The 59,063-nt window shown below is 35.7% G+C and overlaps 1 protein-coding gene across 1 annotated transcript; it reads left to right on the top strand.

The window, feature by feature from the left end:
* The first annotated feature begins 17,650 nt into the window (after positions 1-17,650).
* LOC105215839 (protein sisterless A) lies at positions 17,651-18,546 on the top strand. The gene has a single exon (XM_011189999.2). It carries the CDS (start codon positions 17,902-17,904, stop codon positions 18,478-18,480), a length of 579 nt encoding a protein of 192 aa, XP_011188301.2. The 5' UTR covers positions 17,651-17,901; the 3' UTR covers positions 18,481-18,546.
* The last annotated feature ends 40,517 nt before the right edge of the window (positions 18,547-59,063 follow it).

Raw genomic sequence — 59,063 nt, 5'->3', positions numbered from 1 at the left:
ATTAGTCTCATAATTTGCGATATTAATTATTGAATATCAGCTGATGCAACTTGATGCAATACGATCTGATCTGATGATTGTAGTTTGAATTTAATGTGATGTGATGGAATTTAAAAAGATGTGATGCATTAACAGTAGACTAGTGTAGATTAGTCTAGTATATGGTCTAATATATATTCAGTATAATATTATATTAATCTTGGCCAACAATCTAATATTATATAATATCATGTGATGGGATTAATAATAACACAGCTTCCTATGTGACAACCCACACCGAACAAGACGAGACAAAAGCACATGTTCGCTTGGTTTGGGCTAGAGCAAAATACATTTCTGTGTCGGTGGGGCCGAGCCTAATATTATATTCCCACAGACACTAATCCCCGAGGTTTAGGTTGTTGAGTAGTTTAAATCAGTAAACCGCTGGATTTAACAAGATTTCGCCATACAAAAATTACACTTTATAATCACTTCACCGAAGTGATTTGACGCTGAACTACTCTAAATCTCCTGTGTGACTCTGATTTTGCGCCATCTGTTGGTCACATTTTTTTTTAATCAGGGCTGCTTTTCACTACAAACTGTCAAAAAAATGTCACAGCTTCGGTCAACAGCTGCGAAGAGTGTTTATTTACAGCTCGTAGGTGCTGTCTGCTGCTGGCTTTCAGTAGAAGAAGAGTACCAACCGTATTATATTTTTAAAATAATAAATTTAACAATATAATATTGAATAAATTACTTGGGAAGATATTTGAAACTAAAGCCACAATAAAAAATAATTAACTCATAATTTGTGTTTTCATAGTTTCACAGCAGAAACTTTGCTAGCTAACAGTACAGAAACACTCTTACGTATATGAGTCCAAAACAACTGATTTATAAATCTCCAACGGCAGTGAAAACAGAATAGTTTTGTGAAGCATTTAAATATAATCCAATTTTCTGTCGAAACATGATATAAGTGTGTTAATATAATCCAATTAGTTTGATGTGATGTCGTTTGACATTATACTATGTGCTGTTTTCACACTGTAGAGTGATGTTAGAGATTTCTTCTAATATAAAGTTTAGTAAATACTAGTTGGTCTGACGGTGTAACAACGGTATTGTCGACCACAACTATTTATTGAATCACGTGATGCCTTGTTATCAGATCACTTGTTTTACAGATAGTAGCGACGATGTCGTAGATTAATTGATAGATTACATTAATTGATTATTTGATAGCTGATGTGATAACATAATTTCATTAAGTTCCAATGTGGCATATGTAGTAACTCTCGAAATCGTCAGCAAAATCAATATACTTCATATCATTATTTATTACCAATTGTCATGTGATTAAAAATCTAAAGTGATATATTTAAACGTAAAATAACTTATGATATCACATCAAACAATACAAATTGGCAATACAGTGGTACCTCGACATACGAGTTTAATTCGTTCCGCAACCTTGCTCGTATCTTGAATTACTCGTATCTCGAAGCAAATTTCCCCAGACAAAACAATTGAACTACCATTAATCCGTTCCAACCTCCAAAATGTCACCCCAGTTATTTTTGTTACGTGGTTTTGAATTAAAAAAAAACGTACATATGAAATATTTATTACACAAAAACAAAAAAGAGAAAGTAAAGAAATAAATTAGATATCCTCACTGGTATTTGCCTTTATCGCTACATTTTTCTCGCTTTCACCTGTAGACCGTTTAGAAAAAAACATGTCCATGGTGGTTTGTTTCTTCCTCCCTCTCAGAATGTTCCGGAAATGAGTTAGGCAAGTGTCATTAAAAAGGTCAGATGCACGATCTGTTGCAACTTTTTCCGTGTGTTTTTTTTTCCAAAAACTGTGAAACTCTCTCCCACATTCCTAAGATCTCCTTTACTGCGTGTTACTACCGAACCAAACCGAACCGGACTCGTATCTCGAATTTCGCTCGTAACTTAAAGCAAAAAACCACTTGCTCGTCAGCTCATATCTCGAAAAACTCGTATGTTGGGGCACTCGTATATCGAGGTACCACTGTATAGACATATTTGGAAATATATAAATGTAGGTGAAGAACAGCTTACCAGTAGCACACACAATTTCTGCTCTAACAATTTTTATCGCTCCAATTTGTATGTCCACAAACATTCCTAGAAATTTGTTTTTATACCCAAATATAGAGAGCCTGAATAGAAGCAAAAGGTACCACTAGGTTTCAGCGGAAATTGGAGATCACTCAGTGACAAAATATGCTACTACAACAATGGTGCAACAAAATTAGCGCTAATAACAGCACAATGCGAAGCAATTGAAGAAGGCAACACCAAAGTATTTTGAGGGTTCTACAGCTTGTTATACGAAAGTACCAAAAAATATGCGAATGTAGGTATATGTGTTACCAAACGCATTTGTACATTTTGATGAATTGACATGCGATACGATTCCCTAGTTGACGACATACATACATTCACACAAACCCATACAAATACAAGCATATGTAAGAAGGTACATACTATATGAGACATACTAGCGTTTGCACATTTGCCCGTAGTCAGCATTGTGGCATTACTTACTTGCAACAGCATTGTATTGCACGCTGCGTGCGTGTAATGGCGTAACGGTGTTTGTAAAGTTATTGCACTCTCAATTGCAGCAATCGAAATGCTGTCGTCGCAATTTTTGCGCTTTGCATTTTGCCATTTGCCGCTTGCCATTTGCCTTGGCTTGCGTCGCTGCTTGTCGGGTTATTTTGCTATTTTGCGTATTTGCAATGTGTCACCCCCCTATCAACTCACCATCACACTCTTCAGCTGCTTCTATTTTGTTATTCTTTTTTTAAGCTATCTCAGTTGCGTACGCCGCCCGAGGCGTGTATTGCTGTTGGTGAAGGGTTGCCCTTTGGCAAACCCACCGTTCCCAGCGGTGCATTTGTGAGTGCTTAAATTTCCGTTTTGGTAACACTTCCGCTTGTGGCTCTACACCCGCACCCTGTAATATTGTCCTTCTTCGCGTTCGTCGCTCAATGGTTTTTGTCTCTCTTTCGCTGTCGCTGTCGCTGTCATTTTATTTGTCGCATACTTTAAATCCGCATAGCGTCGCTGCTACTCCAGCGATTTTGCGTCCTGCAATCCCCAGATGACAATGCATCCGTTGATTTTTATTTCGAGTTTTTCTTTTTTTTTTTTGAAAGAAATGTAAGCAGGAAGTCATTTTTGACAAAGTTTAGACAAAACGCCATTTCGACTACAAAGAGCTGTGCTCTGGGTATTGGTATATTGTTCGGAGTGCAAAGAGAAAAGACAAGCAGGGTTTTGCAATTTAGTTGAATTTAATTTGGAGTAGTTTATACTGAGCTGCTTAGGGCAATTGCAGATTTTAATTAAATATAGTGTTTCAAGACAATAACTGTGGATTTTTACTGTTATTCAAAGTGTTCCGCAATCTTGGGGAGACTACAAGAAGCCCACTGTTATTAATCCAAAAAAGTAACTTTTGTGATTCAGGGATAATTATAAAACAAAGGTTAACCTTTATGAAGCTACAGAGGCTATAGAATATACTAAGACATCCCAACATCCAAATTAAGTTGTAGACATCTTGTCTTCGAAGACAGCATTCTACGATATATGCTCTACTGTATTTAATTTTGTCATCTTTTTGAACGATATCATCATATACTCAATCCGTAATTATGCATATTTGTTCCAAAAGAACCTGAAGTTCAAGAAGTTTCAATCAAAAAAACCATATACTCCAAAAAAGATGGCTCATCATAATCCGCAATTCTCTGTAATGAGACACTTCTCCTCCATTACAGTGCTCCCAATGAGTCAGATATCTTACCAAACAATTACAAATCTGTACGAAATAATTTATCTTGGACCATACAGGAAATTGGATTATTGGTACAAAATGTCAAGGGGTCGAAAACAATAAATATGATATATCTATACTTCTTAGATAACTATTCGTTTCTTCTTTATCAAAGCTTTCCTCTATATGAGTTAAAAACCTCGACGATGACGGCCGTATGATAGATCTTGGTGATCCAGTCATCTAGCGAAATAAATTTTTGATATACAATGTCTTTAAAAACAGAAAAATAGTCCAGTCTGTCTTTACAAACAGTTATAGACACTCGACAGCGACTATAAAAGTGGGGACAGAAGCTCGAAACAGTATAACGAAGACTGGAAAGCAATGGAATCATACAACATAACGGATTCTACATAATAGAAATGATCCACAATTAATTTTGACTTGGTGAAAGGTAATTCCATTAGTATCATACCAATCTTCATTCGACATAGGTTCTCTGGATCTTTGCAAAAGATATTTAGTTATAAAAATTAAAGGTCATTAAAGATCGTCGCCTTATAAATCTCAGGAACTACTCGTCCGATTACAATGAAATTCGGTTCATAATACTTTCTTGACCCGCTAATAACACGGAAAATGATGCGGAAAATAGCACGGACGGATGGAAAATGAACGAAATCGGCTCACAACCACAACTGCTTTCCGTAGAACTCAATATTAAATTCCATCTGATTCCTTCACTTTATAATATATACATTAGGAACCATTGATGATAGCGGAACAAAACTTTACACAAAAACTGCATATCATTTGTGGCTTCACTTGTGGAAAAATTGTCGAAATCGGAATTTAACTTTTCAAGTCCCCGGATATCGAACATGATGAACTCAGCGCCTAAGGGTAATTTTTTTTCGAAAATATCAGTACATCTCTCAGCTAATTTATTGTAATTCAGAAGAAATTTGTTTCTTCTAATAGTGTGTCTCTGTTCCAAAAATTATTAAAATCGGGTCATAACTTCTCCTACATAGCTCCCATATATGTACCTAATTATATATTATAGGCTTTTCAAAAATACGGCGGGCTTAATACCGTATATATTGGTTAATATGTGAGATATCTTAGCAAAATCAAGTGAGCGTATAGTCTTGGATATAGCGTACCTTGGTCGTGAAAATAAGTGAAATCGGTTCAGGAATTACCTCAGCCCGCATACACTATATATGATGATTTTCGTTATTCTATTGGACTTTATGCCGAATATATGAGTCAAATTGTGTGCTATCTTAATGGAACTATAGCAATAAATTGTGAAAGTATAAAATGTTCAGTTGCGCCCGAAATTAGCCATTACTTGTTTTACTATATATTTAAAATATTTTTTTAGATTTTTGTTGAAAATTTCATAGCGATATCTCAACGGGAAGTAATTATGACCGCGCCTTCATACAAGCCGAACCACTTTGCATTGTGATGAAGTCAGTCTCATTTCCCACTTGCATCAAAAAACTCCTTCTTAGCAGAAAAGACTTTTAGGTATAAAATTGTATTTTATTTCGTAGCAAAAATTCCATTGTATGCTTTCATGCCTTAAAAAATATTACTCTCATCTCGTGGCATAACCCTTCCCCTGAAAATATTACACTCACTTTTTTCAAATGAATTTCATTAAATTATGTCTGCAAATGAAAATTATTGCTACAAGTATACAGCTAAAACTGCCGCAAAAGAACGTTTAGTATTTATTTACATTATGCCTGTCTCAGTTGTAATTAAGTAATGCAAAACTGTGAAAATAGCCGCAAGCTATTGAACACCAATAACAGCAACAGACACAATACAAAGAAGAGTAGAAGAAGATACTTTCATATAAACAAATGAAAAGATAAGAATATGTATGTAAGACACAGCATAAGGTGTCGGTAGCGAGTTGAAGAGATGATATCAAAAAAGCGTAAGTGTTAAATAATTAAATAACATTTAAGCAATTACTCATTAATTATATCGACATTTCGCTGAAGAAAAATCGCCAAAGGTGTTTAGCAAGAAAACCAATTAGACTGAGGAGAAAGGCATAGGCCAAGTAAAATGATATGAGTTGGAAGCAAATGGGTAGTTGAGTGAGTGTTCCTGAAATGAGATGAGTTAATCTACGAAAAATAAGCAAAATATAAATTTGTATGCAATGGCTGGCATATTGTATTACCAATGAACGAAAATAATTATTATTATCCAGGAAACCCACAAACGATTGAATTCATTATAAGTGAGTCGAGTAATGAATGCAACTGGAATAAGAAATTTGATTAATTTTTCAAATCATTTACCATTCGTTCTCATAACAACATGTTTTTCTAAAAATTTAATATTGGAATCCTCAATCAATTCTATGTAAAATCTATGGTGCGGTATGGTGAAAAAGGAATACAATAATTGTTCTTAAAAATGTGTGCGAGAAATATTCGAGAGAAGCCTGCAATTAGAGTTCAGCGAATTAAAACTCATTGATTATGTAAGTCGAGTTTTATGATTCGAATTTAAAATTTAGTTATATCATAGGAGTGCAAGGATTGGAAAATGCAAGCCAGCAAAGATTTTACTCATACTTCGAATTATACACACAATCATCACACTCCATCCTATTTAAGCCGTACTCCTGTGTACATAGCAATCTAGGCGCTTTTGTGAACACATTCCGTCATAATCATCGAAATCCTCCATATTACAAATCAACGAGTTAGTAATGAGTTCATCTAATAGCCACTTGCCGAGCATTACCACTGAAACCGAACGCTTTTACTTTTATTGCGCACTTCCAAACGCCTCCACACTTGTGGTCAAACTGTATCAAGGGGAGGGGGGGTGTGCCTACAATTGGCTGCTGCCTCAGTTAATGCGGCTAGTTTGCAAAACAAATAAATAAATCAGAGCATGTGTTAATTATCCTCGAACCACAGTCGATTAATTCCCAAGGCAACTGAATTGTTTTCTTTCGCCAGGCGCGCGAGTTCACACAGCGTTTGAGATTACACTTTCCGCTGCTCTTCGCCGCTGCTAAATCAAAGTACGCTTTCACTACCATCGCAATTCTCTTTCAACCCGATTATAGCTTTTTTATTAGCATTTACCGTTTGCCATGCAACAATTGCTATTGACCGCAAGCTATCGATGAAGCTCTTATTTTCGATTTCTTTTTTTTTTTGCATTCTACTTTCTTCTATTTATTTTGCATTTGTGGGTAATTGTGGGCGTAAGAGGAGAAATAAAAGAGGTGTTTTAGTAGGCCACATTGCAGTAAAATGTGGTAATATTGGCTTTCATTGTGGTAGAGACGTTTGGAACCCCCCTTTGATGAGATATTTTCAAGATAATCAGTTGATTAAATCAATCACTGAAATGAGTCATATTTCAGCGAACATGAATATGAATACCAAAACAATTTGTATTGCTGATAATTTTTAAATTTCCTTAAAGCCAGCAATTCATTGGGTATTCTCCCAAAAATATGTTATATCTAATCTAATTTCTCCAAGCTCCATCTTCTTTTTGTATGAACCTGTAATTATTTAACCTTCTGGTTCTCTTGCTGGTTAACTTCTCTTCATTGAAAGTGAGCCTCAAACTAGAGGGTGATTCATTTCGAAGTTCCCTACTTTTTTTATTAAAGAAAAAACACAGAAAATTCAAATGTAATGGGGAATGTATATTATCATTTGAAATAACATTCTTTGGCTTTTATTTTTTAAAGATAATATCTTTCGAATGTTGGCCGCGGCTACGTCTCAGATGGTCCATCCATTGAGTCCAATTTTAGATGACTGACTTTTTAGATGTTCCAAAGCCTGAATCGAAGCGGGATTATCCGCATAGACTTTAGACTTTACTTAGCACTTTATATCCCACAATCTTGGTGGCCAATCGATCGGCAAAAACGTGAAATTATCTGCTCACCGAAGTGTTCTCTCAATAAATCTATTGATTGATGTAATGTGTGGGAAGTGGCGCCATGTAGTGGAATCCAAATGTCGCCGAGATCACGAGCTTCGAATTCAGACATCAAATAGTCGGTGGTCATGCCGCAATAACGGTCGCCTTTGATGGTTACGTTCTCACCGGCATCATTTTTGAAGAAATACTATATGAACTACTATATGAAAAAAATGTTGTAAGTTAATGTCTGAGAGAATTCTATTGGTCAGAGTTGTATTGTGGAATTGTATGAGGATTATTTTTGTGGAAGATCTTAACACTCTAACTGGTTTCTTTATGGGTCAATTTGACCCTTTTTTCGAGAAAATCAAAAAATATCCTTTAAAAAAGGACATTTAAGGATTAAAATATTATACGCAAATGTTTGGCGGAAAATTTCAACGGGGGTCACCAAAGACACCATTGTTGTAAATAAAGCTCTTTACGATTGATAAAAAAATTATAATTTTGTTTTAATAGTGTTTTATTATAGTATGTACATATTTATTTTTTTTTTTTTTTTTTTGCTTCAGCAGTAGTAGGACAATGGATTAAAGATTAAACTTAATATGCTTTCCTGTATTTAGCTTGACGTGAATGTTTCAATTTTTTACCACGCCCAACTTAATATGCAGCGGTGGAAGTATGACCTTATCTTTTGGGACAAGAGATTCATAGATTACATTTAAGTCACCAATAATATTTTCTTTACGTCCTTCAAAATATTCAATACTGCAACAGTATACAAGTTCTTCTGGTTTTTTAAAATAACTTTCCAAATCGGCGTGTCTTTTTCTTTTTCGATGTAACTTTTACATCGGCTTTTATTAAATTCCTGTTTTTCAATATGGAACATAATATTTCAGCTTTCTCTTTTGTTAATCCTAAATCTCTTACAAGATCTTCAAAATAAGCTTGGTCTATCAAATTAGGACATATGTTTAAAAAACCAGGAGGCAAGTAACTTATATCTGATATGTTTTCAACCGCCGCTGTTATTTCCGTATAGGCGTATGTCATATTAGCCGAAAATGTATGTGTAGGCGGTTGAGGCACCGGAACACCTTCACAGCGCACTTCTGGTAAAATTACATTATTTGTTGCTTCGTAGGTCATTATCGCGTAGTGCCTTTGGCTTCTACCAAATTTGTAATTTACGCAGAAGTAGCATATATCTGATTTGTGATTTTCAGGTTCAATCCATATAATGGGCGCAGAAAATGGCAGCGCCTTAGTACCGCCTTTGTACCAGGTCAAAAGACCACTTTCGCAAGTAGTTCATACAGTTTTTGGTATCCAAGCTTCACATAAAAATCGTATTCCAAAGAAAAGAAAATATGGTTCTTCAATTGTAGGGAATATCTTTCTTCTGCTTTGAAGGTGCGTAAAATGTCCACAAATAAAACAAAACCAATCTCTTAATTTACAAACAGAATCCGTCATGCTTATTTAGGCTTTAATTGTTCTTTTTTTATATTAATTTTAGTAAAAATCACACCCGATATGTACTGCTTAGTAAGTTAATTATGTTTAATTTTATCACACCCGATTTGTAAGTCACAGCTGACTAGACGCGAGAACTCAGTGTTGACGACGTTTTCACCTACTTTGTATATGTTGGCGTGTAATTTTGCCAATTAATCGTAAAGAGCTTTATTTACAACAATGGTGTCTTTGGTGACCCCCACTGAAATTTTCCGCCAAACATTTTCGTAGAATATTTTAATCCTTAAATGTCCTTTTTTAAAGGATATTTTTTGATTTTCTCGAAAAAAGGGTCTAATTGACCCATAAAGAAACCAGTTAGAGGGTTAAGATCTTCCACAAAAATAATCCACAATTCCAATTCCACAATACAACTCTGACCATAAGAATTCTCTCAGACATTAACTTACAACATTTTTTTCATATAGTATAATGCTCCCTTCGACCAAAAAATGAAAACTTTGACCCACTGTAAAAAAAAACTCAGACGTGCTGGACCATAAGTTTGTTCTACAAAAATGATCTACTCAACATACCCTTACAGAATTATAGGGTCGCTATTCTGTTCCAAAAATGCTGTTGGACAGTGTTATTTCACCGTCCCACAAACCACACCAAACTTTTTTTTCTGGATGAAATGGCAGCTCTTGAATCACTTCGGGTGTCTCTTTAAATTGTGATGGTGGCTCATTATGCTGACTATAAGTTGAGCGAAGCACACAAAACACATTCTTTACAGAATGGGAATTTTCGTATTAATGTTGAGGAGTTTGTAAACGTTGTTCAGGTGTAAGTCTTTCCATGACGAAATGCCAAACAATACTGAACAAAACCAACATGACAGCTTGACATGACTCACGCGTGTTATGTCAAAAAAAGGTGATTGAAAAAAATGCCCCTACTTGGATCACCTTTCGAACATAAAGAAGCGCTTTCCTTTAGGAGATATACCCACATTAAAGGATGGATTTCTTATCGTAATTGAACGTGGCGACTAAAGTACGAGCCCGTGTGTTGTCATTATGAAGGAATCATTTTTTCTTTAAATTAATAAAAAGAAAACATCGTAGAGCCCTGCGACCATTTTTTCTCCTGGTAGTCGATGTAGGTCATTGTGAGTCCACAGAAATGATAACAATCCCGTTTACGGTGGATAGGTCAGTCTTCGTCTGCTTCAGAGTAGGTTAACCGAATATAGTCCATTACGTCGATAGTATTTTTGTATATGGTGTTTATCTGCGGATCCATGTTTGGTCCATAACAAAAATAGTTTAATTTTCTTTCTTGCAATAAAATTTTCAAGATTTCGAAGCATTTTCTTTCTTTCTTTAATTCTTCTTATTCCAACAAACTCAACAGTGTCTTATGTTAGGATTAGGCGACAAGTTGTTGGTCTCTTCAAACTGATATAAATAGTTTTACACCTTGTCGCAATATGTAAAATTGCTCTTCTTTAGCATCAAGAATTTGGTAAGTAAGTGGAAGACTCGTTAAGACTCTTCATTAATTCAGGAAGTTCTTTCCTATTGAATATATAGAACAATATTATCTTGAAGAATGAAGAGAAAACTAATTTTGGATTAAGGTGCAGACATCGCAAAGTTTTAGAGAGTTAAAAAATATACTCCAAGTAATTAACGGGTGATTTTTTTGAGGTTAGGATTTTCATGCATTAGTATTTGACATATCACGTGGGATTTCAGACATGGTGTCAAAGAGAAAGATGCTCAGTATGCTTTGACATTTCATCATGAATAGACTTACTAACGAGCAACGCTTGCAAATCATTGAATTTTATTACCAAAATCAGTGTTCGGTTCGAAATGTGAAATCCGCTTTTTTATCGACAAATTTTGTTCAGCGATGAGGCTCATTTCTGGTTGAATGGCTACGTAAATAAGCAAAATTGCCGCATTTGGGGTGAAGAGCAACCAGAAGCCGTTCAAGAACTGCCCATGCATCCCGAAAAATGCACTGTTTGGTGTGGTTTGTACGCTGGTGGAATCATTGGACCGTATTTTTTCAAAGATGCTGTTGGACGCAACGTTACGGTGAATGGCGATCGCTATCGTTCGATGCTAACAAACTTTTTGTTGCCAAAAATGGAAGAACTGAACTTGGTTGACATGTGGTTTCAACAAGATGGCGCTACATGCCACACAGCTCGCGATTCTATGGCCATTTTGAGGGAAAACTTCGGAGAACAATTCATCTCAAGAAATGGACCCGTAAGTTGGCCACCAAGATCATGCGATTTAACGCCTTTAGACTATTTTTTGTGGGGCTACGTCAAGTCTAAAGTCTACAGAAATAAGCCAGCAACTATTCCAGCTTTGGAAGACAACATTTCCGAAGAAATTCGGGCTATTCCGGCCGAAATGCTCGAAAAAGTTGCCCAAAATTGGACTTTCCGAATGGACCACCTAAGACGCAGCCGCGGTCAACATTTAAATGAAATTATCTTCAAAAAGTAAATGTCATGAACCAATCTAACGTTTCAAATAAAGAACCGATGAGATTTTGCAAATTTTATGCGTTTTTTTTTTTTTTAAAGTTATCAAGCTCTTAAAAAATCACCCTTTATAATAAATTCATTAAATTCAAAAAATTACAGAAGAGAAGAGTAAGAATCCTACCACATAATTACTATAACACAGTTTATAGCAACTATTGGGCTAAATCGGTCAATAAACAAATGAACAACTTTTAAGCGGATTTCACAAACAATCGAGCACTATTTGTATTTCCTCCAAGAATTCTACATAATCTACAACAATTAGAAAAGCAACAACAACAACACCTGTATATTACGCGCAAAGTAAGTGCATAAATAAATACGAGTACGAAGAAAGCCCCCTACACCAAGCGAAAATATGTAGAACGCACCAAAACAATAGCGCACTTAAATTTAATAGCATTTGCCGGTCATAAATAGTAAATCATAAAGTACAAAAGTGTTGCTAGCAACTAATTAAGAGATGCAAAAAGGATACCCAATTAAATTTTCAATAGCACACAAATTCTTTATGATTTTAATTTCTCGCATCACCAACGCCACCGAACACCGCTAGCGGTGCGTGTGAGCCTTGAAGGTGCGCGCGAAAGATTTCCTTGTTATACAGATGGGTATATATGTATGTAAACACTTGCAACCGAAAAACGGTAAAATACTCGAATGGGTTAAACGAAAAATACTTGCTAATTGCAAACTTGGTTTTATGCATCGCTGCGGCATCGCCGTCGACCGCGCGCAGGCACAAAGGTGCGGCAAGCAAGACCAGGTAAGGCTGAACAAGGTATGGCAGGTGTGAGCGGTGTTGCACGCAGGTAGCGCATAGTATGCGAGGCAAGCAGCTTGTTGAGGCGCATGAAAATCAACAGTGAGTTGGCTTCATTTAAATACACACACAGCCACACACACACACACCAAAATATACACTCTTATATAAACACTCCACGCGGTTTCTTCTGGTCGCTGCGCTGCTGATCGCTCGAGCATGCGAATGGTTTCAATGAAAACACAAATGCTCGCAAGCAAAACAAGTGAAAAATCCGGCTAAAGAAAATAAACAAGCCGGCAGCGGCCGCTGCAACTAACAAGTAAATTTTTAGACTTTGTTTTTCTTATTCTTATGTATTTTTCTTCCGTGTTGATGCTGCTGCTGCTTACGGTAGAAGGCGTTAAAAAAGCAAAAGATAGTTGAAAATTTTAATATTGCACTCGACTTTTATCCTTTGTTATTTGACTTTTTTTTGTTGTTTTCTTCAACTCTGTTTATTTTTGTTTACCAAATTTTGAACAAAAATTTTTAGGTTGTTTATTATGGAGCACGGTACATAAATTATAAGTATATATATATATTCAAAGAAGAAGTTTTTTCGGCTTAAATATAGATATGAAAAAAACGTTTCGGTTGTTGGTAGACACCAGCGAGGAAATCTTCACAAATCAGTTTGTGGCCTTATAGCCTTTTCACACAGCAGCTAATTGAGCAATTAACCGGCATCTGCTCGATTAAAATGTTGATTAGGATCGATTTACCATACAAAATAAAAATCTCAAATTTCTTCATTAACTTTTAATTGAATTTTAATCAACTTGAAAATAAAATGCAACTCTGCGACAAAGACCGTATTTGTAATTATAAATATATACGTTCTTTGTCTGCGAGTTGTTGTTCATGCTACATGACGGTAGATGTCGCTGCTAAAAACAACAATCAGCTATTCCAACTCCTTATGAAAGTGTGTGAAGTGCAAAACCTGGTTTCTCAATCAAAATTTTAATTTGATCAATTAATTTAGCTGTGTGAAAAGGCTATTAGAAAGTTATATATCTGAGAGAACTAAACTTCATGGCTTTGATATAAGTCGAACTTGGAGGCGTACCGTGAAAAGATGCCTGTGTATAGCTCGATATCTCTGTGTTTTTAACTGTTAATTAATAGAGAAATTTGGTCTCGATGTTCTAACTCTTTCAGAAATTTCGTCTAATAATTCCGGAGAAAAATCTTTTGTATTATAATACCATCCTTAGTCTAAATGAAATTTTTCATTCAATGATTTTATCACTTATATGAGCTCTGTATTACCCATCATTCTTAAGTGCTTACATGAGTTTCACGACTTCAAAAAACTATTTTTATTGTCTTATTAAATTCTACAACTTCTCTAGATTATTGTTAAGTCGATCTGAGTAGCAGATATAGTCTGAAGAAGTTTTTTCACAGACGAGTTTAAACTAAAGTCTTTAAAATAACTAGATTTTTATAAATCTGAGTTAAAGTCTAAAAAGAATTAGAATTTTATAGATTTGAGTTAATTATTGTACATTAAAAATCGTTCTTGAATTTGTTCGAATAAAAAGATTTGGTTCGGAACTTGACTAATACAAGATCTTAATATTGAGGCATGTTTTTAGATTGTCATATAACTAAGCTGATTAAGCAGTATGTACCTCATTCTCTAACCGACATTTAACATAAGGTTCTTATCATGACATACGGCACTAAAAAATTATAGGTCTACCGTTTTCCATTAGATGTCTCTAGGTTCAAGCACTGGTCGATTAAATCGATTAAATCGTTTTATATCTATCTTGGACATTTGTGTCAACATTAACCCAACAAATGATTCCCAAACATATTCTCAACTGAAAATGTCACTTTTTGAGCCGAATTCTCGACATTTGCGGGAAATTTTGCTATTATTTTTTAATTCCAAGAAAAGTACGGCTGAGGCTCATCGAATGCTTTCGGATACGTACGGTGAGGCTGTCGTAAATTAAAGAACATATCCCGAATGGTTTCAACGTTTTAAGAATAGTAATTATGAAGTCGAGGACCGGCATGGTGGTGGAAGGGAGAAGATTTTCGAAGATGCTGAATTGGAAGTATTACTCGACCAAGATGCGTTTCAAACCAAGAGGAATTGGCCGAACCGTTACAAGTACACAGCAAGCCGTATCAAAACGCCTCAAAGCAATGGGGATGATTCAGAAACAAGAAAACTGGGTTACTTACGACTTGAAACCAAGAGATGTCGAACGGCGCTTCTTTGCATGTGAATAGCTGCTTCAAAGGCACAACCGAAAGGGATTTTTGCATCGCCTTGTAACTGGCGACGAAAAATGGGTCCACTACGATAATTCTAAGCGAAGAAAGTCATGGGGAAAGCCTGGACATGCCTTCACGTCGAGGGCAAAACCGAACATTCACGGCGCCAAGTTCATGCTCTGCATTTGGTGGGACCAGCTGGGGGTGATATATTATAAACTACAAAAGCCAAGTGGAACCATCACAGGAAATCGATACCGAACGCAATTGATGCCTTGGAGCCGAGCACTAAAAGAAAAACGGGCACAGTACGAGGAAAGACACGATAAAGTCATTCTCCAGCATGACAATGCTCGGCCTCACGTCGCAAAAGGGGTCAAAAAATATTTGGAGACGCCAGACGTTGCACCATCTGACTACCACTTGTTCCGATCGATGGCACACGATGGTCTAGCTAACGAGCACTTCAGTTCATATGAAGAAGTCAAAAATTGGATTGATACTTGGAACGACTCGAAAGATGAGGAGTTCTTTCGTCACGGAATACATATGCTGCCAGAAAGATGGTCAAAAGTAGTAGCTAGCGACGGCCAATATTTTGAATAACATTTTTGTAACCGTTTTTATACAATAAAGCCTAAAATGTACAAAAAAACGGCGGAAGCAAAGTTGTACACCATTTTTGAAAATGAAATGAGAAATCATATAATAGTTCGTATGAAGATTTAGTACACAAATATGTTTTTGATTTATGTTAGGTAAATAAATAAATTTTAGTAAGCATGCGTACACAAACTACACACCAAATAGCAAATCCAAATTATGAAATGAACATTTCAAAGTACACCTTGTCCCTCACTGACCTTGTGACAAAAGAAAATAAATGTGAAAACAGTCAAAATGTAAACACAACAAACAGCATGACACCTGCACACAAAAACAACTCGCTGACAAACAAGTAAGGAAACATTATGTTCGGATGCAGCCGAAAATTATACCCATATACTCTCGCCATGTGAACGAATGAAAATGCATGGAAATAAGAGACCATCCCGTATCCATGTTAACTAGAATGTCAAAATCATTAAAATAGACAGGAAATTATAATGCATGAATCGATTTATTAAATGTTTAACACCAAACTACATTATTTCTAATATAACAAGTGCACATAATGCCCTTAAAGTAAACATCAAAATATACGGCATAAAGTCAATAAAAAATCATTAAACTTGGTATAAAGGGTTAAACTAAGATCTGGCCCCTTTTCATATATTTTTTTATTATTATTATTTTAGTAAACTTCTCTAAAATGCCACACATTAGGACTATATATCGATATAAAGTAAACGGGAAGCACAAAAATCATCTTCTTGGGTATATTGGGCTAGCAGAAGGTCTGGAAAATTATGTATATGAGGACTAGAGCTAGATCAAGACGACGAACTGGGCCAAATCATATATATATAATATTTGAGAATATTATTCGGCAACATCACATCGAAAAAATATGAAGAAACACTGGATTCAAATGAGATATCTGAGCGGTATATAAGATATAAAATCGGTATAAAGTCAGCTGTAACTTCGGAGTTACTTATATTCGGTATGCTTGAAAGTATAGTCCGATTCCAACTCGCAACAAGTTTGTTCACATAAAACTGAAGGAGACTATAGGAGATATAGAGATATTTCAAAATGATCAGGACGATGAGTAAAGTTGAAATCCGGATGTCTGTCCGTGCAAGCAATAAATTGAATAAACATTGAGGTATCTTGATTAAACTTGGTACTTGGTAGATAGAGCGAAATCGAACCATTGCCATGCCCACAAAATGGCGTTAGCCAAAAAGCTGTAAAATGCTATAATTAAGCCCTTAATAACACTAGTATACAAAATTAAAAGAGGTGTAGTGTCGCCCACTTTATATCTGAAGAACTGCTCGACCAATTTCAACCAAATTTGGGACAGAATGTTTTCTTGACACCCTAATGTTACGGATAGATGTAATTTATCTTAATGCCATCACAAACGTCCATTTTACAATATATAAATCAAGAACCAATGAAGATATCGGAATATAACTTGGCACAGATATATCATTGAATGCGTGGCATCGCGCATCTAAAAATTGTCGAAATCGAACTATTGCTTTACAAGGCTCCAGATATCGAACATGAGGACCTCAGTGCCTAATGGATAATTCTTTACCGAAAATATCGTTAAATGTCTCGGTTATTTTATAGAAATTCAGAGGGAATATTATTCTTCAAAAAATGTGCCAAAAATGGCTTCCAAACACCTAATATTAGTTTTTTCAAATATCTGGTGGGTTTTTCGCCATAAATATCGGTTAATATATGATATATCTTAGCAAATTAAGTGAACGATTCTTGGATATATGAATCTTGGTGGTGAAAATTAGTGAAATCGATCTAAAATATTTGGTTGCACCCGAATTTAGCACTTCCTTTCTTGTTTTAAATAAAATGAAAGAATGTGATGTTGTTGTACCGTCAAAACAAGCTACTAAAGACAATTCATGTTCAGTGTTTTTCATGTGTTAATAAAAAGAATAAGTGTATTGTATATTTTTCCTACAAAGATTCTTCTAAACAAAAATATTTTCTTGATTTATGTTACGTACATGCATGCGAGTAAGGATTTGTACCAAAACATTTATAAGACTTACAGTCACAGTAGTAGATACGAAATGATATTGTCATGGCTATTAAATAACAAAAACAACAAATGTGTAAATAACCAAAAAGATGATCACAACATAAACAGCATGACTCCTTCACAAACAAAAACAACCTTTTGACAAACAAGAACAAATGTGAAAACTAAAATGAGCACAACAAACACAGCATGACACTTTCACACAAAAACAAAAAAAAAAACAACAAACTACAACAACAGCCGCCAAAAACGCTGATCGAAAAAAGTATAAATGGTTCGAAAGATGCAGTCACAGCAATCAGTTAGTGGACAGAACTCGAGGAGCAGCATTATCTCAGCCAAAACATTTCAAAATTTCAATCACCACACACTCACACACACACCTATCGGAAGAAAATGTCTGAAAAGAACACAGATAAATCGGTCAGATCACTCTCAGTACGCGGAAAACTAACAAATGCACCCCTGGTCTTCCAAACGCCCGACGCACTGCGAAAGATGTCTTCAAATGAACAAGGAATACGCAAGAAGACCATTGACAATTTCATCACCGCCGAAATGCGACGCCAACAAAGCAAACTCATGGAAGAGCAACAAATGTTCATAGCCCAGCAACTCGAGCAGCATCCTGTGGAGATCGGTAGTCGCACACACTCGCCCAGCAGCAGTGGCCTCGAAGAGATGTCTACGAAATCTGCGCATGGCGAGCCGGTGGACAGTGCCGCAGCGCTGCTACGTGAGCAACGTGCCGCTTCTTGTCGCAAATCGCGCATCAACAATAAGTTGAGAAAGGCCACATTGCAGCATCGCAACGCGTTTCTAACGGAGAGAGTGGCGGCTACGAAGAAAACACTCACGGATTTGACTTCCAAATTGCAAAAGGCACAGCAGTACCTTCTACGCCACGGTTTTAATGGTTCACAACTGGAGAATATACGCGCCATTTATGGTGTGACTCATATGCCTATCAATTGACTAGCGGAGGCAGTTGAAATAACAGAAGACTACGATATGGATTGATGGATAATGGATCTAAGCGTTAGTTAAAATTTATAATTTTATTTTTTTATGTTATATATAGTTTATATATATTTTTACAAACATATTTAATTTGTATATATTTTATTTCTTAGTTTTTATTTGAAATATTTTATGGGAGCTAGGAGAAGATACTTTTGAAAAACCTACAATGAGCTATATGGAAATGTTATGACCCGATTTTAATAATTTTTGGAACAGAGACACACTATTAGAAGAAAACAATTTCCTCTGAATTAAATTGAGATATCTGAGAGATTTACCCATATTTTCGGTTAAAATTTATCCTTAGGCGCTGAGTTCAACATGTTCGATATCTAGGGCCTTGAAAAGTTATGGCCCGCTTTCGACAATTTTTTCACAAGTGAAGCCAGAGATGATATGCACCAATTGTGTAAAGTTTTATTCCGTTATCTTCATTGGTTCCTTATGTTTACATTATAAAGTGAAGGAATAAGAAGGATTTCAAAATTGAGTTATAAGGAAAGTAGTAGTGGTTGTGAACCGATTTCGCCCATTTTTTGTCCGTGTTATCAGGGTGTCAAGAAAATATTATATACGGAATTTCATTCGAATCGGTCGAGTAGTTTCTGAGATCTGGTTTTTGACCCATAAGTGGGCGATGCCACGCCCATTTTCCATTTTGTAAAAAAATATGAGTACAGCTCCCCTCTGCTATTTCTTATGTCAAATTTGGTGTTTCTGACGTTTTTCGTTAGTTAGTTAACCCACTTTTAGTCATTTTCAACCTAACCTTTGTATGGGAGTTGGGCGTGGTTATTATCTGATTTCAACTATTTTCATGGTGTGTGGTGGGGTATGTAAGAGAACTGACTGCAGAAAGTTTGGTTTATATAGCTTTATTAGTTTGCGAGTTAAATACAAATAACCGATTTGTGGGCGGGGCCCCGCCCACTTCTATAAAAAAATTACATCCAAATATGCCCCTTCCTAGTGCGATCCTTTATTCCAAATTTTTATATCTTCATTTATGGCTTAGTTGTGACACTTGATGTACTTTTGGTTTTCGCCATTTTGTGGGCGTGGCAATGGTCCGATTCTGCCCATTTTCGAACTTGATCTTCTTATGGTGCCAAGGAATATTTGTGCCAAGTTTCGTCAAGATATGTTAATTTTTACTCAAGTTAAAGCTTGCACATACGGACAGACGGACGGACGGACAGACATCCGGATTTCAAATCTACTCGTCACCCTGATCACTTTGGTATATATAACCCTATATCTAACTCGTTTAGTTTTGGGTGTTACAAACAACCATTATGCGAACAAAACTATAATACTCTCGTTAGCAACATTTGTTGCGAGAGTATAAAAATTAATAGCTATCATTAGAAGCTCTCTTTTTGTAAGATTTTTCAACACAACTTCTCGCACAAGTTCCACGAATTCAGTTTCTCAAGTATAATTAATAGCCACCAATTAGGTTTCTCTAATATGCAACGGGTACAAAGTACACAAAATACAGAACTCAGGTTACTTTCTATGAGAATGCGTTGATTTTATAAAGAAATTCTCCAAAGACACCTTTGTTGCAAATTAGAGCTCTAGGTTGCATATGAAATTAAGGTTATCAGACCGAACTACTTTGGCACGCACGCATATATGTATGTACTTAGAGCTACACCAACTCCCAGTTGATTTCAAATGTTGATGCGTTGGCACTCGCGCCATTGCTTTGGCTTATCACTTGTCTTTGCTTTAGTTGTGTAGCTACACTTTGTTGTTGCACGAGTTACTTTGCGCTGCGAACAACCCCATGAGATTTGTTGAAAAATTGGCTAAAAGGTCCCACAGCAAATGCAACGAAACTACAACAATAGCAAAATGCGTAGAAAATCTATCCACGCCCCAAACAAAGACAACGCTACAGTATGAAGTTAAAAGCAGCTACTTGCTAAGACTAAGCGTCAATTCTACTTTCTAAGTGGCAGCGTAGCTACTTTGCGGTAGGGGCAAAGACAAGCTGGAGAAGCGAGTCAACGAAAAAAGAGCACAGCTGCGTTGGTCCGGGGCAACAAGAACACTTTTTATATGAGAGAGAGTGTGTGTGCGTGTGCGTGTTGCTGAAGTGCGTTTGTGCTGGGCCACGGTGGTCTCATAAAATAAAAGTCTAAATAAACTTTATGCAACAGTGTCAGTTTGTTTAAGCCAAAAGAAAACAATTTCGTGGTGGCTGCTACAAGGCTGCAGATTTTTCATACTTTTTAATATTTTTTATTATCTGGCCACCCCTTTGGCCGCGGGCGCAGTTGTATGGTGGTGGCTACAAAAGTTTTTGCATAGAAATTGTTTTCTTCTCGCGTGCGAGGGTGTGTGTGTGTGTGTTTCTTTAACTTTTAGAAAGCAGCAGAAATTTGTTTATATTAAGCATCGTTAGCTTCCAGCTGCGATTTGCTACCTTTTTTACACACCACACACACGCACATCCTCCCCCAAAACGGCCCCCCACACAGTGTAGACACGTGTAAGAAGTTAATTTGTGCCAACAAATGGGCGGCCAAGCGTGTGTATGTATGTGTGTGTGCCTGTGTTTAGCGTGCTGCTTCGTTAATAGTTAATAAAGAATTTGACCGAAAAATTTACGCAGCGGGAATAAGAAAAATAATTTGCTGCAAGTTGGCGTAAAATGCGCCAGAAATATTAAGTTTATATAGCAAGTAGCAGAAGCTTGCGGAAATCGTAGTAAATAAATGCCAAACGGCAAATTGGCTTGTGTGAAAACTCTAAAATATGCGCCTTTAAAACTTTCATAATATTCAAGAAAGAAAAATTGTGTTCTAAAATGTGCACAAAAAGCTGGCAAATCAATTTATGCGCAATTTTTATGAAACTTGCCACAGATTTCTAGCATTAAAAATTAATTTATTTTAGCCTTGCTAACTGTTGCATACATAAAATATCAAGTTTTTTTACTAAACTCAGTGTCAGCGCCTGAAAATATGCAATATTTTTTTTTTGCGTACATGAAATTCCAGCTGTTCATTAAAATAAATATTTTCACACATTCATAAATATGTATGTATTAATTTTTTATACAGCTTTTCTTCTTTGCCGTCAAAGCATATATTAAGGCGCCTTCGCCTGCGCGCCTGCTACATGAATTGTGGTTAATTTCCGTAAAGTATGCAATATTTCTCCTTTACTGTTGGCAAGCAAATATTTCTCAATAAACGCCAATGCCGTATGCAGCGAAGAGCAAACAATTGTAGTGTAAATGCTTGCCATAGTGGGGGAAATACATAATTTATGCGGAGATATACTTATAAGTTTATGTGTATGTGGCAACTCTGTAGAAAAATATTCGGATGTGTTTTACTGACAGAAGCTTTGTTTATATGACTTCAAAAGACATTATTATTTATTTAGAGCTTTAAGCTCTCGAAGTACAAAGCTTTGGTATGTCTAAGAGCCAGCTCAAAAATTCTAAAAAATTTCAAGACTCTCCCAGCCTCTGCAGACAGCTTTTTTTCATCAAGAAATGCTCACAAAAAATAATTGTCACTGACATGAGCTTTAAGCTCTTTAAATTCATAGAGTCGAAGATAAAAAATTTTAGTTTAATATAGTAATAAATTATAACTGATAAAAATTTAAGTACTCTCCTCTAACCATACAGAAGGTTTTAAGCACACATGAAAGCTGTGGAATATTTTAGAAAAGCTTTCCTTGGCACGAAAGCTCCCAAAGCCATATTAACTAATGAAAGCTTTCGAAATACTCTTCTCTAAGCATACCCAATTTTTTAAGCGAAGACTGTGAAGTATTTACGAAAAAGCTTTAATTGCAACAAAAGCTCTCAGAGTCAATATTAACTTATGAAAGCTTTCCAAATATCACTGCCGATCGAGATTTCGAACTCAAACACCAACGAATAATGATGATCTTCACCTCCAAATAAAAGTCACCTACCCTACTTTAAAGCATACAGTTTCAATATTTAAGTCCACTCAAAAATGTACAAGCTTTCCAACAAGGCTGGTTTATATCGCTATACACAAATGTGTGTTCTTTCAGTATTTATGCGTACAAATATAAAAATACAAAAACAAATTTCTTTTCAACTGCTTTCCTTTAATTTCTTACGCAGCGCGTTTCTTTTATACTATTTTCGGCACAAACTTGCAGTGTATATGGCGTTGCCATACTTCGATTGCAATATTTTATTATACTCATAAGCACACACACACCAACTCACTTACAACATACACATGCGTGCAACTCACTGTTGATTTGGTTCGTTTTATTGCCACTGCGACACTCTGAAAATGCTCATCAATATAAATCAAGCGTCTGCAATGAATTGACTCGTTGCTGCATTCATTTCCGTTAACGCCGATAAATATGCAACAAAGAAATATTTAAACATTTCATTGCAAGCAGAGTTGCATGTGTACACATGAGTATACAGTATAAGTATAAGCAAGTAGTGCATGGTAGTCGAGAAAAGTTAAGTTCGCACTTTAAGATCTGCCAGAGCACTTAAGGTGTACTTTAGTATACAAACTTTAAAGACTTAAACAGTTTTTCGGTTTTACAGTCAGCGCTTCATTCAGCTATCATTCTCTTAAGTTGAATAAGTTTTGAAAATCATAAGACCTGAGAATCCCTTTACAGTTCCAGCTTTATAGTGAATTTTATTTATAATATATCTGACTTCGCATGGAAAAAGGAAATATTTAAATATATTAAATTTGTGTTCGGGAAGAATTCATTCTCTTCCAGAAAGATTTTCGAAATAAGACTTAAAATGGTATTTGCAACATTTGATCCATATTCGAATTTTCTGCCAGTTTTCATGACTACCTTCCTTCAATGAACACTGTAGTGAACTCCATTTAAGACATTTTCTTATCAGATACTGAGCATTGAAGGCATTAAATAAGATTCAGATAATACTCCTTAATACGATAGCAGAAGATTTTAAATTCTGTGAACCATAACTTCATATATTCTTAATTTAAACCACTAGCGTTAGCAAACATATTTTATTGGTTGCTGTACCAAAAATTTATATATTAAGTATACTATAAATCAGTTGAGATCCATGGGCCTCATTAGCACTAAAAAGTTTCTTCAGCTATAAAATGCTCATGTTACAAAAAGGCTCTTGAATAATAAGAAATTAATAAATTAAAGGTAATTTCAACAAGATAATCTCGTGATTCTTCAAATAATAAATTATTTATTAGAATCTATATATGTATATATATATCTTCTTGATGTCATCTGACATGTAGAGGATCCTACTAGTTTCAAACCGCTTCCCAACTGTTAAAGGACGTTTTGTGAAAGTTTTTCTTGGTAAATTACAACGAGTGTTCAAATTTTGTTGATGGGAAATTACGTTGGAACCCAATTCCATAAAATTGGTAAAGCACACTACGACCGAAACCATTTTTTGGTTAAATAATGTACATTTTTTAATAGAAGGAATAACTTAAAAATAAATAAAAGTTATAAACATGTTTTTTTAACAGCCAACAAGCAAATTTCAATAATAATTATGATACCACTATAGAACATTCAATATCACCCTGAAGATAATATCTACCTTATTGACATTCAAGTTGAAGACGGCAATAAGGCATTGTTATAGAGAATTTATTTTTTCAGATGATGAAAGATGCAGAAAAAATTCAGATGCATTTTTCGACGAAGTACTGTGAAGTGAAGTGAAGTCTTTGGTATTAAAATCTCAGAAGACAATACTGCAAGCAACAGAGCGATCATAGTAAATATACAAATTTTCTTAAAAAATTTAATAATTAAAAAAAATGTGGAGAAATGTTTTTTTTTTTTGGAGATCATGAATGATAAACAGGTATGTAATAAGAAATCTTAAATTGTATACCACATTAATAAGATTAATAATTTTGGTTTTTGTAAATACTAAAGGGTTTTTTAAATAAAACAAAAACGGTTTGAGATATGAATGAAATTGTTTATTACTGTGAAAGTACATTCGATGCTATTATGTATGGAACTCGATTTTTTTGCAGACGCGGAACCCAATTTACGATGATTTTCAAGCATAAATTGGCCGATACTGCTGCAATTTCACGTTCGATATTCGTACGAAGTTCATCAATCCTTGTTGGCATGGACCATAGACTTGACATAGCCCCAGAAAAAAAAATAGTTTAACGTCGTCAAATCGCATGACCGAGGCGGCCAATTGACTGGACCATTTCGTGATAACACATTTACCAAACTTGGTTTTCAATAATTCGATTGTGACATTCGCTGTGTGGCTTGTGGTGCCATCCTATTGGAACCACACATTTTCCAAGTCCATATCATCAAATTCGAGCAAGAATATTCAGTTATCATTGAGCGGTAGCGATTCCCATTCACAGTAACGTGCCGGTCTTGAACATCACGGAAGAAGTACGGCCAAATGACGCCGCCGGCCCATAAACCGCACCAAATCGCAATTTTTTCGAGATGCAATGATGACTCATGCAGTACATGTAGATTTCTGCCATTAAGCCAGAAATCAGCCACATCGCTGAAGATGATTTTCCGATAAAAAGTTCAGATCATTATCAAGTTGTTGCCCACAGCCCAATACACGAACATACGACGATTCTGATGGTCAAGCGACTTCAGTTCTTGCGTCAATTTGATCTTGTAAGGATGTAGGCCAAGATCTTTTCGCAAAATTCGCCACAACGACATCACAGAGACGCCCAACGCTTGAGAACGACGTGTGAAAGACTGATTTGATTGTTCCTCAATTGATGCGCTAGCGGCAAAAATATTCTCGACACTACGGGTACTTCTTTGTCTTACTCGCATGGGAATATTTCCACTAGACATCAAATTGTTGTGCTGACAGGACGATTATGACGACCATAAATTGGACGTAGCGTTCTTAAAGATGAGGCCACTCAATCCGAATTTAGGTAGTAAATTTTAATGATTTCGACTCGTTGTTAGATCGCATATCTTTCAATGATGAAATGGCAAACATTACTGAAGAAAAATGTTAAAAGAGAGGGGAAAAATATGGTGTCGTTTGCTATCTGTATCGGCTTTTGAAAACCCCTTTATAATAATAATGATAAATATTCTTTCCGTAATTCTTCTTAAATTCTTGGTGGGGTTAATTAATTGCCTACTTCAAATTGCTTACTCAACTACAAAGATTTATTCATTTTATACTTGTATCATATTTTATAATAATTTTCTTTTTTATGAAATCTACAGTTCTTATTTTTCTTAAGACAACCTTTGTTGACTTCATCTTTTCTCAAACTATATTCACATTACTTTAACTCCATTCTTTCGTCAATCCAATTTAGTTTCAAAAATTCCACAATTTTCAACGCAAAAGAAGAGCACTTGCCGGTGGCAAATTCTTTTCACTTTGCTCACTTCAACGCAGTATTTCTTCCACATTTCCGGTTACGAAGGTTAATTTGCCAGACTTTTATGAACGTTGAAATCACAAACGCAAAATGCAAAGACATTTCAACGAAGAGTTTGCATTCTTAATTCGATTTGTGCATATATTTCCGAAACGCTTGCAACGCGGAAATCATTGCTTTGTAACGGCATATACTGTGCTTTGTCAAACGATTCGCAGCCAACGGCTCGATACAAATTTATTACTAGAAAAGTAAGGATTCAAACAAGGATCAGCTTTAAAAGCAATGCAACAAAATCACCGCAAGCAACCAAAAGGCCAACAACAAAAATAAAAAAATAAAATAGTAAAATAACGTGTGTGATAACTGTTAAGCGCTGGCAAACGCTATGTGAAAAGTCAAATTAAAATAATTGCTTGAAATAAATTGCCAACATATTGTTGTTGTCAATAATAAATCACGCGCTTATCGCTGACCAGCGACTGGCCACAACCGCAGCAGCGGCAGCAAGCAGCGACAATAAGCGCAGCAAGGACAACAGCTAAAGCGGCCACAAAAGCAAATAGAAACTCGCTCGCCCAATGAACGGTGCTTCTTATAATGACACTATTGTTGTTGTTGTTGCCGCTAGCAAATTACTACAACTATTGTTATTGTTGTTATTGGCCGATGGTTGGTGGCTTGTGTTGTTGTTGTAGTACGGTCAACTGCGGGGATTTGTAGCTTGGCTTGGTTTATTATGCGCACGATTAAATTCATTAAAGAAACACAAACAGCTCGACCCAAGCACAAGCGCAAGCACAAGCCAACACAGCGCACAAAGCAAATACTCATTATAATATCAACAGCTATAACAATAACAATATGCACAAAAACAACAACAGGCAAATATATGGCTACAGTCAACAGAATGGTGCGACGAATCGAATTGACAGTGGCATAACTAACGAACGCGTATATCAGTGGAAATGCAGGCTGTTTTTGTTGGCTTTGTTGTTGTTTCACTTTTTGTCCTTTTCTTACCACGTATTTATTTTCATATCTTGCCAACAGCATTTACGCTTTGTGTCGCTTGCGTATTTATTTTGATAATTCTCCTTTTCTCGTTCGTAAGGGCTTACTCTCCAGTCCTCGCTGTGAATTCTTCGTATAGCTGTAAGCCTGCTAATTGTTTGAGCTTAAGAAATTTATGCGTTAGGCTAAATGGTGTGGCATAAGAAAGTATTGTTGTCCCTAAGACCCGCCGTATGCAATGGGTATTAAGTTCGCACCAAGCAGCCGTATGGTATTAACGCTATCAACAAGTAGAAGTAGCTTGGCAGCACGACAAGCACACACATGGTAAATATACACTCTCAATTAAGCGCATGTGAGGCCTAGCACCGTTATTCTATGAAGTGGAGTACATATGTAGCTACAGCGTATAGGCCTGCCAACCGGGTGCTAATGCTCGGGCATTCATTGTTAATAATTAGCCTAATAAAATAATTATGCAAAGGCTTAACTACTTACTCATTCGTTGCTATATACTTTTGGCAAAGATTTTTGTTTATTCTGCTTTCTTTTGGGTATTATTTCATGCAGTAATCACATAAATCGGGGATTGGATTATTTTCCATTCCCCATTTTGTTCACAATAATAACAACTAGATACATATATATTTACTAATTCTAATGAGCCTGTTTCTATGACTAGTGGCTATTGTATTATTGTTTCGTTAAGGCTTGCAAATAAGAGATAAGAATTAAGACATTTTGTATCTTCTACTGATAATTGTCAACTGCAACAAAATATACTTCTAGCAGGCTGCTCGTTTAAAGATAATTTGAACATATTTTATGTTCCCTTAAACCTTCAGAGCGGAAACACAATATATAGTAATCTCTTTTCTCGAAACGACATTTCTCAAAATTGCTGACATCATAAATCAACGCTACATTGACCAATCGACTTCAAATTTTAACTGAGTATTCTTGACCATGTTTACTATACAATGGTCTACGATCTTTTTGAGTTGTTAAAAATTGTCAATTTGGCATTTAAAAAAATACTATTTTTTTACCTAAAAAACGATTTTTTTCAGAACTACGTCAATATTTGTCAATATTTGATATTTTTCAAAAATTGTAGGTCATTGTATAGGAAATATATTTAACTTTAATATCCTTTTTGGATTTTGGTTTGTTTAAGCAACTCATTTCAGCAGTTGTGGAACTTTTTTCTGTCACCTCCGAAGATAGCATATAATTCCGTTTTTTCCGTTTCCGTTTTTTCAATATTTGTGTAGAAAAAAAATTGAAATTTAGCTGAAAATATACCGTATTATGTGCAAAAAAACTTCGAAACAATCGATCGAGTACTTTCTTTTAAAAAATTCAAGAACATTGCCTAATTTTTCATATGTTACACTGGCATAGCCCCTTAATACCGGCGTATTTACATATTCGAGGTACCCCTAACCGACTCTAAAAGTTTTAAGATTTAAGTGTTGTTGTTTTATCAATGTGAAATAGTTCTTGAGACAGTTCTTGCCGAATATAAATATTGGTCCATTCCTAATACATGGCCCAAATTGTAAAGAAATTTTTTGTCGAAGGGTTTTTTCTTCATTTGGTCCCTAACCTCAACAGCGATATCATTCCGATATTTCAAAGAACTTTAAAATGCGTCAGATAATTTGTTGACAAAAAAGGAACTAATAAAACAAGATAATAAAAGAAAATCTACAGCAACTTCAAAAATATGCTCTCAAGTTCACTTCATTATTGATAATGACACTGAAGATGAGCTAGAGAGAAGCCTTTGTGTTTCTCTCATTGTGGAAGATTGGATGATTCATGTGTAAACGAACAATGGTTTTAACTCCTTTCGATCTTGTTCTGACACACATGTAAATAGCGATAGCCTTGATACCTTGTAATACATGTATGCTCCGAAGCTTGCTCTACAAAATATATACATACATTTGTCGGAAAATATCAAGTTTTAAAATTTAAACAGGAGAAGATACTCCTTTCAACAATTAATAGAGCCAATTAAAGATAATTATATAATATGAAAATAAAAATTAAGTTTGCGATATAACAAAACCTTTCGGAACGTGTAAAGTGTATTTTTTTGATGAAAAATGTTTTAACCTGAATAAAGAAGGTAAATATTAAGTATTGGATTCGATCATGGAATACAGCACATACATATACAGTTAAACTTCTATAACTCGAACATCTATAACTCGAAGTTCCCCATAACTCGACATCTTGAATTGGCAATATAAGTCAAATTTCACACAAATTACCTTCCGTAACTCGGAAGCCTCTCTAACTCGAAGTATTTTTGCGAATTATAGTGATTCTAGTTAGGGAAGTTCAACTGTATGTAGTTACGACTGAACTTAAAAAATATAGCACAATCGATTTTAAATATTATAAGTTTTGTTAAAAAATTTCAAAATATACCAACAATAACATATAAATCTGCAATAAATCGTAGAATTACCGTTCTTATTCGAATTGTCCTTCTGTTTCCAATTACCATAGCGTAAAATTATATATCGTAAACATTTAAAATTCTCCATATACCATGAGCTCTCAAACTGTTATGCACGTAGTCGATCCATCTGCAAACAAAATTGCGATCGCCCAAAAGTATGCAGCTAAATTTATAGGAATATATTATATAACACGCTGCTATAATTATATTTACTATAAAGAGTACACATTAACACCAGCAAGGGAATCCAAGTCGTAGATAGCGCCGTTGCTGTGAGTTCAGGTGATTTGTATGAATACATATATATTTGCAATTATATCTATATACAATTTTACAAACAAGTATTCGTTTATATATCAAAATGGGTGTACAGAACTGCGTTTGCTAATGATTTTAGATTAAGTAATCTTACAACTCACCTCTTAAACCGGAGCTCAATTTCATTCTCCTCAATTCCAGAAAAGTCACTAGCCAATTGGTTTTTACATACATGCACGGCTTCTTGCAGCGGCGCTCCGGAGCGCTAGTTTCAGTCATTGAGCCAATCGCGCACGTTTTTATTAAAAGCTCCGAATCGATTAAATATTTAGCTTATTTAGACCCGATAACACACAACACTACTTTACAGTCATTAAAAACTTAATTATTCTAACTTTTGCTGCAAATTAAAATATTTTCACTAAATTCTACACACTTCAATCGGAAATTGTTGCGGGACGTTTGAAATGGCGACGGAAACTGGACAATGCAACTGAAGAAAACAGTGTTGCCAGTATGTTCGGAATTTTATGATTTGCATTTCAGGCTAAGTCTTTGGTTTATTAGTATATTAATTATAATTAAATTAATAGTACTACCACTACTAGTAGTTTACAGTAATCGAAATACAAAAATAGCAAAATGCAGGAAGAACATTTTAAAAAAAATTATATTTTGTTTTGAGAAAAGACCTAATAATAAAATTAAAACTAATTCAAATTAATTTATGAGAGAATATTTATATATTTATAATAAAAACACATAATAATTTATTAATAATATTAGTTTTAATTAAATGAAAAGACACTGCCAGCTATAAAATTTGCAATCAATTGGGCAACACTAATTATTTGCTGGTCCTTCAATATTTTTTTTCGAATATTGCGCCATCTATGGTAGAAGGTTTAAAAATAATTAATACTGCAAATGATTCTTCACTAAAAGTGATTATTACATTTTTTGTAAAATTCTAAGAGACCACAAAATAATAATACTAATTTTACGCATAAAATAAAGAAATTTCATAATTTTTAATTTCTACTATAAAGAAAAATTCTTCAACACAAAGGCAACTCTGTGCATTTTGCAGTTTCCTTCCACATTTCAATTCGTTTGCATACGTTTCCGACGAGCTCGTGATAAATTTGTGAAAAATTGTTAAAATTAAGCATTTTATATGAAATATTAGTAGTAATAAAGTGTGTTGTTGTAAATATTGTTGTAAAAAGTGTTTCTAATGAAGTTGTATAAGCAAAGTTTGTATTTTACTAAATCAATTGCCGAAGCAGTTCGCGTAGGGTAAGCGAGTGCTCTGCGCAGCTAAAGAAAGGTGCTGGTGACAGGGCATTTACTATCTGACAGACACATATACACGCTTGTATGAAGGTGCTTCGTGCTTACAATCGCTAGGAGTACGATTGCTGCTGACTGGAGTGAGCTACAGAATGCTACATGGAACCCAAAATAAGGTATGGTCTATTAACATTCGCACTAACTAACTTTTCAATGCGAAAGGCTCGTCACTAAAGCACTGCCGGCAGCGCTGCTTTGCTTTTGGAACAGTTGGCTTCCAAACTTTGTGAATAGCACTGCTGCACAACATTTTGAAGCTTATGCGATGCACACAATTTGAATAGCGCATTTTGAGATCCATTGTATTTTTGATCTTATAGAATGCAAGTTTCTTTCAGTCCTTTATAGTGCAAATCATAAATTTATTTTTTTTAAGCGGAGACAACACGAATACTGATGAATCTAGTTTTTAATAATATTTTGAATGAATTTTATATGGTCTAAGAATTTCTAGTGATTAAGGGGCACACCTAGTGTAATGGCCTAAAAAAAGGTGATTTTTGGGAAATTTTATTAAAAAAAAATACTTTATCAATTATTTCAAAATATATTTATAAATGTTTCAAGAATATACAGTGAAATTTTTGAAGAAAAAAAGTAAATATTTTTTGAGTTATAGTCGATCTCCAACGGTGCGAAAAAAGGTCCTTCACTGCTGCAGTGATTCCGGCCTTCTCCGTGAAAAAAACATTCTTCTTAAACTAGATAATATTGTCTGTACAATGACCTACGATAAAATCAAAAATTGACAATATAGCGGTTTAAAAAAAAAATAGTCGAATTTTACCCAAAATGTTGGTCGTGTTTGGCCTGCCAAAATTCGATTTTTTGATCAGATCAAAAATTGATAGCTCATTGTACGGAGAACTATGTAAAGAACATGTAAAAAAAAACTCGATAGTGATCGGATCATTTGTTTTTGAGTAATCACTGCAGCAAATTCGGAAAATGATGTTTCGAGAAAAACGCGTTTAAAGATAAAATGATCGTACTCACTGTTACCGAGCGGCTGCTCTTTAAATTGCTATAACTCAAAAACTATTTGAGATATCGATTTGAAATTTTAATTTGTTATTTTTAAAGGTGTAATCTACCGAAATATGAACCAAAAAATTGATTTTTTTGAAATGTCACACTAGGTGCGCCCCTTAAAATAACATTTCGTAGTCTAAATAATTTAGAAAATTTATAATTTTGGTCAAAATTTATACCTTTATCCACCATTTTCTGATGCTGCATCTCATAACAATTATTTCCCAAGCCCTACCTGATACCCATGAAAATATTCGAAATACAAAAATTGCCGTTTTCGAATTATACATTTGTTTATTTGTTCTTTTTATTATTATACATATGTAGTCTACCTGTGACAAGGTGCCGGTGCAAATTGCGTCCACATTTCCAATTTCAATTCCGATAACAGTTTTTCTTAGTGGTCGCGCGCATACGCGAATGCACGTCGTGTTTCTGTGCGAAAGATTGTGAAATAATTTCACGATTTTTTTCGCATTTCAATTTTTTCACTATGTCATATGCAGACAAAGCCTGCAAAATGCAAATATTCAATGGTGGCAATAAAATCGCCAGAAGGCCGTTGCGTTAAATGCTTTGAATACGAACAATTCCACTTCAAAAGCACTACTACTGCAGCAGCAGCAGCAGCAGGACTAACAACAGCAACAAAAGCAATATGAGTGAAAAGCAATTTAAATAAATGGAGGAAAAACAAATGAAACTAATGAAATTCACACAACAATTAATTATCGTTTGACGATGGCATTGCGTTTGTGCCCATGTACATATATACATATATCCATGTATTCAGCTAGAAGTGTGTTGAAATCAGAGGAACTAACGAAATTGTCACTGAAAATTTTGAAATTGAATTTTTATGTAAAAAATTTATAATATTTTATATAAGTACATACATATATAGTTAAAAACACTAATGCATTGTTTTTGCTTTGAATCAATATAAAATATTTTCAATGTCCTAGCAATTTTCTTTTGTGGAAAAAATAAAATGCTAAAGCCCCTAAGTCTGTGTAAGAATAAAGTTCATTACTTACTACCATACACACCTACTCCATGAGTCAACATTGCATTCCGAAAAAAATACGGTTTGGTGAGGTTTATGGGCCGGCAGCGTCATTGGGACGTACTTCTTTCGTATTGATCAAGACCGGCACGTTACTGTGAATGGGAATCGCTACCGAATTTTTTGATAACCGAATATTTTTGACCCGAATTGATTATGATGATGGACTTGGACAATATGTGGTTCCAATAGGACAGCGCCACAAGCCACACGGCGAATGTCACAATCGATATATTGAAAACCAAGTATGGTGAACGTATTATCTCACGAAATGGTCCAGTCAATTGATCGCCTCGATCGTGCGATTTGATGCCGAAAGACTATTTCCTGTGGGGCAACGTCAAGTCTATGGTCTATGCCAACAAACCAGCGACAATTGATCGACTTCGTACGAATCTTGAACGTGAAATTGTAGCAGTATCAGCCGATTTATGCTTGAAAACCGTCGAAAATTGGATTCATCTTCTGGACTTCTGCAACCATACAAAATGTACTTTCAAAGAAATAAACAATTTTATTGATATTCCAAACCGTGTTTGTTTTATTAACTTTTGCAGCGATCTTATTGAAAAACCCTTTATAATAAAAAATGAATTTTCCTGGAGTTCAGGAACGATTTAGTGTAAAAATTTGTATAAAAAATAAAAAATGTGTATCATTAAATCTTCGTGTATTCCATAGTCTTCACTTGATCTGGCAAAAATTTGACAAAAATTTCACTCAGAAATTACGAAGCATACTGATTAATCAGCGAAGAGCTTAAGCTTAAGTCAATACTTAAGGGGTTTTATACAGTTAGACGGCCGAAAAAAGTAAATTTTCCAGAATTTTTTCTGAGAAAACTTTTTAATTTATTGATCCAAAAATTTATACACATATAATGGCATCTTTTAACTGTATTTTAAGACTTAGTACTAGTAAAAATATTTATTTGAAAAAGAGCTACAGCTGATCTCCAGGAGCTCGTCTCAAAAAAGACGTTTTGGGGTGACCACTATATGGAACTGGATCATCCGAAATTAAAAAACCAAACAGATTTCGTTAAAATAATGTTAAATCTAGTAATTAATCGAATCGAAGGAATAAACAATATATTTTTGTCAAAATGGAGGTTTCTCAAAAAAAAAATCGATTCTTCACCGAAATTTCGGCCTTAAATTGTTTATAAAAAAAAAATATTTATCGGAGAGAAAAAATCTTCGATTAATTACTAAAAAATATATTTAAGAAGGTCGTGTTAAAATTTGAAACTAATCGGTTTAGCCGTTTTCGAGTAATGTTGGTCACCGACTTTGAAAACACCATTTTGAGAAAAACGCGTTTAAAGTTTGGACCTTGTACTTCCAAGCACTCTGAAACGCCTTTTCAAATTTTTCGTATGCTTTTAACTTTGAAAATATTCACCGGAACGATATGAAATTTTCTGTGTGTATTCTTAAATATATGTACATTAAGAAAATTAAATTTAAAAAAAAATCGATTTTTTGAAAATTCTAACTGTATATAACCCCTTAAGCCCTACAAAAAATTTATTTTTAATAGAACAAAATGAAACGTCTTCGAAAGTTCTTCCTGTGGCCTCAGGTTCCCTACAATATAAAAAATAGTGGACAGACACTTGGAAAAGTGTACTGAATGTCATGTCAAACTATATGTTTAATTTGACAGCTGGTTTGACAGTTTGTTTGACAGCTATACCTCTAGGAAATGCTATGCCTTTAAAAGCACGTTTTATGATACCGACATTTCTCATTACTATGATAGTAGTAAGTGTCATTTTCATGGGAGTAAGTTTATTAACTTTGATGTTAAATTCGGCAAGATCCAGTTGATATGGGGAACATAACGGCTACATCCGGTTCTATGCATTTAATTATAGTTATATTACAACTTTGCTAATTAATGTTTATGTGATTCATGTTTCTGACTGTAACTGTAGTTCCTATTATACGATCTCAAATGCAAAAAAACATTTATTTCACATACAGAGCGTCACATAAGTGAACGACCGCCTCTTTTAATGCCAATACAGAACTATTGTAATTCCTTATTTACAACCATATTTTATACATTTTTTTTATTTTTTTTTTATTTTTGGAGAAAATTGCAATGCAAAATAACGTTGCTGTTGTTGTTGTAAGTACGCACACATACTATAATATATATTTTGCGCTATGGTGTCACCTGTCATTGTGGCGGCGCTGCTTGAATTGTTCGCACTTAAAATATGGCAATTGTTGGCTTGTTAATTTTATTACTTTTTTCAGTTTATTGTTATTGTTGTGCTACCACTCAGCCAGCGAGGAATCCGATTTTTGTTTTTTTTTTTTGCTACGCGCCTACAAATCTCTTAATGTTCACGATGCGTAACTTGCAGTGAACCAGCTGCTTTTTTCGCATTCGCCCATTTTAAGCGTGCATTTTTTATGCCTCATCGATGTATAAACTCATATATGAATAAACCCTTTCAAAAACACACATGCTGCGTGTTATTTTATGCATTTTGCTCGATGGATTTTTTTTCCATAAAATAATGAAAGTTCCCGAAATTCATCAGAAACAATATTTTTTCTAGCGACAGCAATAACTTAATCGCATCGTCAACACCGGTGATTGAAAGCAGCCTTGCAATTACGTATTTTCTGGTGGCGCTGAAATTTATTTTCCACAAAATTCATTGAAATAACGTGCAGCATGTAGATTGCATATCAATTTATTTGATTTGTATTGCATTTTGTGTTCTCCATTTTTTATGGCAATATTTTGCAATATACCTATCTATGTAGTACATTTATTTTTCTGTTTTTAATCCATTTGAACTACAGCAATTAAAATTGAGTTTATCAAAACTTGTCTATCAGGCCATGACAGATTGGCGTTTGTTTGACTGTTGTCATATCAGTGGCGAGTAAATTTAGTTATTGATTGGATATATACTTATATTTATGAGGGCTGAGCAGAAGTCGGTTAAAGCAACAAATGTTTAGAATTCACCATTTCAAGTTCTCCATTTGACAGTTAGGTATAAATATTAATTAAAAACAAAGAGAGTAGAAAGGTTCAAGTATTGTGTCAAAACAACTCGCGGAGGGAGAAAAATCAAGATCATACCACTATATATCCTATGCAATTCAATGAGAGCCCTTAAAAGTGTGTCGGAATGGTAAAAATTTTTATACAAATACTGGTAGAAGAGGTTTCCTTGAAAAAAAATTGAATTTTGTGAAACATCTCACTCAGGTTTCTTGGACCAATCCATGAGCCCAGTAAATGGTATCATAAACTAACAAAAGTCATAGTGAGTCGTGTCAAGCTGTCATCTCTAGTATTGTTTGGCATTTCATCATGGAAAGACTTACGAAGCACGTTTAGGGTCGATTAGGCGCCGTTCGCAGCAACTCGGACTGACGTATTGAATGACTTGGCGCATTTTATCGCCTGAAATTTTAAGCTCATGATCTAGGCGACATTTGTTTTCAACAAGACGGCGCCACTTCCCACACATCCCATTTCGCAGATAATTTCACGTTTTGACCCGGTCGATTGGCCTCCAAGATCGTGTGATAACACAACTTCAAAAAGATTACTCTTACCGAAGCGCACCATGATCCATCCGTGATTCATATTAAGCTCTCATAATATTAAAACTTACTATCTTACCTTAATTATATCATCGGACGTTGAGGCTATTTTCTTATCGCATTAAGAGGCCTAAAAGGCTTAAGCTCATTTAGTTATCTCAGATTTCTTAAGCGAATATTTAATCTAGCAGACATTGTTGTTCTTCTTGGATAGTTACAAGAAAGCCAGCTGGGCTGAGTGAAATGATTCATCTGTGGTTTAGATTATTCATAACGCTTAGATGTTCCGTTCCTTTGGTTACAGGGACGGAACTCTGGAGACCCCACAGAGCGTCAGTGTCACACCGGGCCTGCTATCTGAAGCTCTCTACCTTGATTGTGCCACAACTGCTAGGAGCAGGTTGTCAATAGTAGTTGTTAGACATTACGGAATCGTTTAAACTTAGTCAGGGAAATATCGCAAAAATAGTACTAACTGAGAATACGTTTTGAATTGTCTTTCTCACTTTATTACTATAAAAAAATTGTTTAGAGGATGGCGAAGAGGAGTTATCCAACCTCTTCCTCCTTCAATGTCCAGCGTTCGCCAGACTTAGGTTAAAGCATCTCGGTAGGCATATCTTCGTCGATCCCTGTGAAGTGGCTGGAATCGACATTAGCCGACTTAAGAACTTTATTACAGAGTCCAAGCGCTTTGTCGCATCATAAGGGTCTTTGTGATTCGTTAGGAATTTTCCGGTTGTCACAATGGCTAGTCGAATCTGTCTAAATGAGATTCTCTGCAGCCGCGAAGATCTGCCCCTTAACCTAACCTAACCTAATATCAAATTATATTTAAAACAAGAAAAAATGTTAACTTCGGCTGTACCGAAGCTAATATACCCTTCACAGGTGCATTTCTTTTAGTAACTAAAAAAAAACATTTTACTAATTCTTTTTCGCCGGGTTGTTTGCTAGAAACATTAAGGTTATATAGTTAACCGGTCTGAACAATTTCTTCGGAGATTATATTATTACCTTAAGCAGTAATCCATGTCAAATTTCGTGAAGATACCACGTCAAATGCAAAAATTTTCCATACAAGCCATTGATTCCGATCGTTAGATTTGTATGGCAGCTATATGCTATAGTGAACCGATCTGAACAACCTTTTCGGAGATTAAATTATTTCTATGAACAATAACTCACACCAAATTTCGTGAAGATATGTAGTAAAATGCGGAAGTTTTCCATACAAGCCCTTGATTCCGATCGTTCAGTTTGTATGGCAGCTATATGATATAGTGGTCCGATATCGGCAGTTCCGACAAATGAGCAGCTTCTTGAAGAGAAAATAACATTTGCAAAATTTCAAAACGATATCTTAAAAACTGAAGGACTAGTTCGTATATATACAGACAGACAGACAGACGGACATGGCTAAATCGACTCAGTTCAACATACTGATCGTTTATATATATGTATACTTTATAGGGCCTCCGACGCTTTCTTCTGGGTGTTACAAACTTCGTGACAAACTTAATATACCCTGTTCAGGGTATAAAAATGAAAAACTAGTAACAACTCAGATGTTCACGAGTGTGGGCATAAATGAGTTTGAAAAAAAATTAAGAGATTCAGTTTCACCTTCCATACATTTTTGTTGTATTGCCTCGCCTTCGTTACATTGAAGGAACGTCGAGATTTGAATATAGTAACCCGGATAACCTCAGGGAATTATATTATAACAAATTATTTTGACAAGTAGTTATCATATCTCATATAAACACAGTAGTAACGGTAATTAAATACGTTTGCAGCAACTATCTGAAAAAATATATATATATACTTATAATTCCCATATATTATATATGAATGTGTGTGCGTGTGTCTTTTGCGGCCACTTGGCACAACAGCACTTGTATTTGCAAATTGCCACATGCATTTGCAACATCTCATCAACACACATGGAACACACGCACACACATACACATGTGATAGCGGATAAGCGCACATGTATTGTTGCACATACACACATACATATGTACATTGTCCGTGTCATGGCTATCGCGCGGGGATAATAAATTTATTGTTGCCTTCGTAAGATGTTTACACGCACTTAATGCCGCTACAAATGAGCATAAATCTTTGGCGGCAAATAAAAATCCGCACGACCAGCCAGACCAGTGGCGCACAAATGCAAAATGCCGGAGCGCGGAAAGATATGCCATGCCACATATTAAAAGCGAATATGAAGCATTGTTGTTGTTGTGGATATTTTAAGTTTGTATGTGTTTGTGTGGCGTGTCCTACTGCAGCTGTTACCCGTTGTAACCGTTAAGCTGCAGCGCATTAATGCATCAGCTGCGACGCAAAGACCAACGTAAACAGCACACAGAACACAATACACTAACAACAACAACAGCAACAACACCGAGGGCAAATACAAAAAAAAAACAAAAACAATTAAACGAAATTTATTTTTGGAAAATATTGCAATTAAGTGCATTAAATTAATTGTTGTTGATAAAAATAATATTTTTGTAAATTTATTGTGAAGAGATAATATCAGCGCCGCCGACTATTTGCATAGCACATGCTGCACAACAGTATATATATGTGTAAACACGCATACTGTTATCTTTTATATTTGTATTTGCAACTAGCAACAAATGCAACACTGCGCAATTTAATATGAAGAACATAAATTAAGTGCAAAAATAAAAGAAAAAAATCACCATAAAATAAATACGAAATTAAAAATGCAAAAATATTATTTTTCGCAAAATCTCTCACGGTTATCTCCACCGATCAGCGCAGCTTGACCTGCATATCATTGAGTTTTAACGCGCTTTGACTACACAAACACCACAAACACTTGCCGCAACGCCAGCAGCGCCAGCAGCACCACTCATTAGTCAATCTCGCTGTCCACCGCGCTGTCCCCCAACGTCCGTCCGTCCGTCTGTCACTTTTGTCCTTGTCACTTAATCATTGATGTTGTTATTGTTATTGTCATTGCTGTGCCGTTAATTTTGCCAGCAATGATAATTCAAATGTTGCATTAATTTCTTCCGGTTGAATGCAAGTGAAAAATTCCAAGCGGAAGCGCGAAAGAACATGCATGCAACGGATATGCGGATATGGCAGGGCAAATTGAGCGCAGGGGTGTGATAGTTAATAATAAAAAAATCATAAAAATTACAAAAATGTTGGAAAAACTATTGAGTTTTTAAATTATAGCCGCAGCTAAATGGCTTCTTTACATAATTAAATGTCAGTTTTGAGTGTTAAATATGAGATGAAAAAATAAATATATATACAGTATGCCCCGCTTAAGTTGAACTGTAGATATTTGCAAAAATATTTGTTCAATGAAAGAAGGCATAATTTACAACATTTTCGTCATATTGTATAAAGTCCATTGAAAGTTGGAAAGCATAATATTAGGTTAGAAGCACGGAGGTCCTCGTGTTCAATATATGGGACCTTAAAAACCTATGGTCCGATTTCGGCGATTTTTAGAATGGGGCTGCCACACTATAAACATAGTATTTGTGCAAAGTTCTGCTTCGATATCTTCATTAGTACTTACTTTATATATTGTAAAGTAAACGATTCAGATTGTCTTCAAAGTTCTGGTATATAGAAAGTAGGCGTGGTTGTGAAGCGATTTGGCCTATTTTCACAACATATCATTGGGATGTAAGGAAACTATTACAAACCAAGTTTCATTGAAATCGGTCGAGTAGTTCCTGAGATATGGATTTTGACCCATAAGTGGGCGACGCCGCGCCCATTTTCCATTTTGTAAAAAATCATCTACCATTTCTTATGTAAAATTTAGTGTTTCTGATGTTTTTCGTTAGTGAGTTAAAAATTTAGTAATTTTCAACCAAACCTTTGTATGAGAGGTGGGCGTGGTTATTATCCGATTTCTGTCATTTTTGGACTGTATTAAGAAGTGGCGAAAAGAAACGACTGCAGAAAGTTTGGTTTATATAGCTTTATTGGTTTGCGAGATATATACAAAAAACCAATTTGAGAAAAACCAAGATTTTTACTTAAGTTACAGCTTGCACAGGCGGACGGACAGACAGACTTCCACTCTTCACCCAGATCACTTTGGTATATATAACCCTATATCTAACTCGCTTAGTTTTCGGTGTTACAAACAACCGTTATGTGAACAAAACTATAATACTCTCTTAGCAACTTTGTTGCGAGAGTATAAAAATACTTTATCAATTATTTGAAAATTTTAAGAATATATTTTTACATGTTTCATGAATATACAGTGAAATTTTTTTAGAAAAAAATTAAATATTTTTTAAGTTATAGTCGATCTCCAACGGCGGGAAAAAAAGGTCCTTCACTGCTGCAGTGATTCCTGCCTTCTGCGTGGATGAAATCTAAAAAAATAATTCTCGTTAAACTAGATAATATTGTCTGTATAATGACCTATGATAAAAAAAAATAAAATATTGACAATATGGCGGCGTTTAAAAAAAAATAGTGGAATTTTACCCAAAATTTTAGTCGTTTTTGGCCTGCCAAAATTCGATTTTTTGATCAGATCAAAAATCGATAGGTCATTGCACGGAGAACGATATATAGAATATGTAAAAAAAATTCGATAGTGATCGGATCATTTGTTTTTGAGTAAACACTGCAGCAAATTCGGAAAGTGCTGTTTCGAAAAAACGCGTTTAAGATAAAATGATCGTTTTCACTGTTACCGAGCGGCTGCTCTTTAAATTGCTATAACTCAAAATCTTTTTGAGATATCGATTTGAAATTTTAATATGTTATTTTTAAAGGTGTAATCTACCGAAATATATACAAAACAAAAAATCGATTTTTTTTTTAATTTCACACTAGGTGTGCCCCTTAAGCATTTACTTGATTTTTAATGATTTATTTAATAAAAATATTTAGTAAGGTATAATATAAAAATCACTTATTTGCAACCTTTTATTCCAAAACTATCGTACAAATAAACGGTAAAAATTTAAAATTATACATATATTTTTCGATATTTTATATTAAATTTTTCCGAAAATATTTATCCTACAATTTCGGCAATAAATACCGAGGGACTTTCACTTTGCTTATTACATCAATTGTTTCAAATAAACGAGCAATTGAATTAGCTGGGACTCAATTAAGGAGGTAATACTGTAGCATTTTTTATTTTCATTTATTACTTTGAATCCCTAAGTACTTGTATTGAGATCTGCATTTGATATTCACTTTTTTGTCGTTTTTGAAGTGTGTCAATCAATGAATTTCAATAACAAAAAAATATATACTGCGTTTGATATTATTCATAGTTTGCTAATCAGATTTTTACTTGTTGAAAAATATGATTTCAAAAATCTCTCGTAATTACAATAAAATAGATATAATTTTAAATAATAATTGAATTTCTATGAGAAGTCAGCACTAGTAAAAATACATATGTTTCGAGGCTAAACCTAACCTTTGAATACCATTAATATTCTTTGGGAAAGCGAAAGCTCTCTGTCCCTCTCTCACATTTTCATTTAAATCCACTGTTTTACACATATCTGCTTTTGTTTTCTTGTTCTGACACCTCAAGAAAATACTTGCCAGAAACACATTTATTTATTTGAAACCAAAAGACGAATGGTTATTGAACTAGACTTTTCAGATTCTTCTTCTTAACTGGCGTAGGAAACGCTTACGCGGTTATAGCCGAGTTTACAACAGACTTTTCAGATTAATTGACGTGAATTTCAGATAACGAAGTATAAAGAATTTAAGTATATGTATATATACGGCGGCCATCTCGGCTGGGATTAGTAATACTCTAACTAAATTCACTTTTCTCATAAGACAGAATTAAATTTTTCTGCGAATTGATAAAACCGTAACGGCTTTACTATTTACCGTACTTCACTATATGAAGATATCTATAACATGGTTCAAAGTAATTTGAGAGGAACAGTTGGCGTATGTGAGTTATTAGTAAGATTTCATCAATGTAGAGGCTCAACAGTCGCTCGATAACTCCTATAGATCACTTACAACTTAACTAGTATAACTCTAGACTCTGAATCCAAAGATTTTAAGGAGTTAATGCAAGTTTGAAGCTTGAACCGGTATCTGAGAATATGAAATCTCTCCAATTATTGAATGAACTCAGTTGTAGTTGTACTGAAAGTCTGAAATGTCCGTCCGCAAAACTCGAACCATAAAACATTATTTATAAAGTTTCGTGATTGTTGGACCAATCGGTTAAGGGGTTAGGGGTAGTCAGAGACACGAAAAAATGAGAATGTTCACTATTTTTTGCTTCCAAAAAAAGTCCTTGCGGTGACAATCATAAGTACTAAGAAAAGTTAGTTTTATAAATAGATAATCCGGGGCCTGATCGAAACCTGGACCTGGACCCCGACCGGATCAACGTTTTTTTTCAGAAATTAGTTCTAAAAGCTGTAGAAATTTCATAAAAATCTACTGATCGATATTCGAGTTACAGTAGTCACCAGTTCAAAATACATATTTTAGAGAAAAACGCATTTGAAATTTCACCCGAGCGTTTTGGAGCGCCCGAGCGATCTTTGTTATTTGTCGAATAACTCGAAGAGTAATTATGGGATCAACTTCAAATTTTCAGAAATGCAAAAAAAAACCAAAAATTGTTTTTTTTTTTTTTTTTGAAAATCCTTGTTTGTTATTTGTCGAATAACTCGAAGAGTAATTATGGGATCAACTTCAAATTTTCAGAAATGCAAAAAAAAACCAAAAATTGTTTTTTTTTTTTTTTTTGAAAATCCTGACTACCCCTAACCCCTTTAATGGATGTACATGAAACACTAAAACCAATAAGCATTTAAAGTTAATGAATGGTGGTAATATCTACCTCAAGATTTGGCTTACAAATTTACTCATACTTCACCATATACTGAACCGTCTCTGACAACTTCCAATTATAGTTCGACATTTACACGAAACTTTGATGTCCGTCCAAGTATTTTCAGAACATCTAAAGAAATAGCAACCAATATGAGATACCATAAGGTGAAATAAGATGAAACTGGATTCTGCCACTCTCTCTATTATATATGGGTTACATGCATATTTTACCGAAACATGAGTATACACATATATCACTTACACACACAATTGTATGCTTCATGAGTACACGCACGTGTCCGTAGCAAGTAATTGCGTTAAGTGCGTAAAATCCTTTGGAGAATTGACCACAGCGCAAAGAACTGTGTGAACGCCAGTGGAGCGGCAAAAAACAGGAAGCAACTGCCTGCAACAATACATACACACAAATTTATTCATATGCGTGTATTAAGTAAATACAATGGTAGCCACAAGCAGGCAGCATGGCATGGAGCTACTGAGTAAAAGCGGCGAGTGTGCCGAAAATGGATTATTTTTCTTGCTTAATAAATTACGAGTACAAGAAAATGCTGCAACAACAAAAAAGTTAAACTTTATCGGCGCCGACTGATATGCAACTGCGGTTATGTAATTACATATGTATGCGCATACAAGAGCACTCGAACGCACATGCGCACACACACACACATATATATTTACATATTGAAGTCGCATGCTGATCAGACGCTGCATGGCGATATAAAAATGTGACATGCCTTAATTAATGGGCTGAAGGTGGCATGTAAAATGTTGCACTTAATTTCTGCGCGCACACGCCGCGGTCTCCCCTCGCGTCGTCTTAACCGTATTGTCGTCCTCAATTGCGTTGCCGTCTTTAGCGTTATTTCACCGCATTTATGGCGAGCTTTTTACACGCTCAACGCGAAGCGCATGCCGAAATGCATACATGCGTTTTTATGTCGCGCATACGCCATGCGGTCGCAGCTGTTTTCCAAGCGCTTCGCTGACATTAATGTACTCGTACACTCGCAGCGTAAAAATAAAATTTATCGGCAACGCTGGTGAAGAGCAAGGGACAAAGCCGCATTCGAGAGAATTTATAACATACTTACGCTTACATGTGTACATAAATTGTGCGAAGTGTGGCGCTGAATAAGCCCGCTTTCGAAGGGGATTACAAGGCAAGTCAACAGGGCTTAACAAAGCCTTTCCTTGACTCAATCAAGCAGCGCGTTCTCTTTACGTCATGTTGACTTTCGGCAACTTCGTGGCTTTACAATTTTTTTTTTCAGATACAAATGGGTACAATTTTCAATTTACAACCTTATGACTTCTTCAGATTTACACCGAAAATAGAAATGAAAGGCTTTGCTATTCGCAAAAATATATCCAGATGAGAAATATGTTCACTTAAGGCAGTTTATTTGAAAATATGCAAATAAGTAGAAGCTTTTAGAAATGTCTCTAATAAATTATAGACTCTATAAAATTGACTGCATTACTTCTGTAAATGCTTATGTTACGCTCTGGACATACTGAGATACTGTGTGACTTCTTGTACTATCAATGAAAGTTCTTTTTTGAATAACATTATGGCTTTATTCTTCGAAATAATCTCAATCTAGATACAGTATTTGTTAGGGATGTCTTCCAACATTTCGAATCCCTATCAATAGTGTGAAGCTTCGATGTCTTACAAATATGTATACGAGGGCTGCTATATATATTTCTGGCCTAATAATGAAAATAGGAATATTTATCAACGAAAATGGTTTTATTGTTTTTGAAAATATTCTCCATCAAGATTTATACACTTTTGCATGCGCTCAAACCCATTTTCGAAGCACTTTTTTTGAGCCTTTTTTTGAGCGAAGGTCAACTTGTGCGGGATCCAACGAGAACAAACCTTTTTTACGGCCAGGTGTTCAGGCAATATCGAATGTATGCTGGTGGGAGAAATGCATAGGCATGCCTCTATCTGAAGGTATGTTACATGACGGTATTGCATTATCAGTTCACGTACGGCATCGATGTTTTCTGGCACAACGGCTGTTTTTGGACGACTTTTACGGAATTCGTCTTTGAGCGAGCGTCGGCCACGATTGAATTCATTGTACCAGTTTTTCACAGTACTATAAGATGGTGCTTCATAGCCATACAAAGATTTTAGTTCATCGGTGCACTCTTGTCGCGATAATCCACGTGGAAAGTTGTGAAAAATGATCGCACGAAAATGTTCACGAGTTAATTTCTTTTTTTGGCCGAGATGAATTTTTTAATTCCCTGTAAATAAAACAATTCACGATTAAATGACAAAACGTTCTGAGTGATGTTATGCTAAAAAATGTCAAACTTTCCAATGGAAATGTCAGATTGCACCTGGCGACACTTAGTGTTGCCTAGGCCAGAAATATTTATAGCAGCCCTCGTATAAGTTGGTTTCCATCTGGACCTCCGAATTTTTATGGTATTATTTTCTAGATACCCACTTTTTGAGTCAGGGAAGGAGGAAATCGTCGCAGAGGAACAAATCTTGCGAATATAAAGGTGCAGGTGCCTTTGATATATTCGCTACCCTTAACGTTTATACTATTAATTTAATAAAATGGTTAAGACCTATATTTAGAGATATAAAGCTTTTCCTAGCTCTCCTTAGTTCAGTTGCCAATTGAAAGACGACTCGGCAAAATCCTCGTAACAACATGTTTTAATAACTTCGAGCCTTTTTAAAGTTCGCCTTCAAGCATCTTGGGTCTTAATTCCTTATTAACCCAAATAATATCACTGATTTAATGGAATATAAAATACAACTCAATGTATTTCATTTCATTTCAATATACTTGACCCAGCGATATCTAAATTTCTTTAAACCTTCTAAAACAGTTTGATTAAGTCAAACACTGCTACTAAGAGTGTGGTCCTGGGCGTGTCTCATCAAAAACCGACGTGAGTTCATTTTGAAACTCATTAAACGAATTTCAGACGGTCTCCATGGAAGGAGAAGAGTCCAGACCTTCCAAAATGAATAGTCCGATCACCGCCCAATATTGGTACTTTTCCATTCGACTGAAATTTTAACAGTAGACGTCTACGATATTGTACTTCACGGTTATAAATATCGTGCTTTTGAAAGTCATACGAAGGAGTCTCTCGAAGTTAGTTGAGTTCTCAAAAGAATTGTTTCATTCCTCTATGCAGTACAGTTGATTAGTGTAGGGGTTCATTATATATTATATTAGTTCCTGTTACTACTGCAAAGATCATAGGGCCACAGTGAAACAGTTCCAACCATTTCTGTCACATGCCATACGCTTTATTTCGCCCCAACTTTTTCCTGTAGGTCAGAGGTCGGCGTCCAACTGTCTTCTCCATGTATGAGCAGGTCTACCAATTCGCCTCTGTCCAGACGAGTTCCAATCAATAGCATTTTTTGCTCGTTACACGATCCACGATCCACGCCCACTTACGTTTAAGAATTTCGAAACGCATTGGGGTTTGTTGCGTGCGTCTCCATAGTGCTGCATTGAAGATTATATCCAGCCAGTAAATGCATAGTATTCTACGAAGGCAACACTTGACGAAGGTTTGGAGACATTGTGAATCCCTGGTGGTGACATTCCAAGCCTCACAGCCATACAAGAAAACAGATTTAATGTTCGAGTCAAAAACCCGTATTTTTGTTCGTATGGATAACTGTTGAGATTTCCGGTACAGAGATGTTCATTAGTCAGCGCTATATAAACTCATATTCTCACCGCCAATAATTCAAACATCCTCTTAAAAAAGGCAAGAACCACAGCAATATCCACCAAACTATGATATGCTTAATAATACTGACCCCAAAAAAACGCTTGACATTTCCGCGAGATGAAATTTCTCCACCACCAAATATGTGATGTAATCATGCTTTCGTCGTAAATTCGCTGATAGATATGCGTTTGATCATTTCCTTTGCGACTTCGTCGTCAAGCCGGGTTCCACTTTGTCAATGTGTCAGGCTGCAAGCTGAATGCATCCATCAGCGTGTCGCCAAACAGCCGCAGCTGCAGCTGTGAAATGTTGAAATACGATGCTTGCACTTGCCACAACATGCCTCTTCGCTGATGCCACACACAAACACACGCACTCTCATACACCCATAAATCCTTACACGCATATGCTGCAGTGTGAATATACTATATACACTCGTGTGCTACTAAATGGCAACATGCCTCCAAACCAACATTACCGTTATACACACTCGTCGTGTCATTCATGTGTCGCCACAACTTGGCTCGGCTACGAATAAGCGCTCGCGTGTATGTACTGACAGCGCTGTTTCGGCTTCTAACAAGCATTGGACTTGGACTTGGTTGTCTGTCGGCTGGCTGATGGACAAAGTGTCTTCCAATGATTTGTAATACATACTTCGGGTGCTATTCCGCTGCTGCACACACACACAATTGCTTGCCACCAATAAAGAGTTATGTTGCATGAAGCAACTTTGCTGATTTGCTGCCGCTTTGTTGCTTCACGCATCCGATAAAGCCACGAAATGAGATTCACTTGACAACCGTTGTTACGCGTTGGCAACCACACACACACACATGCATGCATATAACTGTAAATTCTCATAGTTGAGCTCACGCTTTTGCATTGACTTGACAATTTGTTTGCTCAAGTCAACCATGAAAATGCCACATGACAAAACGGTTTCCTTTGCTCACATCGCCATCGCCAGCGTCGCTTTCCTTATCCATCAGCCATCAGCCATCGGCCAAGGCAGCAGCGGAGGGAAGTTCGCTTTTGACATTTGCTATAACCGCCTTGCATTTACATTGCATTTTCCAGTATTTGATTGTGCGACAGTTTCCTTGCAACATTCGCCAAGTACTCCTCTATGTCTATTTGGCTACAATGTGCAACATGAAATTGCCTGGCAGGCGCTTGCTTGCTGTTGCTGGCTTGTCACTTGGCTCGCCTGACAAGTGAATCTTCCGCCTTTCGGTTATTGTTTCTTTGAATCGTCAAAATACAATTTGCTCCGAGTGCAGCTAGTGACTAGCAAGCAGCATCAAATGTCTGCCGAAAAATGTGCAAAGGAAAGGAACTCACATTTTGTATATTAATTTTGGAAGTGAAATCGGTGGACAACAAGTATTTAGCACAACTGCTGTAGTTGTCGTAATGTAGAGTGAGCATTTTATATGATTGCAATATATTATATTATTATTGCAAAATATTATTCAAGGACTTGTTCGACTAAAGAATATTTGATCTGGTTTGTCATTGCTAATTGATGGAGATTGAAAAGTAACTTTTTATATTCTAAACTATTTCCTTACTGGACCTGCTAGAGGGAGGTGGCATACATAGGTCTCAGGGTTGAGGGGAAATTCCTAGGTAATGTGTATGAACTTACGCAAAGTTATCTCGGCGTCGTAACGAAATGGGTTGCGAAATGTGGCCTTTCCATAAATCTAAGCAAAACTGAAATGGTACAAAACACCGGAGGCGTCCTTGCAATTGATGGGATGGATAGAGTCAAGTACCTAGGGTTAATCTTGGATAAAAAACTCTCATGGAAACCCAACATAGAGGAGAGAGCTAAGAAGGCCTCGGTTGCCTTATATGCTGCCATCGGAAAAATATGGGGCCTCTCACCTAAAGTGGTTCTCTGGCTATATGAAACTATAGTCAAGCCTATTATGGTCTATGGTATACTTGTGTGTTGGAAGTCGCTTGAAAAGGCCTCACTAGCCAAACGGCTATTAAATATAGTACCCGTGGACCCGTGGAAGGTTCTTAGCCGCGAAAGCTGCTGTTAGACTTAGGGAATCCGGGTTTATAGACGAGTGCGTGTCTAGGCATTCAAGAATCCTCGCACACTTCGACTTCATCCCGAGCTTATTGGATCATCTCCCTGCCGCCGAGCATATTTCTGCCAACAACTTTTCTGCCCTTTATACAAATTATGAGTTATTTTGCTTATGGCAATATAGGTCAATTTCAATAGGTTAGTTCTGTCAATACCGGTCAACACTGTTTAGCACTGTTCTGGTTTGTAACGCCAAAATTTAACCCCTTAACTATATTTAAGATTCGATTAAATGCCTAGATCTTACTACAAATTTATTAAGGCTTTTTACTTCTATATTCGCTATTCCGCGATTTATTCCAAAAAGTAAGATCCAAAAAATGTTGCCTAAATCTCGCAAAGGCAAAGAATTCTATAAGGGAATATTGTGCTATTTCCAACTCATCCTCCACCAAACAGCTTATGCAGTGCCCCTACTTGTTCTCCTTCTAGTGTCGGTGGGACTGACGTACCTTATCTAGAATACTCATCAACCTTTCCACTTTGATCGTCACTTCTTTGAAAAATGGCGCGCTCCAGAGGAATTAAAACACCGCTATCTTTATGACAGCCACTTTGACCTAAAGCTTCGTAAAGAAGCTCACCTCTCCTTTATATCCCCAGCCTACCTGAGCTTGATAGAAGTTTTCGGGTGGTCCATACACTATCCTTCAACCCAGCACACGAGAATCGCGTATTAACTATAGGTTCCTATGGCCAAAGTACTGATTTTGGTGAGAGGCCAACTCTGCCCCGATGTCTCCTCTACAGCAATACAAGACAACCGATGCCGATGCCTTCTTTTGCAGAGACACTTTCGGTATTTTATAATTAGAACTAGTTCAGCCTACTTCAGAAAGCTATTATGTACAGCGCCGTACGACGCCGAGGTACCCTTGCACAAGCTCATACACCATACCTAGAAAATTTCACTCTTGCTCACTGTGTAACTACTTCGATATATTTCTTGATATATCTCTCACCCAACTTTTTTTTTAACCCAAGCAATGAGTATTCCTGACTTTCGTTAAAGAATTACTGTATAACAACGTTCATACGATTCCAATATGTATTGGCTGTTAATGTTCTTCGAAACTGTATATACTGCCTGAGTAAGCCTATTTCCCGATACAACAAAGGAAGCACAGAGTTGTCACTTAATTTACATACAATGGAACTTTCCTAACTCGAATCACCATAATCCACAAAAAAACATTGGATTTAGAGACTTCGAGTTATTGAGGATTTCATTGATATATATGTACATTTTTTCAAAAAAATTTAAAATATACAGTAATAGAGATCATCGAGTTATAGAAGTTTGAGTTCTGGAAGTTCAACTGTATATTTGTCGTATAATTTGTAATTATTAAGTGAGGCACAGTATGAGGACATGGATTTCATAAAGATTTTAGTAATTTTTTTTTTTGACATTTTTGTATATCCTTTTACATAAACAATACTTAATCGTCTTACACATTTATTATTGCAATGGCGTCAGGCTAAAAAGTTTGAATTTCAGTATTTTTGGCAAATCAAATTCACAATATAATCTAAAAAATCTGCCAGAACAAAAGTCAAACGGCAATCGAATGACTTTATGACACCGCTATTAACGAGCAACATCTAAACAGTCACTTATAACACTCATAACATGAATGCCATCGCCAAGTGATACCGTTGACTGACAAATTAACACCATTTTATCTAATATTTCCCAGCTGTCATCATTACTCATTGCTGTCATTATTTGTCTCACTTATTCAATCATTTTATTACTTTTGTTATTTGTGTGTTGCCGACGCCACAGACAAACTGATGGTTACCGTGGTGGCTGGCGTTGCCAGGTGCGACAGCTCTAACATAAATATATATGTATATATGTATATATGTATATAGACTCACTATCGTAGTTTGCTATTTTGCAGCCACGCGTATGACAAAGCAACGATTGTCATTATTTCATTTGCACAGAAACAATTCAATTTAGAGGCTGTCATGAAATAGTTGCGAAGTGGCGCTCACAAGCACACACGCCAGAGACGCAAGCAAGCACGCACCTTCAAGCTAAATATATAATATGACCAGATAACGAAATCAATTTACTAAATTATTTGTGTACGCAACAAATCGTTGAACAGAACACAGACACACACATACATACCTGCTTTGATATGACACTACATTGTATGGCGAGTGCGTGCGCTGGAGAGGTTACGTATACGCACAGGTGGTCATAAAGTGACAAGCAGCAAACAGCTTACACATTTATGAATAACTGTATGTATGTATGCGTGTGGCGCGCAATCAATGACTCACTTCAACATTTGAGCGACGCAGCGCCCATTACCTTTTGTACGCATCAGCCATTCGCTTGCCTGCCACTGCCTGCTGGCTGCTGGTACTCAATACAATTTACTGCACATTTACTATTACGAGCGCGAGTGCGCGCGCGCCCCCGACTATTACAGAGTGCCTGTCAATTGAATTATAGTAACGGTTGCCGCTGTCATTTCTATTACAACATTATTGTGTTGCCACCGATCGACGAGCGTTGTGCTTTGGCTGTCGCTTTGTACGCCGCACGTTCGATGGATGTTAGTATGTGGCAAAGTGATTTCGCTATCTGCCACCCGCATTCCGGCGACGGCGCTGTGACTTTATTATGCCTGCCATGGTTATATGGTTGCGCGATTGCACGCATTGTGCTATAAATAAACCATATATGCGCTGTCACACACACACACACACATAAATAGTTCATGTGCGTTGCGGCAATGTCATTAAAATTCATTTATTATTAGATTACGCGTCTACAATGTTGTTATTATTGTTGTTCCTTTTGCTTGTTTTCTCATTTATGTTGTGTTGTTGGCTTTGGTTGCCAAATGGCAAAAATACTCACGCATATCGATAAGGTCATCTCTAGTGTGTGTATGAGTGTGTGTATGAAAAAAAAATCACAAGTGACCCCTTTTGTATTTTGTTGCAACAAAATGAAATGAAATGAAATGATTTGTTCATTGTAGATAATAAAATTATTTTATTGTAACACATAAGTAAATAAGTGTTGCTTTTGTGACTTAATTAGTCATTTGTATCCGTTTTGTATTTGTTGCTGCTTTTGTTGCAATGTAGGTAGTACGAGTAGTTCCTTGCTGCATAATAATTTCAGATGTTTATGAGTGTAGAATATATGATAAATTAGTGTACTACCAGAAATTATATAGTTTCATCAGCGATAGCCTAGATCACTGTATACTAAAATTAACTCTATTCCAAAGATTATGAAGCCTCCATTTGCAGTGAAGATTCTTTGAATTAAGGGGTGGGTTTCAAAATTTCAAAATTTGAAAAAAAATTGTTGGTATATGAAAAAAGAAATTGTGGAAATACCCTTGTTTTAGCCTCTGAAACCCACCTAACCTCTTAAATTCCAGTGAAAAGTTTTTTGTTAAATTCATTTCAAAATATGACGACAACTTATGACAACGAATAATAAGTAAGAAATTGACATTTTATACTCATAAATTTATTTATTTAATGTTATTAAGATAAGATGCAATTCATCCGGTACATTCAGGAGTAATTTCTGGACCTGAATACCGTATATGTTCTACTGGAAGTTTGAAAAATCAATGATTATATTCAGTATTTAAGGGCCTTTACCCCATTTCTGGCATAGTTCTTAAACTTTTACAAAAAAACGATATGCACTGAATTTCTATAGAATAGCTGATAGTTTTGCCGATATTTTGGGTTAAAAAAAAATCAGACACAGACAGTGAGGTCGTCACGTACGGAATCAGGGGCCTTGGAAAGTTATAGTCCGACTTTGCAATATACAATGAAGTAGTGGAATGTCCTTAGTAAGTCTAGTTGACAAGCGTTCACAATATGAATTTCGCGTTTCCCCGTATACAGATTTTCTGTCATTACACTCGCTAGTGGATTGGGTGCGTCCGCTAGATGGCCCAAACGCTTCGGATGACCTAATAAATTGCATTGGTTTACCACTCCCTACACTAGTAGCCATCCTAGCGTCACCAGGAGAGCCCAGTTTTTCTGCAATTCTTTAGCTTGAGTAGTTTGCGAGATTCGTATTCTAGTAATGCAAGAAATCGGTGAATACCGATATGTCAAAGAGCGGTTATCAAGTAGTAAGTCAGGCTGTTTGGTTTGACATAGCAAATGACTGCTGATTATAATGATTTTAACAAATAAAAGCAAAATCCATTTTTGTAATGTATTAATAATTTTTTGTTACTTCTCTTTTTCATATGTTTATCTATTCTTTCGCTGTAATAATAACATTATAAATAAAAAATGCGACAAGCGAAATTGTCTTTATTCATACTTTGAATAGAAATTCCTTATCTCTTAATATGCTTAACCCCTTCCGAACTAAATAAGTTCATAACAATAAAATTATAATCTCTTAACACGGAAAATAAGAGAAATCACTTCCCATAAAACTCCCTAATGAATCCCAGCTTCGTATACTTTTTAATAGGTAAATTAATCATTTATTAAGCTATTAAGGAGCTGTACCAGTGTGCCACTTTCAAACATTTTTTTTTTGCGTATGCGATAAATTTCCTTTCAAATCGGTAAGGTCGTATCGTGAATAGTTTTTGAATGGCAGCGTTCTAGTGATCGACCGCTCTATAGATGAAACCTTATTCTCCTTATTTTTTTTTTCAAAATTGCTGACATCATAACTCAACGACAAATTGGCCGATCGACTTCAAATTGAAACTGAGTCTTTTTGATTGGTTGAAAATTGTCAATTTGGCATTTAAAAAACGCGCTTTTTCGGTATAGTTCAATATTCTCGTAAAAAATTTTCTTAAAAAATAGCTGAAAATATACCTTAGTATGTCCAAAAAACTTCGAAACATTCGATCGGGTATTTTCTTTTAAAAAATTTCACGAAAATCGCCCAATTTATCATAGATTACACTGGTTAGTCCCTATTAGCGCTTGGGGACTGCAATTTTGTCTGAGAATGAAAGCAGTCACCTGTATCAAACTTCATATTTATATTGAAAACTTCATCTACCATATATACATCAGCGGATTATACTTCAAATACAATTAAATTAAAAAGTAGTGATTTTTGCTGCCGTTTCTTGTATATGCAACGGTATGAGTTATTTTCATAAGAACTGAATAAAAAGTGAGAAAAATTATAAATTTTTATTGTAAAAAGAAAAAACACAGATAAGCTATTGTAGTATTGACAGCAGCGGCTTGCATTCAGCTTTATTTCCGGAGTGCACGTTGAAAAAAATATATATCTTATATATATACATGTGCTTATATGAAGTTGAAAATACACACACACACACAAACGCATTAATATAAACCACTCAGCAAACAATAAGGTGCCGCAGCCTTACATAAATTCAGTGCAAAGTAGCAAAACAGTCAACTGAAGCTTTTTCAGCAAATATGCCACTAGGTGGCAACTACGCGTCTATTGACCAGCAGGATTTTTAAGTATCAAGTTGGTATGAACTACAAAAAGCTTAACAACAACAACAAAAAGTGTTACACAAATACAAAAAATACACAATACTTAAAAAGTAACGGTCAATACTACATATATTGTGTGCGCGTTTCTTTGTTAACCTTAAAAATGTTTATATTTAATTTTTGCATTTTCATACGCCTCATGCCAATTCGGCCATATGTGTTGGATATCAAAAAAATAAATATTATGAAAACGCTCGCGGTGTTGTTGTGTGAAAAAGTTTTAAAAACTTTCAATGCAATAACCATTCATATTCAGCTTTTATAGTTTTTATGCACACACACACACACGCTGGCGAGAACACAGCCACTTCGTCTGCCTCATGGCATGTATATACAATAGATGCCTCTGTGTGTGTGTGTGTGTGCGTGAGAATGCCTCCCCAACACATTGCAAAATGGTTGTCATAAATTAATTGGCTGCACGCAATTAGCGTAGATCATAAATTTTAAAATTTTATGCTCTATTTGCACTTCTTCGGTATATGGCGTTGTATCGTAACGGAAACGGAAGTGAAGGACATGAGCGGATATGAGTGAAATAAAGAAAAATACGAGCAGATATATATGTGTGTGTGTTAAAAAACTGTATATAAATGTGCCTCATTTTTCATACTTCATGCCACTGCTGTCTACTGCGATTGTTGTTGTTGTAGTATTAATAGAGCGCGAGGTCACCGTTAGGGGTGTTCATGTGTATGATTGTGTACATTGAATAAATCATAAATACAAAAGGGGTTGCAACTTGTTTTACAATTCTTTTTTTAATATATTTTTTTTTTGTATTTGAACTCTTTGCATTGAGTGCAGTATAGTTTGAGGCGCTTTTGTAATTGAAACGTGTTAATTTGCTGTAAATAATTAAATACAACGCACAAAAGAAGTTATTATAACAGGTATGGAAGAAATATATGTTTGATTTGATATTTAGAAGAGCAGAAGAGCAGAAGAAAGAAGACAACTTCGAACAATTACAATTTATAAGAAGGAAAGTGCAAAGCAGTCAAGGCGCAGGAAAATTAGCAAAATATATAAAATAAGTTAATTACTAACATTACTATGAGAAAGAAAAGTCTAAGTTCGATGGACAATGAATATAATTTATTAAATAAAAGTTCTGAATAAATAATTACTCTACATCTATTTCCTTACGCGTGGATAAAAGTGAAAAAGATTCATGAGGCCTATAAAATTTATTTTGTAACTGAAATCAGAAAGTAACAAAAAATCTCTAACATCGTAGCAGTGCAGTCTCGCGGTCGCTAAAGTTCCATTTTTTCTTCAAAGCTTATACATAGGATGATACTTCGTTAATCGGGTCAAAGTAGGACAGAAACAGGTTGCACAGAAATAGGTTTTTTCTGTGGAAGTTCCTATACATAAGATAGATGTAAACTAAGTTGCCATAATTCTCCCAGAGAGCGTTCCAATAGGCTACATAAGACCATTTAGCTCTCGACTAAATATTCGTTCAGGTCTTGGAACACCACAAACTCAGGGCATACCACAAAATTACTGTGGATTATGAAACCTTCGATTAATACCTTTCAGAAAGTCCCCGGTCTTCAATCGGTTAAGACGTAAGTGCTCTAAATAAATTTAAAAGAAAGAGCAGCTAGGATGGAAAAACTGAAGAATTGAATAAAATTCACCGAATTATTAAAGTTGGAACTCACCTTGGAACACAATGAGCCTAATAGTTTCAGTTCGATCGCTTTTGGTTAGTCATTCGTGCGATCTCTTTCTTTCCTTGTGTACCTAGAATCTTGCTTTTTTTTTGTTTTGATCGATACCCCTGATGGAACACTACACCCTTCCTGTTGACCAATTATGGACGCTTCTGGTCGATCGCCTGCTTCAAGCGATCCAGTTGTTCGCTGTAAATGGTAGAATTAATAGAATTAAGGTCCATATGGAAGCAGCTCATAGTGGAAGATTCCCTTCCAATCACAACAAACACACAGCAAAACCTTCTTGGCCGTCAATTCCGGGTTGCCTACTGTTTGGTAGCACCAGCCTGCGACCACTACCATTTTCGCGTGATATTGTCATATGTGAACCATTTTTCGTCACCATCCGCTTCAAAAATGGGTCGAGCTCGTTCCGTTTCAGCAGCAGGCGTTGATTCGGTCCAGAAGGTTTTTTTTGCGTCAAATCATGCGGCACCCAAACATCAAGCTTTTTTGTGTATCCAGCCTTCTGCAGGTCTGGTGGCTAACTCCCATCTCCTGGGCGATGTCAAGAGATGCCACATGTCGGTCTAACTCGATGTTTTCCATGATTTGATCGGTATTCGACGACACAGGTCTTCCACCGACTGGCTTATCCATGTTGTCGTTTTCACCCACTCTGAATCGCGAAACCATTCCTCCGCAGTTCGAAGTGATAGAGTAACATCCCCATAACACCATTAATCTCACGGAACGCGAAGGAAAACTTTCAAATAACGCAAATTTCGGCGATAGTGTACTCCATATTTACACGTCTATAACTGTTGAACGAAATATCCATACTAATCATTTGTAGGTTATGTCTAGACCTTTCAAAGATGTATAGAATTGCCAGATACGAGCTCTATAGCGTTTTATACATAGCCGCTAAATTCAAAAGACAAAAAGGCGGAATGGAGATTTTTGCCAACCTACTATTTCGACGTGGATGTTCGATTTTCCATTAGTGGGACCAATTTACCAGGAAGTTCCTCTCCAATCACAACTTCGTCAGTAAAATTGCATTTCTTTAATGGACTCCAGGAAAACATTCTGCAATTATAGAATAACACATTGAGATTTTTCTCTTCTACTTCTTCGAAACTTGCACATTGAGAAGATTTGTCGTCGAATTCGAAGTGTCCAACTACCAATCAGTCATTATCATTTGTGAATCTTGGTTGTCTTCCTACCAAAGGATGGCCAAGATTTTCAATATACTCTCGCTGCCTTATTTTATCTTAAATGGAATAGCTTTTAGTTCCATCAATAATTTTTTAAATCTCACCTCAATTTAAAGCGTAACCAGCACACTCTTAGCGACAGTTTGAACTTAGAACTTTATGCCTTAATATATTTCGTAACCCATGCAAACTAGATCGTGGCTTCCAAACTAAAGACTCAGTTTTTGCATTTCAAAATCCAACTTCGCACAGATGTTTCTGAACTCGCTTAAATAAATATTGAGCGCAAAAATTAATGAAACTCGTTAAATTATTTACAAAAACAATAAGCGAGCGAGTGCGCACGCCATTATTTACATAAAGCAAGAGTGGGTGCAAAGACAATGCTATTTGCAACAAATGAAATTTCGAAAGGCCAACGAAACGGCAAGCATGCAGAAGGCAAAGAAAGAAAATAGAAGAAAAATAATATTGAAATAAATGCAAATGGAAAAACAAAATCAAAGTGGCAGCAAAGTAAAAGCGGAAATTTAATAAAATACAAACATTTTTTACTACTTTATGGCAAATTGAGTGAGCGCACGCACGGTCGGGGCCACTTTTGACGGAGTCCACAAAAAAAATCAGCAGAAACAATAAAGAAACGATCGCAAAAAGGAAAAGCAAGCAAGCGAATTAAAACACAAAGCGCAACAAACGAGTTGATGATAATTCAATGCAAACAATGTGCAACTTGCGGGTGGATACAGGGTGCTCTATAGCTCTTGCACAGCATAAAAATGATATTTTAATGCGCCTTGTATGAGTGCATGTGTTTGTGTGTCTGTGGGAGCTTGTGCACTGTGGAGGCACGAAAAGTTTTACTAGAAATGAGTAAATAAATAGCAAAAGGCCAACTGACAGGCATTTAACGCCGCGAGCGGCTTGCCTAACCGCCGCCACCGCTGACTACGCAATTCGCGCCTGTTTGGCTATATGAGGACTTCTTTAAACTCCCTCAAGATACTGCAGAGAGCAAAATAGCTTTGTTGGGAGTATTGCTGAAATCATAAAATAAATGAGATTGCTGTAATGAGATCAGAATGACAGTTTGAAGGACGCGTCTGTCCGCCACACAAGGACACATTTTTTGCAGAGGTTCAAAGAACACGTCAAAGAAAACTGTACCAAATCGTCTTAATCATATAAAATTGAACTTTCATATCTCGAACTTCTATAACTCGA

This window comes from Zeugodacus cucurbitae, chromosome 2, assembly GCF_028554725.1.
Source record: "Zeugodacus cucurbitae isolate PBARC_wt_2022May chromosome 2, idZeuCucr1.2, whole genome shotgun sequence".
NCBI lineage: Eukaryota > Metazoa > Arthropoda > Insecta > Diptera > Tephritidae > Zeugodacus > Zeugodacus cucurbitae.
This window is presented reverse-complemented; position numbering and strand designations above follow the sequence as displayed.

Bases quoted from the DNA above. Each gene is read 5' to 3' on its own strand.
- LOC105215839 (XM_011189999.2), top strand. From the start codon at position 17,902: ATGTCTGAAAAGAACACAGATAAATCGGTCAGATCACTCTCAGTACGC.